At 53.8% G+C, this 70388-nt stretch overlaps 2 long non-coding RNA genes across 6 annotated transcripts; one reads left to right on the top strand and one right to left on the bottom strand.

Annotated features, from left to right (window-relative positions):
• Positions 1-37356: 37356 nt before the first annotated feature.
• LOC141276130 (uncharacterized) lies at positions 37357-53326 on the top strand. Of its 2 annotated transcripts, none has more exons than XR_012325095.1 (3): positions 37357-39212; positions 41308-41447; positions 52341-53326. It is a non-coding gene; the product is annotated as an uncharacterized lncRNA (long non-coding RNA). The 2 variants fall into 2 exon arrangements; XR_012325094.1 differs by lacking the exon at positions 52341-53326 and adding an exon at positions 42565-42662.
• LOC109551063 (uncharacterized) lies at positions 40175-46249 on the bottom strand. 4 transcript variants are annotated; one of them, XR_012325091.1, is made up of 3 exons: positions 45956-46249; positions 43854-44789; positions 40175-43075 (listed from the first exon to the last, which is right to left on the bottom strand). It is a non-coding gene; the product is annotated as an uncharacterized lncRNA (long non-coding RNA). The 4 variants fall into 4 exon arrangements; XR_012325092.1 differs by lacking the exon at positions 45956-46249 and having other exon boundaries at positions 40175-42599; positions 42810-43075; positions 43854-45934; XR_012325093.1 differs by lacking the exon at positions 45956-46249 and having other exon boundaries at positions 43854-44013; positions 44674-45932.
• Positions 53327-70388: the final 17062 nt, after the last annotated feature.

The raw sequence follows: 70388 nt of genomic DNA, 5'->3' as shown, positions 1-70388 counted from the left end.
GTCTTCAATGTGCAGAAGATGTGGGAGGGAAGGGGCCACGGTGCACCGGGCTGCAGCGCCCAGTGGGCAGGACACACGCTCATCAGGGACCCTGAGCCGCATCTCCAAGGCCTCCAGCCCGTGTCCCTCGCTCATACCTGAGGTCCAGCGTCAGCTAATGCCCGTGAAAGATGAGAGAGTCCCACAAACCTAACTCCACAGGAATCAGCGTGGCGCAAACACTGACAAGTCAGGGTGCTGCCCACTAAGGTTCACCGTCCGCCCTGCGGTGACTGCCTTGTAGGACTTACAGACCCCTTGACCCAGCCTCACTGCATCACAGTTGGGGGGGGCAGCCGCACACCCCACCTCCCAACCACACTCTTCTACGCACCGTTTTACGGCAAAGGGGTCAGCCTGGAACCCCCTCCCCCAGGCTTCCAAAGTCCAAGAACTGAAGCACCAGATTCCTCTGCATTGAACCAAGTCTCCATTGCAGGACGTTTCATTTTTTCCTCCGAGCTCTCACGCCTTCAGGGAACATCGTGGTGGGTGTTCTCTTTCTCGCCTCCTTTGCACACGGGTGGGTGTTTCTCCAGGTAGATCTGGGAAGCGGAGAAGCCAGGGCCTGTGCGGTCTTTGCGCCAATAGATGTGCCCAGATCCCTCTCCGCAGAAGGTCCTTCAAAGTACGTTCTCACCAACAGCACGTAGGAATCCTGTTTCCGCACGTCTCTGCTGATACCCGCTATTGTCCGTCGTGCTCGTGCTTGCCAATCAAACAGGTGAGAGAGGACGTCTTGTTTTACCGAGTTTTCCCCTCATTCCTACCGAATCGAGCATTTCCACGCTTACTGGCATTTGTAATTTCTCCCCCATGAATCGTGTTTATATCCTTTGCCTGAATTTCCACCGTTGTTTATCTTTTTCATATTATTATACGGAGATGATGGCATATTGTATCTGTGAATCCCTTGCTATGTATGGTGTGAATGTTTTCTCCAAGTCTGTGGGTAATTCTTAACTGTATCGTGAGTCGTATAGGGATTTTAAAATTTGAGGTAGTCAAGCTTATGTGTTCCTTAGTTTAGCCTTTTGCATTTTCTGTGTCTTGTTTGAGGTCTTTTGTCTCTCCAGGTTCCATTGTCTTATATTCTTGTCCAATGTTTTTACAGTTCTGTTTTACACTGATGTCTGAAATGCACCTGAAATTACTTCGGGAAATGATGTGAGGTTGAAGATTAATTCTGTTTTTCTTCCACAGCAGCAGAGAAGTGTCTCCGCACCATTTAGTGCCATCAATCCCTGTGGATGCGAAACGCGTCCTTTCCTGTGTATTAATTTCACATACGCTAAAGTCTCTGTTTCTGGACTTTTCATTACGTTCGATTGATCTATTTGCTCACGTCAGCTGCCCTCCCCGTTTTATACCCATCTGTTTTGTGCCCAACATGCGGAGAGAATCACCACCCCCTCTTCCTCCTTTTCTTCCTTTCTTATCTTTTCTGGTCTGGCCCTTTCTCTTCAAGATGAATTTTAGATTCCGTTTGTCAATATCTCTAAAAATCTATGTTGAGCTTTTGATTGTTGTCTCACTGAACGTGTAGAGTAAAATGGAAGAAAGTCAGCCACGCACTCCTGAGGCTTCCTGTTTAGGACGGTAGCAAACCTCTGCTCCCTCTGCCAGGGCGTCGCAATGTCTTGCAAGCATGTCCTACTGTCATCTTTGTACGGATCTCACACGTTAATCAGGCTCACTCACGTATGTTAAAGTCCTGCTGCCGTTGTAAATGGAAAATTACTTTTCTATTGAATCTTGTAAGCAGTTACTGCTGATAATTAGGACCATTTTGGTTTTTTATTAAAAATTTTTCTTTTGATTTGAATTTGTCCGTTTGATTTGTGATGTTGGTTTTGGGGTTTCTACTTAGACAATTATATATTCTGCAAATATGAATGACTGCATCTCTTCCTTTGCAGTATTTGTACCACTTTTTTCATGTCCTGTACATTACCCAGATCCTCCATCAAAAGTTGTCCATATCAATGATATCAGGCACCTTTCACGTGTGTCCTGACTTCAGTGGGAAAGCATTGATATTTCACCGTGAAACATGACAGTAAGTGGGTTTCTCTCAGTTCTCTGAACTTTGTATGTTTACAATGTCCTGTATGGTACTCCTGCTTAGTGCCCCAAAATGTTTTAAAAACCATACACCTGGGACTTCCCTGGTGGTCCAGTGGTTAAGACGTCGCCTTCCAATGCTTGTGGTTTGGGTTTGATCCCTGGTCAGGGAGCTAAGATCCCACATGCCTCGAGGCCAAAAAAAACATAACATAAAACAGAAGCAATTTTGTAACAAATTCAATAAAGACTTTAAAAAACAATGGTCCACATAAAAAAAATCTTTAAGAATAAAATAAAATAAAATAAAAATAAAAACCATACATCCACATCCTGGGCAGATGAAAAGGATGTAGGAATAAAACCAGCTGCCGCTCAAGAGTCCCGGCCGGGCTCCTGACCCTGGACAGGTAAAGGTGGACTTTTCTCCTGGGGAAATGGACAGAGACCCTGCATCACTTTTGGGCTCCCACAGCCTCCATGACTCTCAGACCAGAGCCACGGGGAAAATGAATGGAAATCCACCCAACACAGATCAGCTGCCATCCTCTCCAGCCCTGCCCACAGCCCCAGAACTAAGCGTTATGATGTCATTGATTAGAAGAGCCCCTGAGTCTCACCAGATGTCAGGTGGTTTGACAGTGAGGTTTGCAGATGGAGCCCACATGTGTCTGGACCACGGTTCTTCCCACCATAGTGAGCACGGTAAGTGAGAAGCATGAATCACTGACAGCATTTCTGTAAAATAAATGGATATCACCAATAAAACGCAATAATTAACCCTAAAGAGAGCTCACAGGAATGGCTGGCGCTTTTCACACACCTCATCCCGTATAAGACTGGCCAAGGCCACTGTTCAACCAAGAGGAAACGTACATCTTATAAAGACAATGAGTTCCTGCACCTCCCCCCTCCCACCCCCAAGAGCAGACCCCACACCAAACCTGTGGACCAAAACCCTCCACCAGCATGGTGGAGAGAATTAGGACAGAAAGTGTGGCCCCATGATGTTCAATCATAAGTCTACCCCCCTTTCAAGGGACACATTTCTCCCAGTGTTTAAGAGAAATATAAAACATAAAACCGGGGCTTCCCTGGTGGCGCAGTGGTTGAGAGTCCGCCTGCCGATGCAGGGGACACGGGTTCATGCCCCGGTCCGGGAAGATCCCACATGCCGCGGAGCGGCTGGGCCCGTGAGCCATGGCCGCTGAGCCTGCGCGTCCGGAGCCTGTGCTCCGCAACGGGAGAGGCCACAGCAGTGAGAGGCCCGCGTACCGCAAAAAAACAAAACAAAACATAAAACCAAGAAAAAGTGAGACTTCTAAAAGGGAGTTTTCAGGTTTACAAATTCAACTCCTTTACTGCAAATCATCTGCCTGACTCAAGAAAAGCCCACAGTCGTTGGGAGACCTTCCCACGTGGTCATCCCACTCATCTCATGCCACCCGCCTCCCCCAGGATGAAGAGGTGACTCGTAGTCATCCCAGGAAATCTTACACCACAGGGGAGTGGCGGGGGGGGGGAGTATTGCCAAAGTCTCCGTCACAGGTGAGTGGTGCTAATGCGTGGACCATCAATAAGGATTTCAGTCTGGTCCCAACAGGACTGTGGACACAGGAAAGCAGCAGTACCGGATCCCATTCTCCATGGGAAGGACCCTCAAACAAAACTATAGGTGAAGGAAGGTACTCCCAACCTTCATCCCCAGGTCGGAGCCAGGTACGCGCTTCAGAAAGCTCAGGGGAGAAACCATGGTGACAGAGCCAGCCTTCCCCAGGTGGTGTCAACAGCATCACCAGATATGTCTGGGTCTCACCCTTCTGGGCACAAGGAAGCGCTACACATCCTCCCGGTCCCTCGTGGCTGGGCGGGGCCAGCTCCTGGTTCTGGTCAATGACATGTGTTTATCCACATCAAAGCACCTAATGGCCAGTGTGAGACTCTCAGGGATTCTCCTCTCCTGGCACAGGAGCTGGCAGCATCCAAGGGGGTGCTGCTCTGTCTGCAGTGAGCATTGCCTGCCTGACGACTCGAGTTGCACATGCACCACGAGTGAGGATAGAGCTTTGTGCTTTGAAGCTGCTGAGATTGTTGTGTGTGTTATTCTGATTATTATTATTTTTTAATTTATTTATTTTTGGCTGCATTGTGTCTTCGTTGCCGCGTGCGGGCTTTCTCTAGTTGCGGTGAGCGGGGGCTACTCTTCGTTGCGGTGCGCGGGCTTCTCATTGCAGTGGCTTTTCTTGTTGCAGAGCACGGGCTCTAGGCACGCGGGCTTCAGTAGTTGTGGCACGCGGGCTCAGTAATTGTGGCTCGTGGGCTCTAGAGTGCAGGCTCCGTAGTTGTGGCGCACGGGCTTAGCTGCTCAGCAGCATGTGGGATCTTCCCGGGCCAGGCCTCAAACCCGTGTCCCCTGCATTGGCGGGCGGATTCTCAACCACTGCGCCACCAGGGAAGCCATATTCTGATTATTACACCTCTATTTCTTCTCCTCTTGTCTGTGGCCCTAAAATGTACCATTTCCTTGCTCGTAGCAGGAGCTCAGTTAATATAGATGGACAGATACTGGAATTGGCGCCAAAGCCCCCCAGAGAGTCAGCGCTGGCCGCCCTTGCTGGGCTGGAAGGCTGGGAGCCAGCCTGACCTTGGAACTTCCTCTTTCCTCAGATTAAGTGCACAGGCGTCGGGTCGCCTTTATGGTGTCATCGTCACACACGTAGGACCAAGCTTGGGGAGGGAATGGCAGTCAGACAAGCATGTGACGCTGTACAGAAGGCAGACCTGGATGCTGGTGGAAAAGCATCTTCTCATCCAGCCAGGTTGCCCTCTCCGGACGAGAATGCCGTTTATTGGGGCTAAGTGCGGACCTATTCGGGGTCCTTAATAAAACACACAGCCACGCCCAGGCAGTGTGTGGGACACTGAGGCCTGCGCAGGGGGCTGGGGTGGGGCTGTGTGAGGCTGTGTGCAGGGACACTGAGGCCTGCGCAGGGGCTGGGGTGGGGCTGCGTGAGGCTGTGTGCAGGGCACCTGCTCCCGGGTGGCGTGGGACCTTGGTGCCTTGGCAACGCGCTGATGCTCAGCTCACGTTTGCCCTGGCTCCCTGATGGGCAGTAATGGACACAGGGCGCTTGAAGCTTTGCTTCTTTCCAACGGCCTCCCCGCAAAGGGCACTGCAGGAGGAAGGGCTGGGGCCACCCTGAGGACACTCGGTGCCGCTCGGCCCCAGCCAGGGTCCAGGTCCTCAGCCACCTCCCAGCCCTGGACTGGGGTCCCCCCTCCCAGAGCCACTGAGCCAGGAGCCCCATGCTCCAGGCCCCTCCTAGGGTGGCACTCCACACTCTGCCCTACACCTGGGACCCTGAGGGGGCTTCCTGATGGCCCAGTGACTGGGTTCCTCTGGCCTGAGCAAACCAGGCAGCTTCTGTGCCGCCCAGGGAGTTGTACCTGCACCTCCTCCAAGGAGGCCTGAGCCCAGCCCGGGGAGGCCACTCCAGTGGGTCCTGCCTTGGGCACCTTCCCCAGCCACCGAGGGTCCTGGGAGTGTTCTTGTATCTGTACTCAGTCCTCCATCGAGGTCTGGTCTTTCTTTATGTTAAACTTCCACTGCTTAAATCCCTGTGTGATTTCTGTCTCCTGGCTGGGTGTAGACTAATCCAAGCTGATGTCTAAGGCAGGAGGAGAGGCCACAGGAGTGCTGGGGCAGGCCTACCAGGTGGTAAGGGCACCGGGTAGGAACGAGCTGAGGACCTGGGAGGTCCCAGGGAGAGTGTGCTGTACAATATAGTGATTCAAAATTTTAGTAGATTATACTCCATTTAACGTTATTATAAAATACTGGCTAAGCAAAAACGTAAAAAAAAATATTGGCTATATTCCCCGTGTTGTACAATATATCCTTGTAGCTTATTTATTTTATAGGTAGTAGTTTGTACCTCTTAATCCCCTAACCCTATCCTGCCCCTCCCCCTTCCCTGTCCCCTCTGGTAGCCACTAGTTTGTTCTCTAGATCCGTGAGTCTGGTTCTGTTTTATTATACTCACTCCTTTGTTTTATTTTTTAGATTCCACATATAAATGATAATATACAGTATTTGTCTTTCTCTGTCTCACTTATTTCACTAAGCAAAATACCTCCAGGTACATCCATGTTATTGCAAATGGCAAAATTTCACTCTTTTTTTATGGCTGAGTAGTGTGTGTGTGTGTACATCTATATAATCTCACATCTTCTTTATCCATTCATCTGTTAATGGGCACTTACGTTGCTTCCATATCTTGGCTATTGTAAATAGTGCTGCAATGAACATTGAGGTGCACGTATCTTTTCGAATTAGTGTTTTCCTTTTCTTTGGATATATACCCAGGAGTGAAGTTGCTGGATCATATGGTAGTTTTTTTATTTTTATTTTTTGAGGAACTTCTATATTGTTTTTCATAGTAGCTGCACCAACTTACATTATTGAAAAATACCATTGGCATTTTGATAGGGATTGCATTGAATCTGTAGATGGCCTTGGGAAGTGTGTTCATTCTCACAACGTTAATTCTTCCAATCCGTGAGCACAGAATGTGTTTCCATCAGTTTGTGTCATCTGCAACGCCTCTCATCAGTGTCTTATAGTTTTCCGAGTACAGATCTTTTACTCCTTAGTTAGATTTATCCCTAGGTACTTTACTCTTTTTGATGTGATTTTAAGTGGGATTGTTTCCTTAATTTCTCTTTCTGATAGTTCATTGTTAGTATATAGAAATGCAACAAGTTTCGGTATATCAACTTTGTATCCTGCAACTTTACCAAATTCACTGACGAGTCCTAGTAGTTTGGGGGGTTAGGGTCATGAATTTTATCCCCAGGGCAAGGGGACCACTCAAGGGGATTGTGGAGGGGAAGGGGTGTGGGGTGAGCTGAGTGACCTTTTCAAAGGTCACGAGGCAGCCAGAAGGAGAAGGGCGATGAAGTAGGAGAGGATGTTCAGGACACCTGGGGAAGGGGGGTTGGTATCAGGCAGGAGAGGAGAGAGGGCAGAGGTGGACAAGCCTGGGGGACATTCTGGGGATGGAGATGATGGGACATGACGTGGGGTTGGATGGAGTGAGGGAGGAAGAGAGAAAAACCAAGGGTGACCCTGAGGTGTGGCGCCCTGAGAAGGGATCTAGGAGGTTAGTGCCCAGGAAGCCTGGCCCAGAGGAGGGGCTCTGACTAATGAATGAGTGAGTGAATGAGTGAACGAATGAATGAGTGAATCAATGAGTGCGTGGGTGAATGAATAAATGAGTGAGTGAACGAATGAATGAGTGAGTGCAGAGACCTCAGTCCCCGACACCAGCCCCTACTCAGGCCAGCAGGCCCCAGGGTCTCTCCCTCCCCTCGATTCATCCCTCTGCCCACCCCCCCCCCCCGCCCTAACCGCCACCTCCACCCCTGGCACCGGGTAGAATCCAGGGCACCCGGTTTGAAGGTCACTTTTCTTCGAACGAGGAGTGGAAGCCAGAGAACAAGGCCTGGTTTCTGTCGGTGCTTCTGCCCCGCCTGCAAGCCACGCAGCTCCAGCGAACGTGACCAGGCGACCCTGGACACTGACGAAGCTCAGAGTCCCTCTTTTCTCCTTGGAACAAAGGATGGAAAGGATGCCGCCAGCTCTGTGTCCTGATCCTGCCGAAGGACAGAGCGTCAGGGTCACCTGCCGCGGACGCCTCTGCTGCTCTGAGAGACGCTGCAAACTGAAAACGAGGCTGCAGAGCTGTGTCTGCCACGACTCCTGCTCTCCCCAAGGGAAGGCGTGGCGTGCCCGGGGCTGCCCGGGGCACGTGTAGCATGACAACCCCAGAGCTCTGCGGGGCAAGGCGAGGCTCCCAGGACGGGCCCGGTCAGCTGCAGGAAAACAAGGGGATGGGGAGCTTCTCCTCCCAAGATAGGGACAGGGACCGCGGGGCTGGGCCGGCAGAGAGGTGGCGAGAGCACCGGGAGAACCAGGGTGTCTAGGGCGCACTCAGTACCCCCAGGAGCTGACAGTCAGTGTAAGCCCAAGCTTCAGGGCTTGTCTCCCTCACACCTGCATATGACACAGATTCCCTGGGGATGCAGGACTCAGGGCGGTGTCTGTGCTGCGAGGTCGTGGGCTAGGTCAGGAGACGCAGAGTGGATGGGGGTTCACCAGAAGCAGATCAAAGCAGAGACGACCAGGAAGAAGGAGGAGCTTCTCCCACAAATCCTCAACGATGAGATGGTGTCCGAGCCAAGCGCATGTCAGGCTTGGAGGGTAGGGTGACCCCGTCTGACTGGAGGGGTTGGAACGCCCAAGGAGCTGACCCTTGAGATACAAAGGGTTTGAGCCACCAGGAAGCATGAAACCTGCCACTGGAGGGGTCTCGGCTCACCTGGGTATGGCAGGAACTACTGTGTTGCTTAGTATCTCTTCTCCCAGCTCCTTAGCCATAAACCCGAATCTTAATACAAGTGGAAGCACCAGGTAAAAGACTGTGTTTTCAACCTGCTGCAGCTAAGTGTGACCATATGTGTGGGAATCCCTGTGTGGGAGGCTGTTCCAGAGGCTGACTCGGATGGGAAGAGCTGCCCTTTTGTTCTTTCCTGCTTCCTCCTCTCTGCTGCCAGAATGTGGATGTGAGGACTGATCTCCAGCAGCCATTTTGGACCATGAGGCATCACACTAAAGATGATGCAACAGAAGGATAAAAGGATTCTGGGTCTTTGGTGGTACTCGGGTTCCCACCTGAGAGTAACCCTTGTATCTTCAGGGCACTGTGATTTAAACCCATCTGTTATCTGCCATTGAGATTTTCCCCAGTTGTTCCTTTGACCTGCCTTCTGCCAAACTTTCCTTCTCTACTGTGTTGCTGGTCCCATAATAGCACCTTAGGGGGAACCCACCGTTTTCCAGTTACTCTCTGTTATTAAATAAGCTATTTGATTATAAAAACAAAGTCAAGGTCTTCCCTGGTGGCGCAGTAGTTGAGAGTCCGCCTGCCGATGCAGGGGACACGGGTTCGTGCCCCGGTCCGGGAAGATCCAACATGCCGCGGAGCGGCTGGGCCCGTGAGCCATGGCCGCTGAGCCTGCGCGTCCGGAGCCTGTGCTCCGCAGCGGGAGAGGCCACAGCGGTGAGAGGCCCGCGTACCGCAAAAAAAAAAAAAGTCAACCCAGACAGTTTTAAAGCCTCTTATTTACATCTGATTTAAAGCTTTCCCATTTACCTGTTTCAAGACCCATGTGCTTTCAGAGCCCTGAACTGGAGAGGGGACATCATCTGCTTTTTCACTCTTCTCAATTCAACACCTGGTAATGGGAGGGACCCCACTCCCCTCCAGGGACGCTCCTTGCCCTATTTCCCCAGGGTTTGCTGTCTGTCCATCTGCCTGCCCTCGCTGAGGCTGACACACCTGATTGGCGAGGTGCTCTGGTCCCTAAATCACCTGGTTACAGAGGCAGCATGGTGGATGTGAGCAGAGGCTGTGGACCTCCCAGGTGTGAAGTGAGACTTGCTATGTGCTGTGTGGCTTCAGGAAAAGTCATGCACCTCTCTGTGCCTCTTTTCCTTCATCTGTAAAATGGAACTGACAGTGTTCCCAACCCTAAAGGCTTGATGTGGGGACAGAGCTCACTGTCGTGTCTGATCAAATGGACTCACGGGGCGCACGCTCCAGAGACGTGTCTGTCCTTGTTGTCTGTTGTTTCTTTCCTCAGACAGCAGAAATGGTGTCTGTTTGCCAGAAATCCAACATCTTGGCTCTCTCCTGGCACTGCTGCGCTTACAGAATCACATCAGGCACATAAATGCCCACTTCAGAGAGCTAATTTGGGGGCTTTTAATCTTAGGGCAATAAAATTCACATGAAACACGCAGGTTTATAAATTCAACCTCACTTGATTTCCCAGCAACTACACACTTCCCGGTTCAGCCATTTGCGCTGATCAGTTCCAACATTCGGGTAATGGATGCGTCAGCCAGGCGGTCAGCCAACCTTGACCGGTGTGGATGCCCCAGGCGGTGCACACGTGGGGGAGACTGCGAGCCTACACTGGCCTAGAGACAAGAGGAAATGAGCCCTTCTGCGGATAACTGGGGTACAAAGGACTCCTCCCAAGAACTTGGAGCGCTCAGGCCACGTGGACTGGCTGGAAGAGTTTCCCTGGTCACCCCGTCTTCCCGCCCCATGCTCCCCACGCAGGTGTCGGCCAGAGTGTCCGTCACCTGCAGAGGGCGGTAGGGAGCCTCAGCACGGAAGGTCTGAGTCCTCTCCCCCAAGGGAACAGGAGGCCCATCTTTCCTCCACAAAAACTAGCACATCCCAGGGCTTGACACAGAGAAGGCACTTTCTATGGATTTCAATTTGCATTTTAAATAAACTAAGTCCCTCTGGAAAGACAGTAAGAGTTCATTCATGTTGTGAAATGTCATTTTCACCAATTCCTTGCACGTGAAGGCTAATTACAGCTCTCCAGGGAGCAATCCAGTGACTCAGACCCACCACGCCACCAATGGGAGCTCAGGCTTCAAAGCAAAGGTGAGCTGGGACATAGCCACTCAGCTGGGCCAGGCCTCAGTTGGGACAGCTGGGGACGAGGGCTCCTCCTCGGCAACGAGGGGCTGCTCCCCAAACTCAGAGGGCGGGGACCCTGACCTCCGCCGGTGGGTGGCTGGCAGTTTAAGCAGCAGCTGAGTCAGCAAAGTGCGGCCAGAGTTGACGACCACCCTGCTGGGGCCTTCCGCCTCTCCTCACTGTGTTCCAGAAACAGACGCTAGTTCCCAAACACAGACAAACGATCCCTCAGCAGCGACTAGCCTTAAAAAGGATGGAGTCTCGTCTAACCATTAGGCTTCATGCACTTTTTAACTCGCTCATCCAACAAATACGCATTAATTGGAGATAAGTTTCGTATTATCTATTAAAACTTAAAATGCATTTGCGAAGGCAACTCAACGGAAAAAGCATAGTCCTTTCAACACAGCACTTTAGCAAGTGCACATCCCTAGGCAAGAAAATGACCTCAACTTATACCTCACACCTCATTCAAAATTTACTTCAAAATGTACCGCAGATCTAAATGTAAAATATAAAATTATAAGTTTTTTGGAAGAAAACATCACAGAAAATTTTGTGACCTTGGATTAGACAACACAAAAGGAACAATTCATAAAAGAAATATTGATAAATTTGACTTTATCAAAGTCAAAATTTTTCTCTGCAAAAGACATTATGGTGAGAACGGTAAGGTCAGCCACAGACTGGCAGAAAATATTTGCAACTCAGATACTCGACAGTGAACTTGTATCTAGAATACCTAAATAACTCCTCAAACTCCGTGATAGCAAAGTGAAGAACTCATTTTTTAAAACTAGCAAAAGGTTTACACATTTTGTCAGAGAAAGTAAACACATAACAAACAAGCACATGAAAAGATGGTCAGCATGATAGGCTATTAGGAAAATGCAAATTAAAGCCACAAAGAGAGTACACACCTACCAGAATGGCTAAAATTTTAAAAATAAAGAAAACAACCAAACGAGGCCACGTGCTGTTGAAGAAGGGCAGCAGCAGGAGCTCTCTTTGGCAACAGGTTTGGTGGCTTCTTACACAGTGAAACCCACCCTTACCAGGAGACCCAGTACTCTTACTCCCAGGCATCTGATCCAGTAGAGTGAAACCCAATGTTTACACACCCATGCAAATTATATGCAAATTATATGCAAATGTTCACAGCCGCTTTATTTGTCATTGCGAAAACTGGGAACAACCCAAGTGACCCTCAATCAGCGAATGGGTAGCCAGCTGTGTGGCGCCCACGCAGGGAACACTGCTCACAGGGAGAAGATCCAGCTACTGGTCTACCCAACCATGTGGGAAGAATCTCAGATGATTCTGCTCAGAGAAGGAGCCGGACTCCCAAGGCTCTATCCTGTATAACTCCATGTAGATGGAATTCTGGGATTTCAGAGCCCGTATTAGGGCTGCGAAGAGGGTGTGAGCCCCACGAGGGTCATGAAGGGACTGGGTGCAGCGGATGGGACTGCCGGTGCCAGGGGCTTACCCAACTCCACGCAGTTGCTCAACCTCAGAGAACTGTATGGCGAAGAGAGCATGTCAATTAAAAGATAAATTTGAAAATGCATTTAGCGGGCTTGCCTGGTGGCACCATGGTTAAGAATCCGCCTGCCAATGCAGGGGACACGGGCTTGAGCCCTGGTCCTGGAAGATCCCACATGCCGCGGAGCAACTAAGCCCGTGCAGCACAACTACTGAGCCTGCGCTCTACAGCCCGCGAGCCACAACTACTGAGCCTGTGTGCCACAACTACTGAGCCTGCGAGCCACATCTACTGAGCCTGTGCGCCACAACTACTGAGCCCGCGAGCCACAACTACTGAGTCCGTGTGCCTAGAGCCCATGCTCCAAAACAAAGAGAAGCCACCGCAATAAGAAGCCCGCACACCCCCATGAAGAGTAGCCCCCACTCGTCTCAACTAGAGAAAGCCTGAGCACAGCAACAAAGACCCAACGCAGCCAAAAATAACTTAATTAACTAATTAAAAGAATAAAATTAAAAATGTGTATCTAAAATGCATTTACTCTTCAACAAGGAAGTTTGCTAGGAACACCTCCCGGAGAGGTGCCCACATGTGCAGAAAGACACAGGCGCCTGGGCATTTATCACCGCAGAGGATTGGAAGCCTGGGAAATACCTACCAGTAGGGATGGGTTGGATAAGTTCTGGACACCTAGGCCATAGGGTAGAATATTCAGCTGGTAAAAAATGGGGCTGATCTCTGTGTTCTGAGAGGAAACACCTTCCCATGTGTGTGGGTGTGTGAAAAAGCGAGATGCAGAGAAGTGTACCTGGTACGCTACCATTTGTATGGAAATGAGAGACAGATCTATGTACTTCCTTGTAAGTACGCAGAAGTTTCTGGAAGCATGATGAGAAGCTGATAACACTGGTTGTGTCTGGAGAGGGAACTGCAGGAGGGACCTTTGACCTGCACTCTCTCTTCAAAAAGAAATGGACTTACTGCCGTCCTCTGCTGACAGCGCTGCAGCTAAGGAGAGCTGCCGTCCTCTGCTGACAGCGCTGCAGCTAAGGAGAGCTGCCGTCCTCTGCTGACAGCGCTGCAGCTAAGGAGAGCTGCCGTCCTCTGACAGCCACACAGGAAGAAACCTCAGCCCAGACGTCCAAAGAACTGCCCCAGGCCCACAGTGAGGATAAGTTCAAGTTCATCTAAGGAGATCTGGCCACTATGACTCCCGCATGGCACCTGCAGAGACAGCACCACTTGTTGCCAAACCTGCACTTGATCATGGATGGCTAGCAATGCGTGTTCCAAATAAAAGAGGAACCATGACAGGTCAGTAAGAAAACACTGACCAGCTGCCACCAGCGTTCAGGGGAGTGAGCGTAGTGCAGCTGCAGGAAGGCCCAGTGGAGGGAACTCTGTGCTCAGTGAGCACACTGCCCCGCGGATGGTGGAGCCCAGGAGCCGGGAGGATGGGCCGCCCAGGGAGATTCCTTCATGGCGGCTTGGCCCCAGAACCAAGGTCCCAAAGGTAGGTCAGTGATCCCCTGACCTCTCAGCAACCTTCATTCATTCACTCATTGCTCCATCCAACAAATGTTTACTCTGCGAGAGCTGGGAAGAAAGCCCTTAGGAGGAGAGAGGAGGCCCTGTCCTCCTGGAGTTGGTGCGATGTAGGGGGGCACATGGCCACCATGTGCTCTCATTCCGGCCAATTGAAATCAAATTCTTCGTGAAGAAACTATATTGAAATAGCAACAGACATCTAACATTTTAAAATTTCCTATGGACTCAGATCCATATTTTCACTTGTCCCTATTCCTTGCTGGTATTTATACACAGAAATGTTTAATTTGTACACGTTTACAGCATTACCATAAATATATATATCTGTACTCTATGCTTTTCTCTTTTCATTATAACATTTTGCTAAAGTCTCTTTTCTCTTGTTCCTGCAACACAAACTCTCTGTTCTTCCAACCATCTACACCCCCTGCCCAGGCCCAGTACCCAGTGGTCCCCCTTATCAGCCTGGTGTATAGAGGGTCTTCTGTCACCTGCCTTTACAGTCCTGGCACTTAACCATAAGCTGGGAACATCCCTCCAGGTCAGTGAGTTTCCCCGACTCTTTGCAGCAGCTGCATACAATCCCACAGTGTTGATGGACCAGTGTGTCCTGGATGGCCCTCCCATAGCTTGTCATCTGCGTTATTACACCCACTTCTCGGCCACTGCGCATATCAACACACTACACGGACTTCCTTACCTGTTTGTGTTTCTCTCTCCGAAACAGAAAGAATTAGTGATCGCTGTTGGCATAAACTCCAGGAGCCAGTAGGGCATCTGCCTGCTCTGGGGTTGGGAGGCTCCTCTGGGGAGTGAAGCTGGTCAGAGCATCCAAAGGGGGTGGGGGGGAGCGGGGGGAGGAGAGGCCCAGACAGAGGGAGCGCAGGTGCCTGGGCTCCAGGCCTGGAGGGCTTGGTGTGGACCAGGGCAGGGAGGAGGTCCTCTATGAGCTTGGGGGAGGATAAGGGGGGGCCCCTGGCACATGATGAGGGTCATGGGGTTTCCCAAGGGCAGGGAGAGGTCTTTGTCTCACACAAGAGCTGACTCACCCAGCGTGGGGTCTGCCCGACCCCTCCTCTGTGAGCTGGAGAAGGGGCAGAGGGAAAAGAGTCAGTCTGGAAGCTTCTGCTGGGAAGAGACGATGGTGCATGAAGCAGATGATGAGTGAGGACAGGAACAGGGGTGCTTGAGCTGTATTGGGGTGCAGGGTCCTCGGGATTGGTGACTGTTTGGTATGGATGGGAGAGAAGTGGCCGTGTCCCCAAGGTTTCTGGTGTAGGAATCGGGAGGATGGAAGTGGGGATGTTGGAAAAGGAAAGGACTGGGGGTAAGGTTCCGAGTTCAGTGGGAACATGTGAAGCTGAGTTCCTCCGAGACGTCCAAGGTGGGTCCGCGTCAAAAAGGTGGGTCCATCTGGAGGAGCGGGTAAGGCCAAGGCCAGCGGCAAAGGTTGAGGTTGTCAGCAGATGGTGCTGTGGCCTCAGGTCTGCCTGGGCAGCTGGGTCTAGGATTCAGCAGATCAGCATGCAACGCACCCATGAAATGTGACTTTCATATAAACACCAGGTGACTGTTTTAGTAGACGTATAACCCATGCAGTACTGGGGACATAACACTAAAAGTATGTGTTTATCTGAAATTCAAGTTTAACTGGGCATCTTTTATTTTACCTGATAACCTACTGGGGAGAAACTGTAAGGTGAGGAGAAAACCCAGGAAAGAGGAACAATGCTGCCATCCTGGTGGGGGTCGGGGGTCAGGGAGCCTCCCCGCCCCCGCCCGCAGCATCCCTTCCCTGAGCCCCCCTAGCCTGAGGGTGTGCTCTGTGGGTGCAGTACCTCCTCACGCCACACGGGGCAGCACCGGCAGTGTTCGGGCGGGCGGGCGGGGGGCCGGGGCAGTTCTTAGTGAAATAACCGCGCAGATTGCCCGGTGGACCCTTCTGGACGCCAGACTGCATCTGACATTTAATGTCTCAGCATATTTATTCTTTATTTTATTTAACAAACTCTCTATATTAAATGGATGGTGTCCTTGGTTAGAGAAGGAAGACGAATCCTGAACGCAGGGCTGCTTGGCCCTGAAGCCTTTCTCTGGCTCCGCCCACCCCGGAGGCGCCTCCAGGCTCCTGGGGTCCTGGACACACCAGGCCTTGGGAGGAGCCCTGCGTCAGATGCTGCGCCACCAGAGGATCAAGGGGCATAACCCCCATTTGTAAGAGGACAGGGACAACATCCTCTCTGATGGGATCAGGTGAGAATCTCCCAGAACGGCTCCAGCCCGGGGCGGGGCTCAGGGACTGATTAAGGTCTAAGGAGCCCCAGTCCCAGCCTCTTTGGGAACCGAGAGAGCCCAGAAGCTGGTGTCCCCGCAGGTGACCCTCCCTGGGGACAGAGGTGAAGAGGAGGCCAGGAGCAGGTGGGTCTGTCCCTTCCCAGCGCCCGTTTCTCTGACCACATGGGGGGTCTCAGGCTCCAGGGCTGATCTGCATAATACAGAGCTGGGGAGGGGGGGAGCTGCCCCAGATGTCTGGAGGGAGGGAGGGTAAGTGAGGGGGAGAGGGGAGGGAGGGGAGGGAGGGCGCGGGAGCTGGGTGGGTGTGAGAGAAGCAAGGATGGAGTAACGCCCTCTGTAATGCATGTTCTCTCTGTCGGTGTTTCGAGAGGAATTTCAGTAAATATTTTATCTCATCTTATTTGTGTCTGTTATTCTGGGAGAATAGGGTCCTGAGACGGTGGGTTTGAGGGTTTCCTGGACCCCGGCGTGCAGGCACCAGAGTCGGTGCAGGGATGAGCTCCCAGACCTGGTCTGCTGCCCCACAGAGATAAGAGGTGGAGGTGCCTGGAAGAGCGGTGGGGACAACCGTCAGTGAAGGTCCAGTTACAGTGAAATTCAGTAGGGAAAAACCTGCCCATCCTGAATCCCCTCAGGTGCACTAGCCCTGGTGCATTGTCCTAGGGCGCCCCCTAGGTGACAGAAAATTCCTCCATTAAAGATTAAAAATTCGTCCAATCCACTTCCATAAAGGGGCATTATCCTTTTTTAAAAAAAGTAATAATTGGGACTGCCCTAGCAGTCCAGCGGTTAAGACTCTGCGCTTCCAATGCAGGGGAGCGGGTTCGATCCCTGGTGGGAAACAAAGATCCCACATGCAGTGCAGACAAAAAAAAAAGTAAAAAATAAAAAAATAATAATTATTAAAATTTTGATATATTAAATACACATAATACATATATTACATATATGTATTATGTATTATGTGTGTTAGTATTTATCTTATACATTGTATAAAAATATATCTGTTATATATACAGATATAAATATATATATTTACACATGTTGTAAGTATACACATTATATAAATATTTAACCCATGCTTTTTTAAAGAATTGGCTGCTACTAAAAATGCAATTATAACTCACTCCGGAAGAATGTTTTAACACTTGAAGCTTTTCGACACAAAATTTATTTTATTTAAACTTTAAAAATACATATAGTAATTTTTATAGAGAAGTATAATCTAGCAATCAACAACATACTTTCAAGCGTCAGAGCACTGCATGGGACAAACGGAATGCAGTGACATATGAGTTGCAGGAGAAAAAAGAACAACGTAAATTTCCCTTCTAAAATAGAGGTAAATAGATGAGGTAATTTCCGATGGATGACACAACGCTATGGTCTCCAGTATCTCACTAGATACACTGAGAAGAGTGATGTACCCATTTTATTATAAATGTCAATATTTGTAACATGAAGAATTACCTTTCTGCAACAGTATATTTACACTTTAAATAAAAATAATGGAAATTAATGTGCAAGGACAGAAGTCTGTGATGACGCAGATACTTTTAAAAAACAGTGTGAAGGGCACTGGCCTGGACTTCGCCACGGGAAGCCCCCGGCAAAGGGGCAGGTGCCCCCCAGGACCTGAATCGCCAGCAGGAGGGGTTTAGGGGAGAGGAGGGGATTGTTCCAGGCAAAGGGAGGGGCTGGTGGGAGCCTGGAGGGGAGGCCAGATCCGTGGAGGAAGGAGGGGGTCCTGGGGCTGAGACACTGGTGCTTGGGGGAGGGGGGAGACGTGGAGGGGAGGAGCCGGTCCCGCGGGCCAGATGCAGGCTTCTAGGGACAAAGTCTGACAAAATGAAGGTACCTGGCAATCCCCACAGGGACCCTACAGAGCTGGCCTGTGCTCAGCCCCATTCTCCTGACTGGGAAGCCGAGGCTCAGACCTGCCCAGGCCACACGCCAGTGTCCGAGCCCCGGCCCCACCAGGATGAGCCCAGAGCCCCGCTCAGAGCAGATGCCCTCCCGCACTGATGGAGTTAGAGGAAAATGAGCAGATACTGTGGGACCCGCTCTGCTCCTCTCTCTGGAAACAGCGCTGACACTGGAGCTCCTGGGCGTTTTGGAGGAGATGAATGAACTTAATCTTCCAGAGAGTTGGTGAACCTGCATTATCTCTGGTTTCCTCGTAAAGTTTAACAACTTCCATCCAATTAATTACCAGGATGAAACACAGAACCAGAAATCATCTTGGATTCCAAAACTTTCATTGCTCTCAATGCAATTTAACCCTCTTCCTCCTGCCAAATTAGAAATCCCATCAGCAGCCTTATGGGTTTGCCTTTAAACAGCCCATTGCACTGTCTCATTAATTAGCAAGTGTCCTCGGGGCTGTGTCTCTCCTCCTGGCTGGTGGCGAGAGGAGCAGCCCCTGAGAAAACAGCCCAGGGTGACGTGTGATGAAGACGGGGAGACAGCCCAGGGTGCGGTGGGGCAGCGTGGGTGACGTGAGGCTAAGGCGGCCAGCTCTCCTCCCCGTGTGGCCTCTGAGGGGTCCATCCATGTTTGCCTGTTTCAGGCGTTGCTTCCTTGGGACCCGCAGACTCATGAGGAGAGAAAGCCTGATGGGCATCTTGGGTGCTGGGAGATGGCGGCCACCACTTCCGCAGGAGGAGTTTCTAAAGCCCAGGGTGACAGGGCCACGGGAACCCTGGAGAGACGCGGGGAGACCTGGGCTCCTTCCTTCTTCTGGCTCCCCAGGGTCGCACCCCACACTCTGCCCATGTGGTCTGTGTGAGGCGGACTCCACCCCCCAGGCCCAAGGGAGCTCACGTGACTCAGGCCTATGCAGACTAGAACATCCCATCCCCGTGGCCTGGACGGTTGATGCAGGGTGGGCAGTAGGATGGGCCTGCTTGGAGAAGAGAATTTGTTTCAGTGAACATAATCCTGGGGAGATGCTGGCCTGGAAGGGACATGGACACAGGAAACCTGAGCCACAGGATAAAGAGGGGTCAGGCCCTGAAGTCAGTGTTTGAGCTGCTGGATCAGACTGTGCCTGAAGCTGCTCCTTCAGGCTCCTTCAGGCATCCTGCATCCTGAGCTTTTCAGTACACTTGTCTTATGCTTGGGCCTGTTTGGGTGTTTTCTCATTCCTGGCTCATAAGCCCACCTGTGAGACATCAGGACCTGCTACCCGTCAGGGGCTGGTCCCCAAAACCATCTCTGGGAGCCTCTGCAGTATTTCTCATGACTCACTCATTCAGTCCTGATGCTCCGAGCTGGCTCTGCCTTGCCCCCTGCAGGTTGTCACTCAGTCCCCAACATTGTGCTGGGGTTTGAGCCCCAGGGATGTCCCTGCCCCTCCCCCTGCTGCTTTGAGCCAAGGGCCCCCTCACCACTGGTCACCTCCCCCAAGGACACGCCCCACCAGTTTGTCCTCAGGGCGCCCTGCAGCTCAGGGTCTGCTGTGGGGGGCTGGGAGGGGAGGAGACGCCCTGTGAGGAGCAGCCCTGCCACCCCTGGCATCTCTGCTGGACCCACAGGTGTCCCCCTCAGGGTCTGTCTCAGGGGCCTCCTCCCAGGAGGAGAATCAGGACACAGCCACTCAGAACAGGTGGCAGGTGGAGATGGAACAGAGAAGGCTGGAGCGCACCCCACTGGTCTAGAGGGTCTGCGTCTACATCCAGCCATCAGGGGAGGTGGCTCCCTGGGGGGCGGGTGTGCAGGGACCCCAAGTCACCATGGGGGCTCCCCTGCACTGGCTCCTTCAGCCACCTACCAGCCTTGTGAGCACCCAGCTCCCCACATTAACCCCTCTCTGACCTAACGTCACTGGGAGCTTCGTCCCCACCCTGACCTGACGGAGGCAGCAGAAGCTGGGATCACGGTCGCTACACGGGTCTCAGGGATGGGGGGCATCTCCGCCAGGGTCTGCAGGGGTGCAGAGACCCCAGGCACCCACCGGCCCCTCCTTCCTTTCAGCCTGGGTGGATTCCCGTGTAGCCGCAGGAAGTCGCCCCAGGAGCAGCAGGGAGGCACATGAGGGCAGAGCTGTGATGCCTCCAACAGCTGCTGCTCCTTCCTGGGGCCCCGAGCGAGCGCAGGGGGCGCTCTGTGCCCCTCAGCCTCCTCCTGGGGCACTGATGCCAGAGGCTTTCCCAGCAAGGACAGTCCAGGGACTGGAGCCTCAGAGAGGCTCCTGAGTTCCCAGGCTGAGTCGCGGGGCTTCCTCCTCGTTACAAAAGATGAGGAGAGACACCCTGGAGGCCCGTTATTTTTTCATCCACAAATTGGGCTGTAGATTTTCAGGGGACGTTTCTGCGGAGCAGGCCTGCCCTCTCTCTTCCCCTTTATGTTCCAGAGACCATTTGCTCACTGGGAAGAGGGAGGGGACTGTCTGTATGCTTATCTCTGACCTGGAGTGAGGGTTCTGAACACCACGGTGCTCATCCTGCCAGGTGGGGGCTGAAGGATTCCCACCTGTTCACTCATTTACCCTCAAGACAGCCCCGCGAGGCTCCCCTGCTGTGACTTTCACTCCCATTTTACAGATGAGGAGACCGAGGCTCAGAGAGGCTGAGTGGCCCCGCTGGCTCTCCAGCTGGTACCTGGAGGGGGTTTGACTCAGGTCACGGAGGCCGAGTCACCTAGTGGCTCCACCCTGAGCTGACCATTCAGGGCCGGCCACTGCCCCCCGCATCCCCTGGTCCAGTGCTCACCACGTGCCCGGGCAGGGGTCACCGTCATCTCAGCCTGTGCACCGCCTGGGCCCGTCTGCTGACTGTGGTCTTTGCTGAGTCTCCTTCTGGGCACTGAGGTTAAAGGGCAGCTCTCCTGACCCTGCCCTGGGGAGGCTCCTGTCTCCACCCAGAGACGGGGGAGGGGGGCGGGTGAACCCCTGAGGGTGGTCATGACAGGCGTGCCTGGGTAAGGAGGGGCCTGGACTCGCCCCAGAGCAATGGGGAGCCAGGGAAGGGCGTAGAGGAAGGTCAGGCTGCCCCCAGAATCCCCGGGGGGCCTCTGGCCACTGTGGAGGCTTTATCCACATCCTTCCACGCAGCTGGGCCCTCTGACCCCTCCCGCCCTGAGATCTGTCACCTCTGCCCTTGGTGAGGTCACAGCTGCGGGGAGGGCCCTGGGGCCGGATGTTCCAAGCTACAAATAGCTCCACTCAATGCCCCTGTGTCTGCGAGGCTAGAGACCCGAGCTAGAAATAGCCCGACAGCGACCCCACACGGTGCGGGCCGTCCGGCCACCGTGGCCAGGCCGCCTGCCTGCTCAGGAGGGAGGAGATCGGCGCCTGGGAGGCTGGTCCCAAACACGGCCGCCTTGTGTGGCTCCCGGAGGGCCTTTCAACATCGCGCCTCCCACAGCCGCAGCCCCGCCTCCAAGGACCTGGGGTCCCTTCCCCGGCGCCAGGCCAGGAGGCAGAACAGACGGGGCGGGGTGAGCGGGCCCAAGGATGAGCCCAGCGCCCAGGGGTCCCACAGCTATCCAGCAGCCCCTCCTACCCCCGGGCCCCTCCCAGGTGAGGGCCTGTCGGGGGCGCAGGGTCTGTCAGCTGCTAACCTACAGGGAGGAGAAAAGGGAAGGCGAGAAACAGGGCAGGACGGCGGCCCTCGAGCAGTGTCCTGCGCGTGCCGCTGCCCTTGCGCCAGGGCGTCCAGCTCCGGAGGTTTCCGTTTCAGGCCGACCCTGCGGGTGCCCATAACAGCCCGCGGTGGTGTCAGCACCCCGGGAGGGGCCCCTTTCCTGCCCTCCTCCCAGGACCCCCGCAGACCGGGCCCTGGAGGCAGGCGCGGTGCGCAGGGTCGCAGGAGGGCCGCCCTCCCGGCTTCCCGGCCGCGCAGGCTGGTGGTGCTCCTGCGCACGATCGCCTATCGATGGACCCATGGATCGGCGGGCGGACGGGCGGTCTAGCGATGATTGCTCTGAGCAGGCCAGGCCTTCAAGGACAGCAAATCGGGGCGCGCTGTCCACCTGCCGCCGTGTCCCCAGAGCTCCTCTAGGTCATCGTGTCCCTCTCAGGCCTGTCCAGCTCCATCACCAGCATCAGCTGCCCCCACGTGCTCCTCCAGAAGGTTCTGGAACATGCCCCTGAGCCCTCAGTCTCCTGACACGATGGGGGACATGTCCTGTGGCTGCAGACCTTCCCATCTTGGGGGAAGCTGGCTCCGGAATGTCTTAAAGGTGTGACGTCCTGGGCTCCAGGGTCCCGGGAGCCCTCCCCCTGCGCAGGACCCCGGAGGCTCTCGGGACGGTGACCTCCGAGGCTCCGGAGGTTCGGCGGCAGCTGCTTCTGGAGGAGCAGAGCCGGTCCCGGCCCAGCGGGGCCTGGATCTGCGAGGTTTGCAGAATGAGGCAGATGGGGACCAACTCGGGGACAGAAAGTCCTTTTCAAGTGCATGAAGCAGATGGAGAGGTGGTGGTGGTGCTTCCCGCACTGTGTGTGCGTGTGTGCGTGTCAGTGTGTGTACAGGTGTGCTTGTGTACCTGCGTGTGCACGTGTATATGTGTGCCTGTGTATGGGCATGTGTGTGTGTGCATGTGGTGTGTGTGCATGTGGTATATGTGTGTGCGTGGTTTTGTGTACAGGTATGCGTGTATACATGTATATATGTGTGCGTGTGTATGCCCCTGTGTGTGCATGCGTGTATGTGCATGTGTGTGTGTGCACGCGTGCTGGTCTGTGTCCGAGGTGCAGAGTCGGCCCCGGCCACCCCTGCGGTCGGCGAGCACCCTGTTCTCTCTTCCACCCACTCTGGCCCCGCCCACGAGCTCGCCTGGCACTGAGCTTGGGCTCTCACGCCAGCTCCTCCCACCTCCGCCCTGGGCACCAGGCAGTAGAGCACGGACGCCGGCACTAAATGAACCCAGAGCAAAGGGAGGTAAGAGTCCAAGGTGCCACCTGCTGGCGTCCGAGGCTCAGAGTCAGGTCCAGCCCTGCCGACCCCCCTGCTGCTGAGGAAACAGCCTCGCCAATGGGCATCTCCTTCCCGGCGGGAAATCACGAGAGCCTCTGTCTGGGAGAAGTTTGCACTTATCTGCTCTCCAGCATCATCCTGAGCAGAAGGTGGGGAGAGTGGAGCGCAGCTCCTGGGGGTGCCCAGGAGCCCAGCCCTGGAGGAGCCGGAGGGACGCCGCTCTTCTGCTTTGCCCACGCTGGTCTCTGGGAAGACCGTCTTCCTCGAGAGGCTGCGTTTGTGGGGACCGCACCTGAGAATAGAAGCTTCCTAAAGGCCTTGAGAATAGTGCACATTCCTGGGCCCCAGCCCAGGCTCCCGGATCAGAATATGGGGGGAGAGACCCAGGCACTCGCATTTTAACAAGCTCCCCAGTTGTTCACGTGTCTCTAACGTGTGAGGACCAGTGCTGTAGGAAGAGCTGTGGGGTCCGTGCAGGAGACGTGCTTCTTCTTCCCTTCCTCCCTTCCTTCCTCCCTCCCTTCCTTCCTTCCTTCCTTCCTTCCTTCCTTCCTTCCTTCCTTCCTCCATCTAATTCATCAGTGCCGGGGACATAGTGACTGGGGCAACCAGGCTGGTGCTCGCGGTATCCATGCTCCAGTGGGAAGACGGGGTGTCAGTGTGAGCCCCACGGGAAACGGGGAATCCAAGGGCCACCTGAGGGAGTGTGAGGGAGTCTGAGGGTTGGACCAGGCGGTGATGCCAGCAGGGCAGAGCAGGTGGTCTGAGAGTGACAGCGTCTGAGAACCCGGGGGCGCCAGAGGCTGCCGAGGCCTCACCGACAGCACAGCTGAAAGGCTTTTCGGGCCACTGGCCCCTGCGTGCGTGACGCAGCATGAGCCCCCGCGGCCTCTCCACCCTCGAGAGGCTGCTGACTGCGCAGGAGGCTGCTCTGAGCGCCAGCGGCTGCCGTGCTCGCGGTTAATTATGGACGGCTTTTAGAGTTTCTCCTGCACAGCCGGGCCCATCGAATATTCATAGCAGCCAGACATCTGCCTCCCAGCAAGTCGGAGGCATTGGGGGAAAAGGACACCGGCGTGAGGGGGGCACAGGACAAGCTGGGCACCCGAAGCCTGCTTGTGAGACTCCAGCAACACTGACCCACAGGCCCTCCCTACGGGATTCCAGAGAGGAGCCGGGTGGTTGGTAACCAGAGGGTTCATTCATTCATCCGGAAACACTCACTGAGCACCTGCTCTGTGCAGGTCCCGCACTAGGCGTGGAGGAGCCGCAGTGAACGAGAGGCCAGGACCGTGTGCTGACGGAGGCCACGTTCCGGGCGTGGGGAAGGCAGGATGCCCAACTGGACTGGAGTCCCGGGGACGCCCGGAGCAGCAGAGTGGATGTCGGACCCGCTTCCCTGATGGGGAAGGCTAAGAGGAGATGGGACGGAACTCGAGTTTGCTTTGCGCAGGTTGGTCGATGGGAGTCTCGGTTATTGGTCCCGAGACAGGTTCAGCACCCACGGGGCCTTGGGTGGGGCTGTGTGTCCTCCGGAAATGAACAGCTCAGGATTCCAGTCGTGGACCCCCTGGATAATGCAAGGATATGGTACATTCTGGTTCCCAGCTATTGGGAAACTGGTAGATCAGGAGGACAGACCCCGCACACGATGCAGGTTTGAGTCAACATTTCATTATTCCGGGTGGAAAGAGGGACCCGAGGGCACAGTCCATTCTGGGGAGCCGCACCTCCCCCCTCACCGTCCTCGCGCACCACTGATGCTCATGAGAAGACCCGCCAGGGGCCGGGCCAACTCCTCGGTGATAAACAGCTTCTCTTAATGAGGAGCCTTAGAGCGAGAGCGGGTGCAGTCAGCGTGCCGTTCTCTCCAGGCGCTGGGGGCCGGAGGGAGTAATCCATCAGTACCAGGAAGAAGGAGATTTTTATTGGCTCCATTCATTTGCCTACCAGCGATGCTCCAGGAAAGAACAATTTTCATTAAAACCTTGATCGTCCGTGGGTTTGCTCATTTGATGGGTGAGGAGAAGCCGAATGTGTAAGGTAAGATCAGGGTGAGTCTGGAAGGTGTGGAAGGAGGAGAGAAGCAGAAAACACCTCTCTCTCTCTCTCTCTCTCTCTCTCTCTCCCCCTGTCTCCCTGTCTCCCTCTCTCCCTGTCTTCCTCCCTCTCTCCCTCTCTCCCTGTCTCCCTCTCTCCCTCTCTCCCTCTCTCCCTCTCTCCCTCTCTCCCTCTCTCTCTCTCTCTCTCTCTCTCTCTCTCCCCGCTGTTGCTGGATTTGAAGCCCAGTGGATCCCCCCTCTGAGGACAGCTGTGAGAATAAGAGCTGGAAGACATTTCCTATCAGTTAGGGGAACCTTACTGAAATCCAGTGGCTGACTTGGAGTTCTCCCACTAAATTATGCTAAGGGACTTTTCCTGTACTTATCTGCCACACAGAAATCACGAAACAGCCGCATTCCCTCCCCTGGCTCAGCCCGCAGGCTCAGGCCACGGCACCGGCCACAGGATTTCACTGGGCAGCGTCTCCCAGGAGACTCAGAGAGGCCAGCAGAAGACACTCCGCTTTCCACACCAAATCGTCCCTGGCTCCCAGACCTGGGACTCCTGAGGATGGATTCAGCACTCTGGGCCCAGGCAGGCAGAACAAGGGCAGCCGCGCTTCCTTGTCCCAAAGGAGTGGACCTGTAGAGGGTCCAGAGTCTCAGTGTGTCCCTGAGACGCAGACCCCGTGGGCCCTGGGGTGTCAGCAGTTCTGATGTGGGAGGGAGGTGTTCCAGGAGCAAAACGTCCAGCAGGGTGAGGGGAGTCCCCAGGGAGATGGAAAAGGGTGTCCCGAGGCCCCTGGGGCTCCAGGGACACCGTGATCTACGTGGAAGGTCCGTCAAGGGACAGAGAGGAAGGACCTGGCCAGAATGGTGGGGCAGGGGCAGCCTGGAGGGCAAATGGGCTGTGGGCACAGAGGGTACTCAGCCCAGACGGGACAGGACAGAGGATCCGTGGGAGCCCCTGGGGAAGTGAGAGCACAGAGTAGCGGGGGCTGGGATGTCTGGAGGTGAGGTTTGGTCAACTGCTGGAGAACGTGGAGTTTAATTTCTGATAATAAAGGAAATGAATAAGCAAGATGGTTTCCAACTTGAGGATAAATGAAATACTCAGAAAATAGAAAGTTATCGCCTTCTGTGTCCTGGCTCAGCAGTGAACGGGGCTCCCCGAGGTAACCAATGGGTCCAAGCCTAACTTACTTCCTGAGAGACCCACCACACACCGGAGGAGGGGCGGGCACGTGGGTGACGCCGAGGGCGGGCGAGAGGCTCAGCCTGGGCTTTGTGGTCAGGGATGGTTGGAGACACTCTGCACTGGTCCTCCTCTCCTGCCCCCATCTTGTCTTTTCTGTTCTTTCCCAGGAACATTTCCTTTACTTCGTAGTCCAGTATTTTTATGACTTTTGCCTTTTCAATCCCATTTTTAATGCTCTTTTTAATAAAATCCCTTTCTTTTTAAATGGGTGTAGTGTCTTCTTTTATCTCCCCGAGGATGTTAGTTACTAGTTGTGGGTTTGAAATTGTCTTCTCTCTCCATAAACACCATGTTTCCCTCCCATTTATTTATTTTTAGTCTCCACTTCCATGTTGCACATTTTTCTCTGTCTGTTGGGCTCGTATGTCCAACTGCAGGAGGGAAAAGCTCGCGGGAAGCTGTGTGCTGTCGTGTGTGGCCTTTGGGGCTCGTTGGAGCATTTTCTAGGGAAATCCCTGATGCCAGAGCCCGTGGGGCTTTCTTCGTGGCCTGGCCAGAGTCTAAGGGCAGGAAGAGCGCTCCCACCTCCCCAGGGTGGGTTCCATGGCGTTGATGGTCAGGTACCATTTCCCGGGAGCTTCCAGTTATGACCTCTCCTTGCCCTGCCTGCTGGGTTAACACCTGTTCCGTGTCCCGTTACTACCTCCTCAGTGGGTGCTCCGGAGGACCAGCGGGTGGCATCAGTCTGTGCCCCCAGCCAGGTGTTCCCACTGCATCCTGAGAGACTCGGAGCTGGAGACGCTCAAGGCCGCGCTGAGGTCTCAGGAGGGGACGGGGCTCCTGGCAACAGCTAGGGTGGCGCTAACTCTGGCTTTACTTTTTGTGGGAATCACCGGGATGTTTTCAAAATGCATGTTCTGATCCAGCAGGTCTAGGGGCCCGAGGTTCTGCAGAACCTTCCTGGTGATGTTGTTCTTGGCCCGTGCCCACCCTGAAGTGACAAGGACCTCAGAGACAGCACCCAGGAGCAGTGAGGTCAGAGACAGGCCTCAGGAAGGCTCCACGTGGCTGCACATCCCGGGCAGCGCAGACGTGTCTAACTGGCCTCGCTCGGGTGGTATTCAGGTGGCACTCAGCTGTCCACGGCTCCTTCGCCTGCAGGAGCAGCAAAGCCAGCTGTCCCCTTCGTGTGCGTGAGTGTGGGACATCGCTGGGCAGAGGCCGTGTTGGTTGTATGCCTGGAGCACCTGCAGGCTCAGGCCTGGGGGGCGAGCTGGGCAGAGCCATGCCCTTGTCCCCAGGGCCCAGGGCCTGCCTCCTCTTCCCTGCCTGGTCCCTCCCGAGGGGCCTCAGTCACACTCACAGCTTTGGGTCATCGGTGGGCAGCACATGCACGTCTGACCCCTATCAGGCACTTACTGTCACTGCAGCCGCCCTAGCAGCCTCTGGGCAGAGGTCAGAGAGGGGTGGAGGGTGACGCGTGTGAGGCAGGAGATAGAGGGGCTCCAGGTTAGACATTTACAGCCAGCCTCCTGTCTATACTTCAAGATGGAAATTACAACAGGGTAAGAGCTGGGCTTTGTCTCCAGCAGACACTCAGATAACAGTTATGGCCAGGCCAGAGAGGGGCTAAACCCTGCCTGGGTAATAGATTAAGAGGTGACATGTTTCTCATCCTTGGGGTCAGGGAGACCTTGACTTCACATGCACAGAAAGGTTCCCTGGGGATCATAGAGGGAGGGGACGCCAGACCGTAATCAGTCTTGCTATCTTCCCAAAGCCCCTCGCGCTGAAATCCATCTTGGCTAAAGGATGCACACGCGCATAGGGTAGGGCCCTGAGACCAATCAGCTGTGGGGTGAAAGCAAGACGACTGGCCAGAGGAAAACAAAGACGCGGAAGACTGCCCCCTTGTAAATGATTAAACTTCCCAAAGGCGCGACGCTCTCTGAGCTCACCCATGCGTCTGTCCGCAAGTACTCTGCTTCTCTAATGAACACCTCACTTTCCTCTCTACCTTCCGTCTCTTTGTCAAGTTCCTTCTTTTTCAAAGCACACGAGAGCTGGGGCCCAGACCCTAGTCACTGGTCCTCGTGGTCTAGTGGTTAGGTCTCACCAGGACAACCAGGGTTTGATCCCCATTCAGGGAACTAAGATCTCACTTCAAGCTGCCACTCACTGCTCTCTCCCCATAATCAGGCGGAGAAACACCAGTGCAGAGCCCAGTGTGAACCAGGGAGTCTCACTGACAGTGTGGCTTCCTGGGGGCTCTCGACATGCTGAGACATCTAGCAACGCTGGACCCATATCCCATAGAACCATCATCACCTGGGGGCTGCGGCAGCCACCCACCTCCAGCCCCACTGGGGGCTGTCACACACCTGCCCTGTGGCACGCGGCCTCTGTGTCATCAGCACAACGTGGATCCGCCACGTGGCCCTGAATGTAAGGAGAATGTTATTCCTCAGACTGGCGTGGCTCCACTGAACCCAGGCAGGGAGAGGAAAACCTGAAAGGATTCTGACAGCAGGAAACTAACAGGAAATGAGAACTACTGGCCAGGCGGCAGGAGCATAGACACTTGGTGTGTGTGTGTGTCTGAGTGTGTGTGGATAGGATCTAGAGATGTAGACATTTTAATTTCTGCCAACACCTTAGCCGCAGGCCCCTGTTGGTGGAGTATCAGATCAGATCCCCAAATGAGCAATTAGAGAAATTGGCTTTTCAGAGAAGCACCTCTGGCAAAGTAAGTTAATTTGGGAAAGTATCATAATTCAAGACGCTGACAGGAGGGAGTCGGGGTGGGGGGGGGGAGGGAAGTGGCTGGACCCCGACACCATTCCATCCCGGCGGGGATCCCACCTCACAGGATGGCCCGGGGTCCTGACAGTACCCCAGGTTCCCCCTGTCTTGCTCAGGAACATGGGCTCCGGGGTCCTCTAGGGCTGGCAGACCACTGGGTGGGCACAGCGGAGGGACATGTAAGAGTCGTGTGCAGAAATGCAATATGGGGGTCATGTAGCGATGCAGAGGGGGACAGAGGCAGGACAGCAGAGCCAGGGCCACCTCCACCCACCTGGGCCCACCTGGGGCAGAAGTAGCAGGCGGCCCCTGCTGGGCTGATGAATTAGCACAAAGGACCCTCTGTGGGTGCAGCCCTGGTCAGAGCCCACGGCCAGGGGGCTGAATGCAAGCTGGGCTTCACCCCACATACCCCTGGGCCTGGACTGCAAAGGCCTCCTGACTGGGATACAGAAGAGCCCTTATCCACCCCTTGGGCCACCGCACGTCCCTGCCCCAGACCGTGGGAGGAGCAAACAGACTCTGGGTCTCCGTTCTGCTGGGCCTCACACACCTAGACCTGCCGTAACAGCAGCTCATTTAGACCCCAACACCCAGACAGCTCAGGACACCAAGACTTTGGCTGGTCACAGGAACTGAAACCCAGAATTATTGTCTAACGAGTGAAGCTGAAGCAATGGCATCTTCATTGCTTCCCAGCCAGGAGGTTCCCTCCGTCCTTCCTGAGCTCACATCCTCACGGTACACACCTGGGCGCCAGGCCCCGTGCTGCCCTTTCGCAGACGCACTCCAGTGGACGGTGTGCAGGCTGCTTCCCCCTGGAGCAGGCCTCTCGGGGCGTCTTCCCAGCCCACCCTGATGCTCCTGTGCTGAGAACCGGCCCAGTGAAGCACCGCCTACAGCTTGTCTCCACGCAGCTACCAACCTCTACAGAATCACCTTTCGCTGCCACCTGTTCTTGAGAGCATCCTCGGGCCTCCCCTCCCCCGTGCTCTGTTGCAAATGAGTCCGTTCCTTTCAGAAGGGATTTGGAGCCCCCGTACCCTCTCCTGGGCATCATCTCTGAGTCTCAGCTCTGGAGCTGGACGCTGGGACCACGGCAAGCTCTCCTCTGCGCGGCGGCCCTGCCTTAGCAGGGGAGCACACGTGGAATGTGGAGGGAGCGGCTGCAGCCCCCGGGGCTTGCCCTGCTGCTGTGAAGACACCACCTCACAGTGGGGGGGAGGCGATCAGGGCCCCGGGATCCTCATGGTGGCGCCCCCAAGGGGAGCCTCGGTTCTACAAGCAGGGGCTTAGCCTCTGAAACAGGTAGCTGGGGGGCGGGATGAGAAGTCTGAAGGCCGCTCCTCCTGGGAAGCAAGTCCACAGTCTGCAGGCTGGGGGGACTGGGGGCTGGGAGCCCTGTGTTCTTGGCTGTGCCCTGGAGACAGGGGTCCTGTTCTAGACCCTGGGCATCCGAGACAACTCAGAGCGAGCAGAGTCCTCCTTACGGCCACCCCGTTCCGATGGACCAGATCCCAGCATTGCCCACGGGTGTCTTCAAGCCTTAGAAACAGCCGGGACATTCATTTCCCACTGTGGTCCCACAAGGCACAGGGTTAATTTCTGAAACTGACCATCAGAAGTTCACCGCTCAGGGATCCTGACAGAAAGGACCTCCATCAGCAACATTACACAATTGTCTTTTTATGCCTCGTGCCCTGCCCGTCAGTCAAGGGGAGACAGAGCCATTTCCTTCCTAGTGCTGTTCGCGTGACCACAGCGCCTTAAGGCCCACACGCAAGTCCCTGCAGCCGAGTCGCCAGAGCCGCCGCCTGACGGGCCCCAAGTCGGAGTCCTTCGTCATCAGAGGTACCTGCATAACTGGCTCCCCACCCACCCCTCCTGGCGGGAGACCGGCGCTGCCCACACCGAGCGCGGAGGCTCGGGACCGCCCTCCTGCCAGGACCTCGCGGCCTGTCTCACCTGCCCTCACCCCTGACGTCAGCTGCTGCTTTTCGAGGCAACAGGACAATTATTAGGCTTCAGATGATGTATTAATTAGCTGTGCTAACCCTCCTCAGAAAGGACACTGGCTGCGGGCATCTTCCTGCTGGGTCTTTGTGATCACAGACCATGTAATCTCCACCTTGTCCCTTGGCAATGGGGACACTTTTTGCAGGTTGAATGAGACTGGGACACTTCTGACTTCCCCTTGGAGGCCAGTCATTGAAATATGTGTTTCCATTCATGGCAAAGCCCCCCAATCCACATGCCAGAACCTGGGGACCCCTGCTCAGTTCATCCAAAACTTTTGATTTTTGTTTGTTTGTTTGGCCACGCCACGCAGCTTGTGGGATCCAGTTCCCCGACCAGGGATCAAACCCGGGCCCCCTGCACTGGAAGCGTGGAGTCTTAACCACTGGACCACCAAGAAATTCCCCATCCAAAACTTTTAAATGCAGACGTTCCTAAAGGAAAACACCTGCACTACCTACCATGGAAATTGCCCTAATATTGTTTCTGCATTAACCAACACCTTCTCTACACCAAATACAAAATAGTAGTGAGGAAGTATTTGGGTACATGAGGAAATACTCAAAAGTAGGCTTAAAAAATAAATCACACACAGCGTTGCATTTCATCATAAATTATGTATGGTTTCTTAGAAACAACACAGAAATTACAATGAGGCAATAAACATTAAATATAAGGTATGTGTTTAATTCTAAATTAAGTAGATTTAAAACTGTTTATTCCCAGCACTGCTTAAAATGGTCACATGGCAAAAACAAATGTCTCTAATCTGTTTTTATTTCTGTGTCATTTGTCCCTTTAACTGAATCTCTGTGAAACAATTAAAACAAAACCTATATCCTATGCCACTGAAGGGAAACAAAATCCCCCCATCCCAATGCTCTTTTAATTAGAAATAACCCATCTCAGACATGAATTCAGGGGAAAATCTGCATTAGGACTGCAATGCTACTACTTGAGAACCTTCGAAATTGTGTTCATCTAATTGAATGATCTTTGCTGAATGTATCCAATAGATTCTTTCTCCCTTGATAGTTTTCACCCAGTGAATTTTATAGGAAAACAAAAACGTCAGGACATCTGGGCATATGAAAACGCCATAACAAATTATCCTACAGAGACTTTTGCTAAATGGAAAAGTAACAAACATCAACGAAACAAGCTACTGGTACTGAGAGAAAGCATAGTAACCTGGTAGTCCAGGCAGCATAAACGACAGGCAGCCCCTGCCCTCAAAAAGCTTAAAGACCTGATGGTTGGGGAGTTCGTGGTACCCTCCATACTGCCTGGCACAGATGCTGTAACATGACGTGATTCACCGTTCGCCATTCCTGGACTCTGCAGCACCACACACACACACACACACACACACACACACACACACACACACACACAGAACAGAACTCGAAGGTGGGTAACATGAACCACGTGGGTGAGGAAGGAAAGATACAATGTGGATGGGGAAGAAGAAGATGCTTCTGCAAACAGTTGGAGATCCCTTGAAGACCATCTCCAACCTGGTGCGATCCTTGGATGCCCACATTGACTGGCCAGGGTGTGAAAAGTAAGATTCGACGGTTCCTGTACTGAACGTACATTGGAAAATGTGACCTAATGCCACAAGTGATGTTCCCTGAGGAACTTCCACGCTACCTGAAGGGACAAGGCCCAATGATGGTTGAATTGTTCATCTCCCACCTCCATTTGTATTTTTATGTTTCATAGAACACCTCCCCATTCACCACGGTTGCCCACAAGCCTGTTTAATAGTAAATATTATCACAGATTCTTAGCATTGGAAAGACTCTCAGGGGACAGCTAATCTTCGTGCAACTGACCCACTGACATGTCTTAAAGAAAACAAATGTAAAGGAAGTTCAAAACAGTAAAGACCCAAGACAGGGCACCAGTCATTGTCAGCAGATTTGGTACAAATAACCTCTTCTTAACTCCATAGAGTGAGCCAGGCTCAGGCACCCTCTGACCCAAATGTGTCCTAAAGACCCCACTGCGATTACAGAACCCAGGAGTGCTATACCCCAGGGTGAAACTGGGATGTAACACCACATTTGAGAGAAGATGATGGAATAATTTGCCGAGGGGAAAACAGTTTTTAAAAGTTGGTGAACAGTTGCAATTGGTAAATGAGGGCGCAAAGGCCCAGCTTCAGGGCCGCGTCCTTGGGTCACACAACAGTGTCAGTGTGTCCATCTGGGCGCTGTCATCAGACACACAGATGTCCTTCTGAGTCAGACCTTGACCCAGAGGGAAGGGAACTTGATAGTATTTCCAACAGTGTCACTTCCAGCAGAAAAGACCTACCACTTTGCATGCTTCTGTCTGGAAATCTGGGGTAAAATCCTTATGGAAAAAGGTGGAAAATCTTAGGTATGTAAAGCGCTAAGAAAATAACAGAAAACATTAAAACACCAACCCTGGAGATTACGGTGATTTTGTTGTTGTTTTGTGCCTTTGAGCCTTCAACAATCCCATTGGGGTGGGAGAGGGGCAAAGAGAAGTGAGAGCTGTTGTCGGAGCTAAGGGGTTTTGTATTCGCGTCAGTGGTGCTGGAAATTTGCTTTCTCGTTCCTGAGGTCTCACTCTTCTGGAAATCACAAAACGGGGGAGGGGGCGGAAGCAAGGAGACCACCGTGTGGTGCGGGCGCCTTGGCGCTGCGAGGACTCACCTTCTCCTGATGGTGGAAGGCCACTGCCCGCTCTGCCAGGACAAAGCCCCACCTCAAGTCGGCTCTGGCAAAAAGGCTCTTGGGACTCAACCGTACCAACATTTTCTTCTGTGACTTCTCGATGTTTCTGATGCGCAGAGAAAAAAAAACCCTCTCTCACTTTGGTTTTGGGTGAACTTCAATTAAACACTTAATACAAGTTTTTAAAATCGAAGTAAGTTCTGAAGACGGCACTTATTTCTCCTTCTATCAGATCTGTTGTCTTCTTTGTATCAATACTAAGGCTCCCTAAAGTGAGGGGAGCAAAGTTTCTCAAAATTCCAATCCCAGAGCTGATTCTGAGTTCCTTCCAGGGCGCGGGGCGGAGCTGAGCTGATGGTGAGATCGAAGCCATTGCTCCAACAGAAGCAATTATTCTGCAGTTTGGGCTGAAGGCGACGTGAGCTCCGCTCTCCTCTCCTTGTGGATTTCATTACTCGCCCTGCATCATCACTTAACTCCACCGTTCATGTTTAAAATTTAATTTTTCTTCGAGGACAGCAAGCTATTTGGCCCAGACAGAATGTCATCTTGAATGGCGTGACAAGAATTCTTAAAAGCAGCTGAGATATTTGGAGAACTTTTCTTCTCTGACTCTCTCTGGCAATTCTGTTCCCCAGAAACTTTCACAATGAGCTGAATTGGATCCCCAGGGAGGCGGCTACCTCTGAGCAGAGAGGCACCCACCGGGGGAGGGCCTGAATCACATGGGTGCAAATTCACCTCACCCTCCACGCTTGGGAAAGGTGTCATTGATTCTTTGCTCGACTGCGGAGGGCTCTGTAACATTCACACGTCCTGGGGGCTCGTGGGTCAGCTGTCCGTTACTGTTGTCATCTGCTTCTCCCAGCTTGGAGACGCTTGGCCTAGCTGAAGCTGGGTGCTAGAAACAGGGGTCAAAGGCCATTCAGGTGGAGGACCCTTTTTCAAATGAGCCATGTGAATCCATGAACTGATGTCTTTCGGTTCAGCTGCACATAAATTAGTAAGTAATACCTGATAAGTTTCTCTCCATCATGTGTGTAAATAATCTTTTATTTGTGTCCCTTCCAATAAACAAAATCTCTAGGTTGTAATCCATCATCCTTTTCATCTCCTGGGAGCTCACTGTAAAAGTAGTCACCATTTTTTTTGAAGTGTCTCAACAAGACCCTGTCAATAACGTAATAGATTTCCTTCGAACCAAAATGGGTGCAAATTTCCAAAATATTCTTTTCCTCATAAAACCATTTTCTTAGATGCCCAGTGTGTTAAAGAATGTACCCGCTGGAGTCATGGCAATTGGGCTTCAACAGACACTCTAAGTTTTGTTTTATCAGGTCTAAGCCATATTTGTGCGGTTGGATCAAAATTCCCCCTTTTGTTGCCGTATCTGTGTCTCTTTCTTAGTGGGGACCTCTTGAACCTGTAGAAAGAAATCTCTTATAGGGTTAGCAAGGTTAATGGAGAGCAGTGGACAGTCTCAAGACTGGACAGGAAGCATATTTAAGGTTGCCTGTTTGGCCACAGCATCAGCGAGCTGATTTCTTTTAGCTTCCATGGTGTCAGATTTGGAATGCCCTATTGTTTTAATAATTGCTAACTGTTCTGGCAGCTGTATATCTGTAACCTGTTTTGTTTTGTTTTTAAATTTATAAGTTGTGCTGAGGAGGTTAAAAACATCATTGTTTTTACAGCGTTCCAAAGTTGCGTGCCACTTCAAAAGTGTAGCGACTGTCAGTATAGATATTTGTTATCCTGGCCTTTAGCTAGTTGACAAGCTAGAGTTAAGGCAATTCATTTGGCCAGTTATGCTGACTTTGTTTCTGATAAATAAAAGTTTTCAATGATGTCCACTGTGGGTGTTACTGTATATCCAGCTCAATAACGTCCTTGTCCATCCTTTACGTAGGACCCATCTGTAAATTAAATCCCATCAGCCTTATCAACAGGGGCTTCCTGTTAGTCATTCCTGGAAGCAAGAAAATAATCTGTTAACAAAACGTAGCCGTGGTTGTTTCCTTCCTGTAGTGCTGGAAGCAAAGTTGCAAGGTTAGGGTTGTTGCCTGGAACCAAGGGAGTATTCAGTGCAGAAAGCAACAATACTTCATGAGAAGCTAGTCAGCTGAGTGTGGTGAGAGCTTAGGAGAGACTCAACTGAGTGTGGGATATACATAGTGAAAAGAGACCCTATTATTGATACTATTTCTTCAGTAGCCTTACATGAGAGAGCTGTTTCTGAAATAACCCTCATACAAAGTGGAAGTCTTTTGCTACTGAGTCTTCAGCATAAAAGCAAGTCATCTCCAAGTATTTTTGTAAAAGCATCAGAATAAGACAGTAAGACAATAACTGTCTCTAAATGACAGAAGGCTCAAAAAGCATGCTTAAAGACCTGATTACAATGTGATTGTCAAGGAAATTGAGCCATTTCTGATATAGAACATCTTAAGATAATAACTGCAATCATGACTGACAACATACCATGGCATTTTAAATTTTAGGAACTTCATATAATTTCATACATTAATAATATTTACCTATACAGTATAACTTAAGAAGAGTTATTATTACTCATTTGACAATGCTTCCCAGCTGGAATTCTCAGATTTCACTCATTCACTCATAGGACAAACTAGGTTCTGGGGATCCAGGATGACCAAGAACCACTTACTGATTTCAAGAGGCTGGGTTAAGAGGGTCTGAAAAAGGCTACAAGGGGATGTGCTGAGCTGCAGGAGGCAGCCCAGTGATTCTGGAATCAGGCAAGCCTGGGTACGGCCCCAAGCTCTGTATCCTTGGGCAAGTTACTCAACCTCCGTAAGCCTCAGTTTCCCGATCTGTGACACAGGGATAATTCGATGACCCAAGTCTCTGTCCGTAAGATGCTCTCGGCTGCAAGTAACAGGATAATATACCTAAGTCACGTTTAGAACACAGGACATTTACTCAGCACAAGAAGCCCACGGGCAGGCGATTCCCGGGCAGACTGCACGGTCAGGCTTCAGTGGGTCTGGCTCTGCCGCCATGCTGTAGCCAAGTCCTTCAGTTTGTCTGGAACATTCTGGCTTTAGCACTGGCAGTCCAGGGTCCTGGGAAATGCCTCAGTCCCAGGCAAACCCTGGACGTCAGGCTTCCCACATCCTGCTCTGCTTCCTAATGGCAGCAGTGGGAATACGCTGAGGACTGCACTGACAATGGCCAGGACGGGAATTCAGGGCTAGGGCTGACTCCCTCTTACCAAGGAGGCAAAATCTTCCCCATGGTTCCCCTTGCAGATATTCCCTCACAGCTCATTGGTCAGAACTGGGTCACATGACCACTCTAGACCAATCACTAGCCAAGAGGGGCAGGAGTGGCACAAGGGCTCAGCCAATCATAAGGAGCTATGGGTGGGAACAAGGCTACCAGTGTCTGAGCGCTTCCCGGCTCCCCATGGGAAGCACTTCCGGGATGGGTGTTAAGAGAAAAGAATGTTCCAGGAGCCCCCGTCCAGCGGGACAGGGGAGTCTGAAGCCCACCGTGAGAAACCTGCCCCGAAGCCCTGCCCGTCTGGCTCTCCCCTTACTTTCAAAGGCTGGTGGGATGTGCAGCCGTGGGGGATAGAACCGGGGATGCTGAGGTCCGGGGGGACGGGGGGCGGGGCGCGGGGAATCGAAAAATGGGAGAGGGAGAGCCGGCGGGAGAACCGGGGTTTCTGCGGGAGGACCTGGGGCCAAGGCAGAGCGAGCAGGAGTCGGGCCCAGGCCAGATGGGCGCCGGCTTGGTGGGAGGCCGTGTGGGTGTGTTGTCTCCAAGCCCGGGGGTGGGCGGGCGCTGAGGCCCTTCTGCGCTTGTTCCTGAGGCGGGTGCTCCCCAGCCCGTGTTTGCGTTGGAGCATGGGATTCATTTGTTTTTCAGTCTTGCCAGTCCGCCCCCCTTGTCACTGCCATACCAAATAGACATTTGCTTCTCCTTCTTGCCAAGTCCCATATGGTCAGCGGGGGCGTCCTCCATGCAGTGACTCAGGGACTCCCCGCTCCGTGCAGCCTCTGAGGGTCCCGTCTCAACGCTTAGCTCCCAGGATCGGAGTGGAGCTGGGACCTTGTCCTGGCCTGAGCCTCTCAGTGGCCCCTTGTCTACGTTAGACGGCCTGGAGCCCCTTGGCCTGGGTGACGCGGGCCAGCTCTCTGGCTTGTCTGTGTGAGCTCTGTGTGGTCAGCTCCCAGTCTGAGAAATGAGATATAGCATCACCCACCACCTCTGGTCATTGTGAGGACAGGCCCTGGCCCACAGGAAATGCACGAGAAATGCTGCCTGTTCCTCTGCACGCTTCAGCGTAAAGTGGCAAAACAAACCAACACCCAAACCCTAAGTAGTTTGTTCTCATGCATTCAGTGCATCCAGCTGGTGTGGTTCTGAAGCAAGTTTGATTTTCAGTGTTTCTGTTGATGTTCAGGACGATCCCACGGTGCTGGGCCTGACTGAAAAGGCCGGCGGGGACCCCGAGGGCACCGTCCTGGGCTCCCTTTCCAGACGGTGGGGGGCCGTCCTCAGCCTGTGTGAGAGTGTGCAGGTTGGAGAGGGGAGGGGAGGAGGGAGGCAGTTAGCTGAGGAAGAGCTCCTATTTGCCCAATTTAATGCTAAGGGATTTCTGTGGGGCTTAGTAAATGGTGTTGGCCACTTCCAGGCCCCCTTCAGGGTTTCCTAAGGCTGGATTAGGGGCTTATCTGTTCAGGGCCCTGGGTTCTACTCCTGTCCTGGCCAGAGTCTCCTAATGACAAGTGGCCCGGGAGGCTTCAGTCGTCCTCGCAGTGGGACGTCCCTGCATGCTTCCTGGGGGCCTGCTGTTCATCCAGGAAGTGTGTAAGGAAACCATGTAGCGTTTGGGGCAGGGGCGCGTGCTGCGCGTGCCCCCCGGCCCTACATCAGTACAGTGTCACTGAACACTGTGTTCGAGACTATTATTTAGGGAAAACCAGTTATCAAAGGAGGGAGAATATGGTGCACTCAGCTGCCAGGGGCTTGTTAAATGTCAGATGGGAACCGGGGGTCGGAGTTTGCCGACATCTGTAACTGAGCAGAAACGTCAGTCCTTGCTTTGCAGAGCTAAGCTGGGAGGCACATGGGGTCCAGAGGAGAGAAGCAGCAAGTAGATGGTAAGGGACCCATGCTGGGGGGCAGATGATCCTGCGTCTCAGGGGCATGGGTGCAGTGTCTCAGGTTCTAACTCATTCAGTAAGTCACTGAGCACCTACTGTATACAGTATACCTACTGTATACCATACGCCTGTTACGGTACGCCTCCTGGATGCCATACGCCTGTTACGGTACGCCTCCTGGATGCCATACGCCTGTTACGGTACGCCCACCGGATGCCTACTGGACGCCCCACGCCCGGTCGGGCCCGCCCACCGGACGCCCCACGACCGGTCCGGCCCGCCCACCGGACGCCCCACGCCCGGTCGGGCCCGCCCACCGGACGCCCCACGACCGTTCCGGCCCGCCCATTGGACGCCCCACGCCGGGTCGGGCTCGCCCACCGGACGCCCCACTGCCGGTACGGCCCGCCCACCGGACGCCCCACGCCCGGTCGGGCCCGCCCACCGGACGCCCCTCGCCCGGTCGGGCCCGCCCACCGGACGCCCCACGACCGGTCGGGCCCGCCCACCGGACGCCCCACGCCCGGTCGGGCCCGCCCACCGGACGCCCCACGCCCGGTCGGGCCCGCCCACCGGACGCCCCACGCCGGGTGCGGCCCGGCCACCGGACTCCCCACGCACGGTCCGGCCCGCCCACCGGACGCCCCACGCCCGGTCGGGCCCGCCCACCGGACGCCCTACGCCCTCTCTACCTCATCGTGTTGCACCTTTGTGGATCTTACTGGATGGTGTGCTCAGCCCTGATCAGTAACCATGGCCTTGAGGAACACAGTGCACTGATTCATTTGGACCTGAATAACAGGGCTTACTTTTTTTTTAATTAATTAATTCATTTTATTTTTCGCTGCGTTGGGTCTTCGTTGCTGCACGCAGGCTTTCTCTAGTTGCAGCAAGCGGGGGCTACTCTTCATTGGGGTGCGCGGGCTTCTCATTGGGGAGTACAGGCTCTAGGCATGAGGGCTCAGTAGTTGTGGCTCATGGGCTTGGTTGCTCCGCAGCATGTGGGATCTTCCCAGACCAGGGCTCGAACCCGTGTCTCCTGCAGTGGCAGGCGGATTCTTATCCACTGCACCACCAGGGAAGTCCAGTAGGGTTTACCTTTAAGCCCAGGATGGAGTCAACTTCAAATTACATGGGCTGCCAGTGGGGAAGGAGACGGTCACCTGGAGGGAAGTTGAGGAGACTTTTACAGGAGAATGAAGGGCTGCTGAGAGGCAAAACAGCAGATGTCCACTGAAGTGGAGTAAAGTACGCCACCTCAAAGTATGCCACTTGGTCATAAGGATCATTTTGAGCTGAAGGCAGTCTTTTTCTGTTTGGTTGGTGTTTTTCGTTTGGTTGGTTTTTTGTTTTGTTTCTATTTGGGGTTTTTTTTGGGGGGGGGGGCGTGTTTTTTGTTTTGTTTTTTATCCTGAAGGCAGACTTGAAGAAACAGACACCAAAAAAGCTTTCTGGACTCCACCTGTTTCCTAAAAGCGGGGCATACACTTATAAAGTTGTCTTCCGCTCCCCTTTCTAACTAGGAAGAACCAGAGACAAACCTAGACCCTTATCACCTAGCGACATCCCAGGAGGAATCTACGTAACAAAACTCACTGACTATTCTTCCTCTTCCATCAGTCCCCCCACGGGCCTGCCTTCCACAGTTTGCCACCCTGGAAACTCAAAGCCCTGTCACTTCTCCGAAAGTTCATCATTCCTTCAGTTAAGAGTCTAGGTGCTAACCCAGGTACTAACGGCTCTTTTGGGTTGCTCATCGCCGAGTACTCTGACGCACGTGTTAATAAACTTCTGTTGGTTTTTCTTCTGTTAGTCTGTCTAGTCAGTCTGACGTCCAGGGCTCCAGCCGAGGAAGCTAAGATGTGTGGAGGAAAACAACTTGTTTCTTCCTCTCATCCACCATGCTACTGTTTATCGCACCATTTTATAATTAGGGAAACTGAAGTTCAGGCAATGTAAGTGATCTCCCCAAGGCTACACAGCGATTAAGTGGGATTGGGGAGAGTCTATGCCCAGTCGTTTTGAGTCTTTGTTATTTGACAGCTTCCTGGGCCTCAACTAGGTTGTTATTTGTGGTCCAAGATTACACTGCAGCTATCTTGGTAGTCCCTACAGGTGGCAGAATAAAGTCTTAAATAGAGTAGTGTTCAGTAACAGAATTGAAAAATTCTTCTAGGGGCTTCCCTGGTGGCGCAGTGGTTGGGAGTCCGGAGTTCGTGCCCCGGTCTGGGAAGATCCCACATGCTGCGGAGCGGCTGGGCCCGTGAGCCATGGCCGCTGGGCCTGCGCGTCCGGAGCCTGTGCTCTGCAATGAGAGAGGCCTCAGCAGTGAGAGGCCCGCGTACTGCAAAAAAAAAAAAAAAAAAAAAAAAAAATTCTTCCAAAAAAGATCACTGTCTCAATAATTTGAAGTTTAATATTAAATTTCAAACCCATCTTCTAGCTGAATGCCTTCCTTTACCGTTTTGTAATAATGTCCCTTTTATTTCCAAGGATCGCTGAAGCAGTGAATTTCAAAGACTCCGTGAGGCCTGCAGCCAGTTACCATATTTCCCTGGAGGAATCACTACCCCTGGCTCTCTCAGGGAGTGTTAGGCGCTTCTCTTCACGTCATCCGTCTCATGCACAAACAGGTGAGGTGCTCTTCTTTGATTTGGTTTAGCATTTAGGACGGTTGTTTGTCCACATGCTCATAGAAAGCGTCTTCAGTAGTGTGGTGGCCTGACTTGGCATTCTGCTGCCTCAAGAGCCCCTTCCTTTTCTTGATCTGTAGCAGAAAAGCTCCTCCGGTGGCAATGAGGGTTGATCTCAGGGTTTTAACAGGTAAAAGGCATCTGAGGCCAAACTGAAGATTTCACACAGTGCTATAGCAACTAGGAATGTTTCTATGAATAGAAATAATGTGTTTTAGGGGGAGGGAGATGTGATTTGTGGGGAGTGGGGATAAATTGGCCAGTTCTCAGTGGTCTTGTGTAACAGCCAATGGCAAGTGAAGGAATGCCTTCTGCCTGAGAGAAACACACTTGAGAGCTTAGAACACACCATTAAGTTTGCCCTGATGCATCTTAACTTTACTTTTTTTCTACATTGAATTTATTTTTCAATGGATGAAAGTACCCAAGTTACTGCTAATGTGTATGTGAACCGTCCACTTATTTTTTTTTAAGCAGAGGTCTTCTTAGAAGCCCACATGATTTAAATTTATTTATTTATTTATTTTGGCTGTGTTGGGTCTTCGTTTCTGTGCGAGGGCGCTCTCTAGTTGCAGCGAGCAGGGGCCACTCTTCATCGCGGTGCGCGGGCCTCTCACTATCGCAGCCTCTCTTGTTGCGGAGCAGAGACTCCAGACGCACAGGCTCAGTAGTTGTGGCTCACGGGCCTAGTTGCTCCGCGGCATGTGGGATCTTCCCGGACCAGGGCTCGAACCCATGTCCCCTGCATTACCAGGCGGACTCTCAACCACTGCGCCACCAGGGAAGCCCGAGGAGAGACCTTTTTTAACAGCAGAAAGTTTCTTCTGTCTTTCCTCATTAAAGTAGGAGGTTCCAGACATCAGCTTCAGAAACGTACTCCAACCCACCGGCCTCAGTAGCATATTGACACAAGGGGCTAGGCAGCCAACACTGGCGCGTTACATTTGGATAATTAGCCACGAGTCTGGTCTTTCCACCAAGGGTGACATGCAAACTTGCAGTTTCATCAGACAGAGAAGATAAAGGCGGGTCTTTTCTTCATGTCTCCTCATTTCAGACCATCCAGCTCAGCGGCAAGCAGCGCGCCCAAGTCTGCAAATCAAAATCCATTTGAATTTGTTTAAGGGGAGTGGAGCGCATTCACTGATCCAGGCATGTGCCTTCTGGGCTGTTGCCTCACCACCTTTGGAAAAACACATGCGGTGGGGCCCACGGATAGGCCGTGACTTGTCCTGCAGGGATTTGAAACGCCGTGATTGGCGCTGTGCCCTCGCGGGAGAGATCTGCTCCTCAGGCACTTACCTGACAGGTCTTGGTTCATCGGTGATTCGCAATGATTTTGCCCTCCAGGATTTCGGGGGGGGCCTTGGTGTCATGAGGACGCACTTCCTGTGTCTGGAGGACGATGCATTCTCATGGGAAAGCGTGAGTTGGGGCAGAGTGCTTCCTCGTCCTGGCAGGTTCCCCATGGTCCAGAGGCAGAAGCGCCGCGGCGTTGGTGAAAGTCCTCAGGACCTGCTGGCGCATGTGGGGGAAGCGTCTGCGCATTGCTAATGAGGCTTCTTGATCTGTCAAGACATTTAACATTTAATACGTGTCATTAATGATTCAGAGAAGCAGCATTCCGTGCTCTTGGGAGAAGCACGTGCCAGTGTGGGACGTGAGCATCTAGAGGGACGGGAGGGCCCTGCCTCCCTCGGCTCACACGGGAGAGGGGTGCCACCCCTCCTCGTTCCCACAGGCCCCGTGGCAGGTGCTACACACTGGGGCCCCGCTGCAGACGTGCTTTTCTATTGAAAGTCAGTGAGAAAAGCAGGGTTCTCAGCTTTCCTTAAAAAAAGGTAATAGAGTTTTTGAGCAAAACCATCTTCCATGTCCCTGACAAGAGCCGCCTACAGTGGCTCAGAATATGACCTACAGCCCTTCAGGAGGGACTAAAGGGCCTTGACTCTGTTTAGTGGCCGCATTAATACTTGGTGTTGCTTGACTGTTCTCCTTTGCTTCTGCATTTTCTCACTTCTCTGATTAAACTTATTCTCTGGCTGAAGTTCTTCCACAGACAGAAGGCAGGCGGAGCACGTTGTGCGGCCCGTCTCGCCTCCCGCACCCTTTACTCGTCACAGCGTGCTGCTGCCCGCTTACCTCCCACCTTACCGGCCCTTCCTTCTCGGTCTCCTTTTCAGGCTCAGCCTCCCCACTGCAAGTTAAGCGTTCTGCAGAGGTGCATCCTGGGTCTCTTCTCTCCTCACTGTATTTCTTTCTGTAGTTAACCTTATCATTCCCCAGGCCTTCGAAACTGCCCGTACGTTGATGGATCCCAAAGTTATGTCTCTAGAATATTCCTACCTCTTAGCTCTAGATTCATGGGTCCAGTTGTTTCCTTGATGTCTGCATCTGGATGTCTCGTGGGCAGTGCAGCGTCCACAGGCCAAAGTCATCTCCGGTCCCTCACTTCAGACCTCGCTCAGCGTTTCCACTTTGCTAAACTGAACCACAGTCCATTGACCTGGACGAATCAAGAGAACCCATTCCTTGTATTCCCTTTCCCTGACTCTCCTCGTATCCAGCTCACTGCTAACTGTTGATTTCATGTCCAAAATTCCCTGAAATCCACCCAGCTTCCTCGTCTCCACGGCCTCCACCCCCAAGCGCACCCAGTGCCGTTTCTTGCCTGGTGCCCGCGCAGCCTCCTAGCTGGACTCCTGCCCTCTGCACTCCCTGTGGCAGATCGAGTGCTTTTTTAAGAAACAAGTCTGGTCGTCTGCCTCCTGTACCACTCTCCTTTTCTGTCTCTGCCTCAGCCACTGGGCCTTTGCACACGCTGTTCACCCAGCCCAAAGCCCTCTCCTCCCTCTCTGGTCACTGCTGGCCGCCCCGTGCCTCAGCTCTGTTGTCATACCCTCCTGGGCCAGGGGGCGCCCCTGCGCTGTCTCCCGTTCCTCGTTGTCATACCCTCCTGGACCAGGGGGCACCGCTGCACTGTCCCCCATTCCTTGTTGGCATACCCTCCTGGGCCAGGGGGCGCCCCTGTGCTGTCTCCCGTTCCTTGTTGTCATACCCTCCTGGGCCAGGGAGCACCGCTGCGCTGTCCCCCATTCCTTGTTGTCATACCCTCCTGGGCCAGGAGGCGCCCCTGTGCTGTCCCCCATTCCTTGTTGGTACTTACACGCCTCCTGTGGCCACTCACTACCTGTTGCTCTTTTCTGCTAGACTGTCAGCTCATGGTTTGGGTTCATCATGGAATGCACAGCACACGGCATACAATAGGGACTCAACGAATATCTACAGTATAAAATGAAGTACAGATAATAGTCCTTGGTAAATGGAAATCAGAGGTTAGAAAAGGCTGCTGACACAGTGTGGCTGCGGTGGCTGCAGGACCCGAGTCCCGGTGTGAGACACCAGAGCCAGGGTGCTGCTCTGTGTCTCCTCCGAGGGCGAGGCCGGGCTTCATCTGCATCTGCCCCGTGTTTGTGTTCACGCCCCGGGCAGGAACTGCAGTGCGCTGCTGAGCTGGTAATTTAATGAGCACAGACGTCCGTCCATCAGACAGTCTGGTTCAGCTACTGTTTTAAGAGATTTGAAGATAAATCTAGTGCGAAGGTCAGTCACTTAAATCGTCTGTTATTGTCTATTAAGGAAAATGTGTACAACAGGATTAACATGTAGCTGGCCCTCCATGTCTGTGAGTTCTGTCCATGGATTCAACCCACCTCAGATCGAAAATACCGGGGAAAACATTCCAGAAAGTTCCCAAAGGCAAAACCTGAATTTGCTGCAAGGCAACTATTTACATAGCATTTAAAATGTATCTACAGTTGTGTACACGGCTTGTACCTCATTTTAGGTTTTATGAGATCTGGAGATGATTTAAAGCATGGAAGGAGGGGCATAGTTATACGCCAATGCTATGCCAGTGTCTATAAAGGACCTGAGCACCTGTGGATTTCGGTGTCCTTGGGGGGGTCCTAGAACCAATCCCTGTGGATACTGAGGGACCGCTGCAATTCACAATAAAACATGGAAAAAGATATTTATTTTTCGAGACACTGAACCATTTAGTTGTTACAAGTATACATACATTTTAAGAAGCAGTAATTATAATGTAGACAAGCTTTTTATTCTCACAGTTAATTATAATTGTGAAAGGCAGGGTTATCGCATGGAGAGTCACCAGATCACATCCCCCGCAGATTAAGTTGTATCATTAAAGTGTACCCACCGCCTCCTTATTTGTCTGATTTTTTTTTTTTTAATACTTGTGCTCTAAAAACACGGAAGTCAGAGATATGGGAACATATGTATATGTGTAACTGATTCACTTTGTTATAAAGCAGAAACTAACACACCATTGTAAAGCAATTATACTCCAATAAAGATGCTAAAAACAAACAAACACACACGGAAGTCAGTGGGGCGAGTGTGATCTGGGCTTGTGCCCGTCTCACCTGCATCAGGTTCTCGGAGCTGTGGGTGCATTTTCACAACTGAGGGTCTCCTTAACTCCATCAGTTGGCGGTTTGACTCCTTTCTTCCGTGATTTTTATTCCACCTGTTGAAACGTGTGGACAAGTCGCCACGCCCTTGCCAATGGATTCAAATGGCCCAGCAGCCTGGGAACCCTGCCCCGCCCTCTCCACGGAGGCCCGTGTCTTCACGACAGGCCCCCGTGTCACAGCCGCTGGCTCAGGGGCTGGAGGAGGATGGGCTGGGGCTGCGGCCGCAGGAGGGCCTGAGACTACACAGAGCTCAGCCCCCGCAGGGCCAGGGCCCTGAGCCATCCTGGGGGCTCCTGCCCGGCCTCCAGCCGCTCCACCGACGGCCGTGGTCACCCCTCATTCACGTCTCTGAGCCGTCTCGTCTGCGCCTGGACTCAGCGCACCTTCCGTTGGGGCAGGAGCGCTGCTCTCCCTGCGGGCGGAGTGACCGCCCCGGTTCATGGCCATCGAGGAGACACAGGAGCTTCCAGGGCTTTCCTGGGGGTGATGGCTTTGAAGATCCCAGCGGTGACACACTCCCTTCCTAAGGATACGGGTGAGAGAGCTGGGGTCTCCCCTCCCCTTCTCTTTCATCTGCATCCGTAAGGACTTTCTGAAGCAAACCTGACCCAACCTGCAGTATCCACAGAGGAACGCACAGGCCCCTGTGACCTGCTAGGGGCAGGTTGGATCAGGGCTGACATGCCGCAGTCGGATCTCCGCTCAGCTCTGTGTCGCCGCGCTGACTCTGTGCTCAGACAGCGTGGCCTCCAGCAGTCACCAGGCCGAGGCCTACCTCGTTCACACCAAGCAGGAGACACAGGGCCTGTCCCAGCCTTCCCAGGTCTCACTGCCACTTATCTGCCCTGATGGTGTCACTGCTGGCCCGGCCGCACCGTGGCAGGAGCCAGCTGCGTGGTTGGCTGAGACCCACATGACGGGGCGGCGCGTCTCCAGGAAGATCAGGGCCCAGTGAACCAGGAGGCAGGTCAGTGGGTGCTAAGCCGCGAGATCTTCCTGCGACCAAGGCCAGGGAGGTGGGCTCGCTTTCTTATTTGTGAGCTTCTCCAACAGAGTGGAACAAGGGAGAGGACAGAAATGTGAGCTGGTACATACTGGTGAGGGTCACAGCGGTTCAGGGGTCACGACCTTCCCAGGCAGCCTGGGATACAGAGGGTGGGCTCCCCAAACCCCCCTTTCCACTCTGAGTGGGACTGAGCATCTTTGAGGAAAACGGTGAGAAGTGTTAGAGCACAAACGCGCTTGTTGTCGTTCTCAGCCCTCGGGCCAGGCGTGAGGCAGATCAGCATTTCACAGCATCTTAAACTCCGCTGCCTCCTGGCAGAAACAAAACCACACAGAAATGAAAGCAGCATCTCCCTGGGGGGTGCGATGTGATCCCCTTGGGGGCCGCACCTCCGGCTGAGAACCATTGTCTGCAAATCCTCCATCCAAGGAGGTGTGTTCGGAGGTCTGCATTGTGGTGTGTGTTATTGAAAACAGTATTTTTCCCAGTCGAAGACCAGTTGAGAGACAGACAGGGAGAGATTACCTGTATTGATTATAAACGCCTTTGGCTGGACATACGCTGTAAAGCAGTTAAGTCACTTAGAAAGGAGGTTTTTTCTAATTATGGAAAACCTGTGTCTCCTGAGAAGGACCCCTGGACACAAGACCCATGAGAACTGCCAGGGCCAGGGGCGTGGCTCACCCTTCAGCGTCATAAAGGACACCGTCCTAAAGCCAGCTGCTCATAGCGTCCCTGGAGTCCCGGCTTCTCTCCAACAAGTCAGGAGTGAGAGAGCGAGGTGGAGGTGTGAAAAGGTCGAGCTCAGCTCCTTTCTTCTCATGTGAAGAATGAATAACATGTTGATATGCGGCCTGCAGAAGGCCTTGGAGAAATTCAACCCACGGCGTCTGGGATGAGTGATTTATTCCACGGGCAAGAGGCACCTGGAGGAACAATCGAGAAGGAGGTCCAGAGTCAACAGTTCCGGGACGCTTTTGATGCGGGTGGAGAGTAGAATCTACCCCTGGACCTCGGAGGCCCTGGATGGGCCCTGGGTGAAATGACTGTGTCCTGGGTCCCCGCTCAGACCGCAGCCTGGTGTCTGTTCCACAGTAAAACCAGAGCACGCGCCTCGGAAGCCAACGGGAGGGGATGCTGCTGCCAGCCTGGGGGACAGAAGGCCGAACCTAAGGTTTGAGGGGTGTCGCGCGAGTCCGGGTGGGAGCCATCGTGGCTGGGTGTGAACGCAGGAGGGAGAACGCCCGAGTGAGACAGGGCCCCCCCAGCTGTCAGGGGAGCTGGATAAAACCAGGAGAGGCCAACCCGTGACACCCGAACGTGAGCGGTTCTGAAGTCGAGGCAACTGCCCTGAGCTGGCCGTGCTCTCCCTGCTGAGCCCGCCCCTCACCGGCTGCGGCGTGTGCAGGGAGCTTCTCCCTCGGCCCTGGGGATGGACTGGATGCCTCGGAGCTGCCTCATGGATCAGAGGAATCATGGGGTGTCTTAGTCCCCTGGGCCGCTGTAACAAAGTCCCACAGACTGCTTGTCTACAACCAGCAGACATTTATTTCTCAGGGTCCTGGAGGCTGAAGCCTGGCCAGGTTCCAGGGAGGACTGTCTTCTGGGCTGCAGGCTGCCAACTTCTGGCTGGGCCCTCACGTGGCAGAAGGGGCGAGGGAGCTCTCTGGGGCCTCTTTAATGAGGGCACTAACCCCACCCATGAGGGCTCCACCCCATGACCTAATCACCTCCTGAGGGCACAAAGAGATGCTTGGTGGAGGGGGTGGGGCTCTCTGGGCCCCAGCTCCAGCCTGCTGGGCGCTTCCACTCTGGTCACCCAAGTAGAGACCGTGGTGCAGTCTGGGGCTGTGATTTGACCTCTGAACCCAGTAGTACTCTCCAACTCCCCCTCCCGCCTCTGCTCAGGTGCACAGGCATCTCCTGGGCCATGGGCTTCTCGCAGCCAGGAGCTCCAGAATGGCTCCTGGGAGAATGCCCCTTGGAGGGAAACTCTGCCAGACCCTTCTGGGCACCCAGGGCACGCACTCAGCTTCTGGCCAGCGTCCTCCGTGAACAGGGTGATGCGACCCCCTCCCTGCCAGGCCAGGGCGATGGTGCGTCAGGGTGTGTGCCGTGTTCAGAGCCGCCCTTGCAGGCTGTGCCGGCCCACGGTGCTCTCCACAAGCATTCCTTCCCTGGGTGCAGGTCTCTGGAGAAGGCATCTTGTTAGCGTCCTGATTAGGAAATGACCTAATACATAGCTTTAGGTTCTGTCAGAGCCTGACATTCTCTTTCCCTTTTAATGATCCTGGTAATCATTAGGAGGGTGAAAACTCTGTGTTTTCTCTTCTTGTTAAGGATCGTGCTCAGCTGCAAGAAACAGAAGAGACAACCGAGAGCCTGACCCGATGGGGATTTACTTTCCTCCTCGTCAGACATCCGAGGAAGGCGGTTCAGGGCCGGTGTGACAGTTCTCGATGCCCTCAGGACCTGCTGTGGTGTGTGTCTGGGGCACCACTGTGCTGTCTTGTGGTTACAAGAGGGCTGCCCTACCTCCCACATCACAGCTGCATTCCTGGCGAGAAGAACTGGGAGGGTAATGACAGAAGGGATCAGCCAGCGAGTCCACCCCTTAAAGGCATCCTCTTCCCCTGTCTGCATTTCGTTGGTCAGAGTTCTGTCACATGACCAGCATGTGTCCAGGGGGTTCTGGGAAATGTAGTTCCATAGCTGGGCACATTGCAACTCTGATCTCCAATGGTGTCCTGTCCCTTAGAATGAAGGGCCCATGCACACAGCTCAGGCACCATCTGGGCCTGCCAGAGCCCTCAAGGAGGTGGGTCTGGCTCTGTGGGGCCTCCCTGGGCCCCTCCCAAGGTCTGGCTTCTGAGCAGTGGCAGCCAGACAAGAGGTGAGGGACCCTGCTGACGCAGACCAGAGTCAGCCTCCCCATCCGCCTCCAGTCCTTGTTGCCGTGCCAGCAATCTGTCTAGAGGGACATTGGGGAAAGCCTCCCAAATCCTTCATCCTGGGGGCACATCCCTGAAGTCAACGCATCAGGTGCACTGGAGGCTGGTTCCAGAATCCCACGGAAACTGAGCCACGGACGAGCAGAGGGAGGGGTTGCTGCTGAGGGACCAAGCGAGCTTGGACACATTAGCAGTTCACTCTGTTCCAGAAAACTGTGTTTGTTTGTCGGGACGTCCCTGGTGGTGCAGTGGTTAGGAATCCGCCTGCCAGTGCAGGGGACACGGGTTCGAGCCCTGGTCCGGGAAGATCCCACGTGCCATGGAGTAACTAAGCCCGTGCACCACAACTACTGAGCCTGCACTCTAGAGCCTGTGAGCCACTACTACTGGAGCCCGTGCACCTAGAGCCCGTGCTCCACAACAAGAGAAGCCACTGCAATGAGAAGCCTGTGCACCGCAACAAAGAGTAGCCCCTGCTCGCCACAACTAGAGAAAGCCCGCCTGCAGCAACAAAGACCCAGCACGGCCAAAATAAATAAAAAATTATTTTTTTAAAAAAGTACTGAGAGGCAACAGACAAAATGACATTTTATTGTGCTGTGCTGCTGGTGTTTTGGACACCTTTCTCCTGACTTCCCCAGACTTCCTGTAATGAGCTGCCCTGTCCTACATGTATAGCAGGAGCCTTGCAGAGTCAGGCCAGCTCTCCAGGAAGGTGGTTCATTAAAGCTGGCAGTCAGGAGGGCCTGTGGAGCTGACTGTGCCACCAGGGCCCCTGGAGCCAGGAGCTTCCTTCCTTCCTCCCCTCCCCTCCCCTCCCCCTCTTCCCCCCCTCCCCTCCCCTCCCCCTCTTCCCCCCTCCCCTCCCCTCCCCCCTCTTCCCCCTCCCCTCCCCTCCCCCTCTTCCCCCCTCCCCTCCCCTCCCCCTCTTCCCCCCTCCCCTCCCCCTCCCCTCCCCTCCCCCTCCCCTCCCCCTCCCCTCCCCTCCCCCTCCCCTCCCCTCCCCTCCCCTCCCCCTCCCCTCCCCTCCTCCTTCCCCTCCCCCTCCCCCCTCCCCTCCCCCTCCTCCTCCTCCTCCTCCCTTAGCCTGGAGGGACCAGCTGAGATTCCCCAGGCACATGCTCTGGTAGATGGGAGCCTTGGCCGCTGAGGCACAAATAGTCCCAAGTACTGACTCAGGGGGTTCTTTTGTCTCCCTCCTTTTTCCAGGGATCTGAGAGATGCAGTGTCCTGGTCAGGAGCCCTTTCTCCTAACCACCCTCTGGAGGGGAGGGTCAGTGGGTGGAAAGGGACCTTTGCTGTCTCTTCTCCCCCCCACTTCCCTGCAGGGGCGCAGAGGGAGAGGCTGTGCTCAGGGCGCTGATCGGACAGACCCCCTGGGCAGGCGCCGCTGCTTTCTGAGCAGCTGCAAGTGCTGTTTTCAGAAATAAGCCAGATTCTCAGTCAAGGTCCTCAGAACCCACGTGTGCGTGTGGAAGGGGTGGGGATGGAGGTGAGTTTCCGATGTGTGCTCTCCAGAACAAAGTCCCCCGACAGCTGGGGCGGGAACCGCTGCCTCTCAGCCTCCCTGTCTGAGATCCACATTAGCTCATAAAAGGGAGCTGCACAGCGTATCTAGGGGCTCAAGTGACGTTCTCAAGATTTTGTCTTCCTTTTGCTGTCTCACATAGATTTCTCCATTTGTGCTTTGCTGCTTTGCATATGGTACCAAGATAGCTGCCTGGGTCTGAGTCTCACTAGCACCTGCGTCTTCTCAGAAGCTCAGCATTTTTCTTTCTCAACAGTTTCAATGAAAACTCCAGAACTGTGTCTCCTTGGTCCACCCACTGCTACATGCCTACCCCTGGGGAGATCTCTGGCAGGGGGATCTGATGAGGCAGTTATCCGGGCTCGGGTCACGTCACTGTCTTAGATCGGGAGGGGATCCAGCCCCCCGACCTCACGGAATGATGGGGGTGATGGTTCACCGAGGAGAACGCAGGTTCGGCTTCTAGACGGAGGAGGACTTGGTGTAGACCCAGCAGCACCAGCAGGTGGCCGTCGCCCTTCAAGTCCAGCCCGTCGTTGCCCCTTCCTTCCTCCCCAGACCTCCTACCGGCTGGCCTGCTTCCTGCCCCCCCTCCCCCCTGCAGGTCCCGCTGTCCCGGGCCATCCACGCTGACACGGCTCCTGGGGTGTGCACGTGGTGTCTGTGTGGTTAGACTCTGGGCTCTCGGAAGGGCTGTGTCTCATCTCACGTCTGCTCTGTGACCCCAACTCTTAGCACATCGTGTCTGCATCTGTCGAGTGTCAAGGTCGTGCGTCAGGAATGGACGGAAGGAGGACTGGAAGGGAGCCTGAGTCGGCCAACATGCTTTCCTGCTCTGACGTTTTGCAGGTTCTCGTGTCTTGGTCTGTATCATGTCCCCGTCGTCGGCCTGGGACAGCTGCAGAGAGGGCGTGAAGTCAGGCAGGAGGACCCGTGTGCTGCCTGACCCTGCGGACTATCGTGACCTCCGGTCACCTCAGGTCTGGATGTCCACTGTCTTGGTCCAGAGCATTGTTCCATGTGGGGATGGCTGCGGGGTATTTAAGGCTGCTTTTTCCTTTGTTTTGGCTTGTGTTTCTTTGCAAGCCCTGGGCAGGAAGGGCCAGGAGGACTGGGAGGCGAGTCCAGCTCAGACACACACATCTGGTCACACACAATTGTGTGACCCTGTCGCTGATTTGGGGTGGTCGCCACAGAGCTGGTGTACAATAAGTGCTCGATAAATTACAGTCAAGTGAATGAGTCAGAGGAATGTGATTTGCTGCGCCCCAGGCAGGTGGGGCTTAGGATTCCCATTGTTTCGGTGGGATGGGGTCGGAATTAATAGGGTCCCTCATCTCCTGCTGCCATTTTGAAAATATAGCTTATGAATGTTGAATCAGAAAAGAGATGGGATGGTGGTGTGGGCCCAGGTCTCTCCAAGACCCAGAGAAATTATTCATTACCAGAACATTTTTCTTTTCTTTTCTTTTTTTTTTTGAGATTTTGCCTCAAATGTCTTTAAGAAGCTAACCCCTCTCTGCAGACAAGCTGGTGAATCACAATGATGAGAGTTTCTCAGTGAGGAAACAATGAACCGTCATTGAAAGCATTTAAAAAGAGAGGGAGTGAACGATTGCTACGGCTTCAGGAAGAGATCATTTTCCGGATGAATTGCTAAAGTAGGAGGAACCTGGCCTTTTCTGCTGTAAGGAAAGGATGTTCCGGAGATGAAGCACTTACAGAAAGCGCCGAGTGCGAACTGAAACAAGAAGAATTAAACAACCATTGTTCTCGCCCATTCCTTGCAGTCCTGGAATGTTTCCAAAGTTGAGGCGCTAATTAAAAGAAGAATGTTCTCCTCAGACACATCTCAATGGTATTTGTTCCATTTTATCCCTTTATGCCATAGGGAGCTTGTGGCCTCCGGGCCGTGCACAAGCGCGTGCTGTCTGGACTCCGGGGTCTGTGTCTGTGTCTGACCCAGCAAAGGTCCCGAGGCTCACTGAGTGTCTGGGGAGGACAGGGGATCTGAAGGTCCTCACCCACTTAACCTTCTGCACGAAAATGGTGGAAAGCACAGGCTTCCTCTTGCAGAATCCCCACCCTCCCAGGGAGCCTGGATTGGAGCTGCCCCTTTGCAGAGGGACCGCCAGACTCGACATGAGTTTCCATGTTAAGTGCCGCATCCTCAGACGGGAGGCTCTTTTCTCCAGGCTCTGGGTTCCAGACAGGAACGAGCCTCTTACAGCTGCTGTCACCTGTCTGGGGCATTTCGTGTCTCCTGGTCCAGGAGGTCTTGGGGGAGGACGCGGGCAGCAAGGCAGGGTGCAGGCGTGGACTCGGGTCCCCGAACGTCCCTGGGCCTCAGCTTCCTCCTCTGCAGGATGGGGTCATCACAGCGCCTGCCTCAGGGGCACCGTGGTGTTACGGGTGGCGGTGCTGTGCTGTCAGGGGGCTGTGCTGGGTGAGCAGGCGTGAGTGAGTGACCAGGCGGCCCTGCAGGGACGTCCATGTCCTGCGTCCGTGAGGATGCGCCGTATGCCTCACCAGATCCTGGCGGGTGTGCCAGGCCCCCGGCGCTGCCCCCAGATCCAGGGAGGTGACGTGTCTCAGGGACCCCGGGATCTTGGCGGTTCTGATGCTCTGGAGAGGAAGATGGTAGTCCTGCCTGAGTTCCTGGAATTGCATCTCATAAGCTGTCGATGGTTAAGCGCAATCTCGTTTCAGACCAAATCCTCCACCACCTTCCCCATCCGGAACCCTCTTCAGGAATCCAAACAGCCACTGCCTCAGGGAGCAGCACATCTCCAGCCCCTCCTGCGGCTTCCTGCCGCCCTGAGGTGGGGACGGACTGCCAGTAGCCTGCAGAAAGCCTCAGGGAGTTGGGATGGTTGTGACGTGATCTGAACCCATTTGGTCATGGACAAGGGTTCGATTATTTTGATGCGTGACAGCTACTTCCAGAAAGTCTGAGATGATGAGGGTCACGTGCTCTCACACAGCCCTCCTCCCAGGTTATGATGAAGCCAGGCCCAGACCAACCCTGACACGCAGATGGTCGTGTATTACCCACACTTCCTCGGGGGCAGACACTGAAGGCCCAGGTCAAGCCCTCCTGAGAGCCCGTGAAAACCCCAGATCTCCTTGCTGGAGATCCAGCCTCCCCTGCAGGCAGGGCCGACCTGACATCCCACAGGCAGGGCCTTTACTTCCTGCTCAGCACCGCCCCACAGCATCTTCTGGTCCACCAGATGGACCCAGAACTGCGTAGGGACCGTGGGTGCAGAGACCACCTGTCCTGCTGCTCCCTTTACCTGTACGTGTCAGATTGGGGGGGGTCTCCAGAATGTGTTGGCCAGTCCCCTCGTGACCAGTAAGAGCGCGTTTCTAAGGCCTGGGGTGCTAGTTAACAAGCTAGACTTTTCACCCAGAGAAACCCGCTTCTGGGGTCACTGTGCTGGTAGAGTCACAGCAGCAGCCGGTGCCGATGACATGACGCTGGCAGAAGCCGAGCGATGGGGCAGGAACTCCCCGACCTGGGTGCAAAGCCCCGAGGCAGCAGGTGGAGAAGGGCAGCTGCGCGGGGCCCGGCCGCAGGCTTCCCCTGGCCCAGGTCCCCTGTTGACTGGCAGTCCCATCACTGTGGCTGCTCTTGGACTCCTATGGCCTGGCCCCGCCCTTGGAGGCAGAGCCACCGTCTGGGGACGGACGTGAATGAGGACGGCTTCCTGGGGGTAGGAGCTTGAGACGAGCTGGACGCAGGGCAGGGGTCGTGCCAGCCCAGGGCGACGACACAGCGGCTCTGTAAAGGAGGCCTCCTCCGGGAAGGGCTGCCGGGTCGGGAAAGGGACGGGACTGTGGTCTCAGGGCGTCCGTCCTTGGCGTTAACCCCGAGCTCTGAGTACAGGCCCGGGTCCTTCCATCAATTGCTTTCAGCTGCGGGAGGTGGTGCGTTGTCGCGGTGACACGTCCCTGAGCTCTCCCTCCAGGCTGTGCCCTGTCCCAGGGCTGCGTGAGGGCCATCTGCAGTCACTTTCCCACCCGGCCTTTCACAGGGTGACAGAGGCTCCCGTGGGCGACCCCGGGGCGCCCTCCCTTCCTGCCCCTGGGGTCCGGGAGGACCACTCGCCTCGTCACCCAGACGGAGGCTCGGGCTCAGACCCGACTCCAGTCCCCCCGCCAGTTCAACCCTCCTGATCAGAGCACGGGCAGTGGCAGGGGTGGAAGGGGAGTGAGTGAGTGTGGAAGGCCTCGCCCTGCTGTCTCTCTGGCTGACTTAACCCCCAGTTCTGCAGGGCCCGGCAGCATCGCCCGCTCCCAGACGCCCCGGCTGAGCTGTTTCCTCTGACTTTGGTCAGTGACGGCGGGGGATCCGAGGCGGCCCTGCCTGGATCCTTCCCTACCACCCACCACAGCGAGGGGTCCAGCAGCAGGGTCCCCGCATCCCATGTCCTGCAGGCTCGCTGGAGCCCTGCTGTCCTTCCAGAGGGGGCGTTACCTCTGTCCCGCCCCACCTGCTCCCAAGGGGTTAACATCCATCACCTGGGACAACAGCCCCTGGGTCCTCTGCAGAGGGGTCAGCGGGGAGACTTCACATTCTGATGGGCTCCCACCTCCAGAGACGGCGTCTTCTTCACCAGGGGGTCTGGACACTAAGCATGGGGGGCCCTCGGTGAACAGTGTATGGACAGATAACAAAAGGCACTCACGTGCCCACCCCTCCTCATTTCACCGCCCCCTGCAGAGACCCAGGGCCCGTCCCTCACAGTCTGCAGCCTCAGCCTCGGGGCAGCCAGTACAGTTTCTTCTTTTCACTGTGTGCTTGTGACGGTCTGAACCCCCCAGTGCCTGCGTTAAATGCAATTTTCACGTGTGTGTGTGTCTATGGTTTCATACGTGTGTGCATGATATTATATACGTGTGGATTTGATCTTCTCAAGGCTTCCTCTTTGACACGTGGCTTCTTTAGAAATGTGTTGTTCAGTTTCCAAATATTAGGGATTTTCCAGATATTGATTTCTAGTTTAATTTCATAATGGTTCAAGAATGTCCTTTCACGACTGACAGTCTCTAATTTTCATGGCCCGCCTATGGTCTGACTCAGTGAAGGTTCTGTGTGCGCCTGAGAACGACTTTATCCTGCCGTTACTGTGCAGAGTGTTCCGGAACGTCTGTTAAGTCGAGTCTCTGGACGACGCTGTTCGGGTCGTCAGTATCCTCACTGCTTTCCTGCCTCCTTGTTTTACGGCGGCTGAGAGTGGCGCGCTGACATCTCCCGCCCTAACTGTGGGTTTGCCGATTTTTCCTTTCGGTTCTATCAGTTTTTACTTCGTGCAATTTGAAGTCGTGTTGTTAGGCACTCAGCTGTTTAGGACCGGTATGTCTTCTAGGAGAGTGCACCCTTTTATCGCCCTGGAATGGCCTCTGCCCATCCCTGGACGTGTCCTTGTCCTCAAGTCCACTTTGCCTGAAATCGGGATATTCTTTCCAGCTCTCTCTTGCTTGCTGTTTGCGTGGTATACCTTCCTCCCTCCTTTTACTCCTAACACAGAGATGTTTTTATGTTTAAGGTGGGCTTCTTTTGACGGTTTGTAGTCAGTTCTTGCTTATCTTTATCCACTATGACGATCTCTGGGTGTCAACTGGTGAGCTGTCACCACTCACATTAAAAACGACGATTGATGGAGTGGGATTCATAGCAGCTGTCTTGCTAGCTGTTCTCTGTCTGTTCCTCTTGTCCCTTCTTTTTTCCCTCTTTTTTTGCCTTCTCTTTAGTCTAACTGGACATTTGTTATTACCCCATTTTATCTCCTCAATTGACATTATTTATGCCTCATTTAAAACTATTTTTCGTGGCTGAACCATGGTTTGTAATTTTTCACTTTTAAATAGTCTGAATCCATGTTCAAATAAGGGCTTCCCTTGAAGTGTGAGACGACGTAATAGTATATGCCCAGCGCCTCCCCGCCATCCCTGGTGCACTGTTTTGTCGTGCATTTCAACTTTCCCACGCTCAGCTCTTAGCAATTTGTTTAATTTTGAGTTTAATCTTCCTACCAGCTTCCTTTGGCACTGTCCAGTTCACCAAGTGCTGGCCCCTTTTCTCTCTGCAAGCGTCTGTCTGTCTGTCTCTCTTTCTCCATTTCAGGTGAGTTGTCTGCTATGAAATCTCAGCTCTTCAAGGGAGTCAGGAAAAGCTGTTGGTTTGCAGTCTGTCCGGCTTTTTTCCGTATTGTCTGGGTGGGAGCTACACGCTTGTCTGCTCTCTACCTTTCTGAACGTAAACCGTAATTCCGAACACAGTTTTGAAAGCAGCTTTTGATGAGATGAGGAAACAAGACAAAAAAAACAAGGATCTTACCTAGTTTAAATAATTGGACAGATAGAAATGCCATGTTTTATCAATGTTCCAGCATCCCAAGGCAGTGGGGTCTTCATTTTCACCTGGAGTTGCAATGCAACCCCTGAATTATTCTTCCAGTGATTTATTCCACATCTGGTATAAGTAGCTTACGGGCAGTTCTAACAGGAAGACGCTGACTTGGTGAACTACCCATGGTATTCATACAGCCTCACCCGGAGCTTTTCTGATGGGCAGTAGGTCAGGGGGGCACCTCCGGCCAGGACGCCAGGAGCAGCACGCATGAAACAGAGCAGAGGGGCAGGCCGGCTTCTGTTTTGAATTTTCCTAAAACACTAGGTTGGTTTCACTTACAGCCACTGTCCCTCTTAATCACACACTGATGCGGGGCTGGAGCCCGGGGGCCGCTGCACCTCCTCTCACAATGTCACAGCTAATGTGATTGTCCCACCACGGTGAGGAGGTGTGTGCGCCAGGGGAAACCAGACAGACCCAGGCGAGAGAGGGCGCAAGGTAGAGAAATAAAACACAGCAAAATCCCTGGATAGATCGGCAGGATGATGAATTGTAACCGTCAGTAACGCGAACAGCTTAACCATATTAAAGCATTTTCTTCTGGGTCTTAGATAGAGAGGCCAGGAAATAACCAAAGACCTGTAAGTCCCTTATTAATCACGGAAGCACACTTTCATGTCTGCAAAATACTTTGCTGTAATTTATTATTCTTTTCAGTGGCTCCATCACAGATGTCTATGTACAGAAATCTGTATAATCCACTGGTTTAACAAGACATCTAGTTCAAGCTGAATGAGAGGTGGGGCAGAGGCAAGTTTCCTGGCCGTCAGGGGCAAAGGCTGTTATGAAGAGAACGCGGAGCTCCCCTGCGGAGTTGCCTGTGATGAGGCTTCAGGGGCCACGCAGAGTATTCGAGTCTGTGTCTCTCCATCTCTCTCTGCCGCTCCCTCTCTCTCCGTCTCTCCCTATGTATATCACACACACACACATATATACATTCATAAATATATATACATATATATGTCACGAGTGGCCACCTATTTCCTAGGTCCCAGGCTCCGTGGTTTCTCCATTCCCTTTCCTGAATCACTAGAACTCTCACGGTTAATCTCCTTTCCTCCTGTCCCTGAGGACACTGCTGAGATATTCACAGGAAACAAGTTAGGTTTTCCAAATGACCTCGGATGTTTCAGAAACTAAAATTCCCCGAATACAGCACAGCCCCGAATCCAGCTGTGGACCCTGTAGCGGAAGGACATGGCGGGGCCTCGCTTCCCCTGCTGTCACCTGCCTGGTCAGGCTCCTGTTCAGGACCCTGGAGAGCTGCCCACGGGAGGGGACACTTTGTGCCAGAGCCTCTGCCAGAGACCCTCACAGCCCGGGCCTGGCCCCCAGCCCCCAAGGGGAGCCTTCCAGCCCCCAGACCCCCAAGGGGAGCCTCCCAGCCCCCAGACCCCCAAGGGGAGCCTCCCAGCCCCCAGACCCCCAAGGGGAGCCTCCCAACCCCCAGACCCCCAAGGGGAGTCTCCCAACCCCCAGACCCCCAAGGGGAGCCTCCCAGCCCCCAGACCCCCAAGGGGAGCCTCCCAGCCCCCAGCCCCCAAGGGGAGCCTCCCAGCCCCCAGACCCCCAAGGGGAGCCTCCCAGCCCCCAGACCCCCAAGGGGAGTCTCCCAGCCCCCAGACCCCAAGGGGAGCCTCCCAGCCCCCACCCCCAAGGGGAGCCTCCCAGCAGGTTCCCAGCGAGGAGGGACGGTTAGGTGTAAGATGAAGAGCCCTCTGCTGCGAGAATCCACGGCCTTGGAATGGGCGAGAAAGGAGAAACGGGCACTGCACTAGGCAGAATCATGTTCTTTTTTTTAATCTATTTTTTTATTGAACTATAGTTGATTTACAAAGTTGTGTTAGTTTCAGGTGTACAGCAAAGTGATTCAGTTACACACACACACACACACACACACACACATACACATATATGTACATATTCTTTTTCAGATTCTGCTCCATTACAGGTTATTACAAGATACTGAGTATAGCTCCCTGTGCTATACAGTTGGTCCTTGTTTATCTTACATACGATAGTGTGTATCTGTTAATCCCGACCTCCGAATTTATCCCTCCCCCCCCCTCCCCTTTGGTAGCCATAAGTTTGTTTTCTATGTCTGAGTCTATTTCTGTTTTGTAAATAAGTTCATTTGTATCATTTTTTTTAGAATCCACATATAAACGATATCATATGATATTTGTCTTTCTCTGTCTGACTTACTTCACTTAGTATGACAATCTCTATGTCCATCCATGTTACTGCAAATGGCATTATTTCATTCTTTTTAATGGCCGAGTAGTATTCCATTGTATATATGTACCACATCTCCTTTATCCATTCCTCTGTCCATGGACACTTAGGTTGCTTCCATGTCTTGGCTATTGTGAACAGTGCTGCTGTGAACATGGTAGTGCTCGTATCTTTTTGAATTATGGTTTTCTCAGGGTATGTGCTCAGTAGAGGGATTGCTGGATCCTATTTTTAGTTTTTAAGGAACCTCCATACTGTTCTCTATAGTGGCTGTATCAATTTACATTCCCACCAACAGTGCAGGAGGGTTCCCTTCTCTCCACACCCTCTCCAGCATTTATTGTCTGTAGATTTTTTGATGATGGCCATTCTGACCGGTGTGAGGTGGTACCTCATTGTAGTTTTGATTTGCATTTCTCTAATAATGGGTGCTATTGAGTATCTTTTCATGTTTCTGTTGGCCATTCTTTCTTTCTTTCTTAAAGCCTTTACTTTGAGACATGATGGGAAAACCTTACAAGTGCACATGAAAAAGTGAGACATGATTCCAGCTGAACGTGAAGCCATGTAACCAAAGAGCTTTAACGCCCGTCAGTGAGTGTGCCGCCCCTGGGGCTGAGCCTGGCGGGCTGCAGGGCCGAAGGGGATGGTGGCCAGGACTCCTGTCCGTCTTCCTCAGCGCTCCTGCACAGAGCCCACGGCCGCCTCCTCAGAGCCTTTCCCATGGGCAGCCGAGTCGTCACCCACGTCCCAGTGAGCAAAGGTCCCCACGGCCGGCGTGAGGTCACACTGGTGGCCCGGGGACCCAGGCCTCCACAGCGGCTGTGGCGTTGCTCGGCACACACGGCTCGCTGCGCTTTGGCCGGGTCTCCAGCAGGTGCCGCCAGGGGAGGCTGGTGATCGACGCCAACTCTGAAGCCAGTAGGGCACCGGCCAACAAACTGGACGCCACGCTTGCTCTGGTTGAATATACACATATATATCCCCTTTGCCTGGTGACTCAGCCTCGGCCACATGCCCATCCCTGAACCAGGCACAGTGGACGGAACTCACCAGCTAACCTGGACCTGAGTCACAGGGTCCACTCTGGCTCTGAGGGACAGTCAGCACCCCCAAACCACGGTGCCAGAAAGCTGAGGGGGAGCTGGTTCCTCACAGGGAATTTGGGGGCCACTGTGAACATTCAGAGCATCGATGCTGGTGGGCACGACAAGTAAGTGGACGTCACACCCAGGATGAGGACTTTCCTTCCAGAACAAGAGGGGGCATGTGGGCAAACCTGCCCTGGAGCCAGGGGACAGAGCACACGGGGGAGCCTTGTCCTGGGGCTGGAGTTGGGGGAGGGGTGGTGACAGGGCGTGACTTCCCAGGACACTGGCTCCACCGCGCTGAGAGTTTGTCACGAAGGGTCTTTTCCGTTTTACAGAACTTAAACTCAAAACATTTTAAATACCGGCACTGGCGCAATTAAATTTACTTTAGTTACGTCATATCTTTTTGGATCTAAAAGGAAAAACAGTAAACATGTCTGCAGTAAAATCGATAATTATCCTGGAATGAATTCCAAACCCTGGGGAGTAAGGTGACAAGTGGCCTTCGCCCATCTGGGCTGTTTTCAGCTTCTCAAGACCTTCAAGGGCTGTGCCCTGTGAGAGGAGGCGGCAGCACACCCACAGGCGCAGCCTTGGGAGAGGAGGCCCGGCATCGGGGAGTCTCTTGCATGTGGACGGCGTCCCCCGCCTGCTTCGTGTTCCTCTCCTGCAGGGACCCCGCTCCTTCTGCCGTTGGCAAGGGACCTGACAGCTCTGGCCCTGTTAACAAGAGCCGTCAGAGGGCTTCGACTAGAGGAATTTTCCCCAAATCTTCTCATTCATTTGCTTCACTTTGGTTTAAATAAACTGTCACTTTAAAAGTTGCACATTTGATGCGTATCCCTCAGCAGCTGCTCCTTTCAAATCTGGATTTTCTAGGATCTAAAGACTGAAGCTGAATAATTCATGATATGCTCTTTCCCAGATTCGGGTGTTTTATTTTAACAGTGTTAACGTCACGAACACACTCGGGCTGCAGCTTCCCCGAGAGCTGATGCGTGGGAACAGCCCCCAGGTCTACAGGCACGTGTGTGACCAGCCTCCCCGAGCCTCAGTTTCCTCATCTGCAAACTGTGTCACGGGTTATTGTGAGGCCGAGTAGGATGCACACACCGTGCTTGGCTCCAGTCTCTTTCTCTTGGGGCTCAGACACACGTGCCGTGGGTGCTATTAGCCCAGATGTTCCCCCGTCGTCGGGCTGGGTCCTGCTGGCGCATTTCCACGGTTTCCCGAGCACATCTGCACACGCTTGCTACGTGCCGGGTAGGTGCCCTGTATGATGGTCACTGTACCTAAAACTCACGTCCGCCACCCTTCGGAGGACACGCGGGCCACAGCACTGAGACCAAGAAGGTTCTGCCAGGACCTGTCCACTGTGGTTTTGCCGAGGACTTGCGTGACATTCTCCTGAAAGCACACCTCTGGCTCGGGAGCGAGGTCCAATCGTGGCTTTAGAAGTTGGAGAAATCCGTTCGTTCGCCAGGGGGTCACTGAGCGCCTCTATGCGCCAGGGGCTGATCCAGCCGTGGGGACGGCAGTAAAGGAAACCAGGGACGATGGCTCTGCCCTCACGGAGCTCCCAGCCCAGCGAAGGGGTTGGAGAAGCCGGAAGAGGAGCCCCACGTGCGACGTGTGAGACAGAGTCGCGGGTCCTGGAGGGAGGGGGAGGGATGTGAAGCGTGTGCCTGGGAGGATGAGGGAGATCTGAGGATAATCCAGTTTGCCAGACAAATCCGTCAACTGAGTGTGCAGGAAGTAGCCTCACACCGACATGTGGGGAATGGGTCACGTGACGCTAAATAAAGCTAATGGCAGCTTGGGTCACGTGCTTCAGACAGGTAAGACCCCGAGTCTCGGCCAGCGGAAGGCACAGGGTGGGAGAGGGACGCTGGCCGGGGCGTCTCTGCCCACAGGTTAACCGGGGCCCCGGCTCCCAGGAACGCTTCACGAGCGCCTCAGGCCAGTGAGAGCCCTGCGGGACCTGCTCTTTGGATCTGACCTTTACGAGGAGATCACGGCACTGGGTCCAGTGCCGTCTTGGAACGCGGCTCCTCTGGCGTCAAAGCCCTTGGTTCTCAGAGTGGGGCCCTGGACCAGCCGCGCGAGCATCACCTGGGAACTCGTCAGCGCTCAAAGAAACGTTCACGCGTCGAGGCGTGGGGAAGTCATTCCGCCTCGTGCACGAGTTAACTTGATTTTATGCGAACAAAGCCAGCTCGTTTATGGCCTATTAAACACACGTTGTACATCTGCTTTTTTCACTATTAAAGAAAAGCGCACGCGGGCCAGAAGAATGTCCGTGTTAAAAATAAATGGCTCCCTTCCCGGGATGACAGGGCTGGTCCTTCTTCACTGATAAGACTCCCTTCCCAGGTGCCAAGGTCACACTGACTCGGTGTATGCGCTGGTCTGTTCTTTTTGAAACCTTGAAGGAATGTATCTTTGACGTGTTTGACGTTCTTATTTTCTGACAAGACATAAAACTGTGCTGAAACACATGCTTCTCGGGAGCCGTTCCTCAGGATCATCTGAGCAGCTGCTTTTCTGGGCTAGAGTCCTCAGTCTGGCTCAAGTAAAACCCTTCTCTATTCTTATTATAGATCGTTGATTGACTATTTTCATGGACACTGGAGACGTCCTCCAGACCTGCTCGAGCAGAAGCCCTGGCCGTGGGGCCCTGCGACCTGGGTTTCAACAAGCCCCCTCTGGGTGATGCCCGTGCTGACATCTGGGAATCTCTGGAGTAACAACTCCCGGAAGATTTCTTCACACTGAACCGTCCCTATTAGTATCAGTTTATCCTGATGACGTCTGGCCTCCTCAGAGACAGGGAGCTGAGAGCTCTGAGGTTCTGCTCCCGCCTCTCCTACTGCAGATGGAGCCTCTGGGCTCTCCTCAGAGGGGGCAGCAGGGCAATGGGGTGTTTGCCCTTATCTTGGAAACAATTTAGTTCAGATTAAATGGGCCACTAGATGGGCCGCTAGAATGAGGCCAGCCTCATGCTGTAAGTAAATCTGGGCTGTGATACACGGGCTCCGCTCTGCTAAAAATGCCTTTATCCTCCGGGTGCAGTTCTGAGCCGCTTATTTCCTTGATGAGGGATCACAGCCATCAGCTGACGATCGGGGGAATTTGTCCCCCATCACCCAGCACCAGCAGCCCCATTACCTTCTCCAGCTCGCACAGATGTGGACTCTGTTGACTGAGTGAGGGGCCGTGTAGTGTATCTGACGGTCTGCTTGGTTCGTAAGATCCCGCTTCGTGATTCCTTCTTAGCTTAGAGACTTAGAGACATCAGAGACTTGCTATGGAGTCTGGGAAGGAGTCGGGTGGAGACGCAGAGATGGAAGTTACTCACATAGTGCGTGGACCACGGAATCCCAAGGAAGAGTTTACAAGAGAAGGTGGCTAAAAACAGCCTTGGGGGATGTCTGCATGTAGGGGTCACAAGGAGGAGAGACAATGGTGGAGGCAGATAAAGAACCAGGCAGGGAGAAAACTGAGAAGTGCAGTAAAACAATCAGTGACAACTTTTCACAGTGAAGGAACCGGTCCGTCATCTAAAAGGCTTCAGAAAGAATGAAGATGAGACTAAGGATGAGCCCTGAGTTGGAGGAGTCATAAGTGGCAACATCGCTGAGGCTGGAGGGCGGGGCTTTGGGACGAAGCCCGCCCACCCCTGCTCAGGAGGCTGGGGGAGGGCGTGCAGTGGGAGCACTGGGAGGGCGTCCCAGTGCTCATCCCAAGACATGGGTCTCTTCACAGCTGCCGTGGCTTTGTGGGAGGGGCACCACCTTCTGCCCTCCATTCTCCCTGGAGGCCAACGTGTATCTATTCTCTCCCTCACTGGACAGATATCCTTCGAGGAGATTTAGTCAAGGAAGAATGGGCCTAATGGAGTCTTTCAAGATAAGTGGCCCCTGTGTGCCGTGTTGCCTGCTCACGTGGTTGGGTCTCCTGCAGACTCTTCTGCTTTTATTAGCTGAACAAGCTGCATTTGTCTGTTAGTTTGCAAATGGCCCTGTCCCTCGGTTCTATTCCTGGTTTCACAGGTCTCCTGGGTTTTGCGAGATCTTTTTCCTTCGCTAATTGGAGCCAACTTCTTCTGTCCTTGGGTCTACCACTTAGATGGTCTCCACGGTGCAGGCTGTTTCCACGTGGCGGTGGAGAGCATAGGGCACAAAGAATGCCCATGCCTGGGCTTACTGGGCCACCCTGCCCTTGGGGCCTTGGGGTGACCCTGTCTCTGCAGGGCAGATCCACTTATAACACGTGCGCTACCTTGGAGTTTTAGTGCTGTTTCCGAACACCGTGTCCCGGCAGTGAAAAATCACTCTGATTTTCCCAGTGCTCATCCCAAGACATGGGTCTCTTCACAGCTGCCGTGGCTTTGTGTGAATCTGGTCCCCAAACTTGGAGGAGCTGGAGAGGTTCAGGAGAGTAGAGTCAGATAAGGAGAGTGGCCTGCCTGTCTCAGGCAGCTGGAATGTAGATGTGGGGGCTGGAGCTCAAGCAGCCATTTTGGAACATGAGGAAGAATCAGATACCGAGGAGTTCCTAGAAGCAAGAGAGAGGAGTGATCTTCCCTTATGACTGTGAATGATGATGCCAGCCCTGGACCACACTTCTCCACACTTGGGTTTTGTGCGAGAGAGTAGTTTGTCTCACGTGAGCTCCTGTGGACTGAGGTCTGCAGCCGCTCACAGCAGACTTGCCCCACCCGATGCAGTCACAATGGATGCATTTCTGCCCCCTGTGCTGTGCTGACTGGACAGAGCAGCTGCCCTCCGACTCCTCAGAGGACAACGTGCTCACGAGTCCCCGGGGCTGCTTGCACTGCAGATATGCTGATTTCTGGGCCAGGGCGGGGGCCTGGGATTCTGCATTCCCCACATCTCAGGGGATGCCAGGCTGCAGCTCCCTGACCACCCCTGGGGCCTAGAACTCATCTGCCTCACGGGTCTCGGCCTGGGTGCTCTCACCTGCCCCATGCAGGGCAGCTCCTGTCCAGCTCTGCCCACAACAGCAGCTGCTGCAGAAGAGCGGTCAGCAGAGAGGATTTGCATGTGATGGGCCCGGGGGGAGCAGGGCCTCTGCAGTGATGTGGGTCGTAGAGGAAACACGTCCCCTCCCCTCCCCTGCAACCTTCCTTCCACAGCAGGAAGCTGGGGCATCGTTGTGATATCAGAGGCCCAGGAAGGGTCCAGAGGACGAGTTAACAGTTTCATGCTTTTCTTAATCCTCGAAGCAGGTTTTCTGAGCCATTTGCTGGGTCTTCAGAGTGGCTCCCCTTCTGTCTTCCGAAGGTTGGTTAGAAATCAGGGGCTGCAGCCCAGGAGCCCCGATTACGTCACTCACACCTGAGGACGCTCAACGCCCTTCCCGACCGTGGGTCTGCCTGGACCCACAGGGTCACTCTCCCTCCAGCCCCGCCCGTCCTCCCTGGGGTTCCTGCACAGACTCACTGAAAACAATGCTGGGGAAGGTGCGGGGCCTGGACGGGAGGGCGGAGCTGCAGGGACTGTGACCGCGACCTTGCGCTGGGGGCCCACAGTCCTCAGCACCCTCTCCTCAGAGGTCCACCACCCTGCAAGGTGGTCAAGAACCTGCGTCCTGCTGTCAGGCGGATTCAAGTTCAAATCCTGGCTCTGTCATGTATTAGCTATGTGGCCTTAAGAAATGACTCTCTCTTTGGCTCCAGAGGGCACTGCAGGTGAGGGGCAGCATGGGGCAGGCACAGTGTTGCAGGAAGAGCCTGTGAGCCTGGGGCAGGGAGTGACAGGAGAATGGCTGAGGGACAGTGAGGTCAGATCTGCAGGGGGCTCTGTACCATGCAGGGCAGAAGGTCACAAGCCCAAGAACCCAAATCAGGTTGCACAGAGGGACAATGTGGGAGCGCAGGCTCCCCAGAAGCTGCAGGTGCAGCTGGATCCAGGGGCTCAGCTGGTTCTGCCTCCCCACCTCTGGGCTCTGCTGTCCTCTGGGCGCCTCCAGCCTCACGCTCCTGTGTGGCAGCAAGGCAGCTGCCTGCAGCCCAGGTACCCCCTCCTCCCAGCACCCAAATGTTAGTCTCTCACCCCCACAGGTCACTGGGATTCCCGGTGGTTGGGTCAGGGATCAGAGGCACCACCGGGCATGCCTGGGTAAATGCACAATCCTGGGCCCATGACACCGACACCCACCCTGTGGGCTGAGGGGGTCTGCAGCCTGACCGCTGCCTCAAACCCAGCTCCGTCACCTTCTAGCTGTGGGACCCAGGGCGGGTCACTGCACCTCTTCCTGGGTCTGATGTCCAGCTGTAGAATGTGGGTGAGCGCAGCACCTGCTCACAGGCTTGAGAGGGGTGCGGTCCACGTCCTAGGAAGAGGCGCCACCCAGGGAGGTAGGCGTCCAGTGAGCGCATTACCAGTCGTTATCAGTCACCTACCACAGGGTGCAGGTGTGTGAAGTGCCCCTGAGGTATCTGGCTGACACCTCATCAGGTGACCTCTGCTCTTGCAGGTGTCGCATCTCTAGAACCTCTAACTTAGCTGGAAGTCATGTCACCAGCCGTGGGTTTCAGGCACCTCTCTGCATCTGGCGATCAGCTGGGCATGGAGATGACCCACCAAACCATCACTGAGTTCCTACTGCACACCCATGAGGTCAGGTCGTTATCGAGCACCTGCTGTATATACTCACGGTGTCAAGGGCCATTGCCAGTGGCTTACTGTGCACATTCACGTGGCTAGGTCACTGCTGAGGACTTACTGGGCACGTCTGTCTCAGGCACAGTGCTAATGGACCTGGACCCTCAATGACGCACACCCTGGCTTTGCCTCTCCAGCCACACATAAACCTGCTCGAGGAGAGCAATCTGGTGCTCTCGTTCATCCTGCAGCAGCAGCACGTCTCCGAGAACCATCCCCCAGCCACCCAAATCTGCAGCTGGTTCAAATTTTGAAAGATGAAAAAATGAACCATTTTTTTGAAACCAGCCTCATCTCTATTTCTTCATCCAAAATGACTGATGGCACCGCATCTGATCTTAGTCAATTCTAAGTAAGCGCGGTCACAGCAAGGTTGGACCTGCTCGGTTCCCTCTCCTGGGAGGGGTGGGTCTGAATGCACCGGGGTCCTGGATCCCTCCTCACAGACGTCTGCAGAGGCATCCGTCATGAACTGGTCCCTGTGGGTGGGTGGATGACAGAGGTAGCCCTGAACAGCTGTGTACGACGTACCTGGAGCCCTCTCCTCTAAGCCCCACTGCAGGGCTGCCGTGGAGGTTGGTTCTGTGATTCTCTCTCTCAGTCATTTCCTCTCTGGCCAGCCTTAGAAAGGTGGGGACGCACCTACAGGCTCGCTACCCCCAAAAAATGTTTGAGCAAATCAGCACAGCAAAGGGAAACAGGGACTGTCCGGGTCAGATATTGATTTCTCCCGTTACTCTGAAGAAGCCCCAGGGAGGATGGGAAAAAGATCGATAGAAATTTAAGGTGAGGAATGGAACTGACAGTTTTCTTACAAGATAGATTAAATTGAGACGAACTAAATAGAGCGGCTGCCCGGGTTGTATGTGGGGAATGGAGGCACTATTGGTTCATGCGGGGACTGACTCAGTCCGTGGATCACAGTATCTGCCACAAATAAGAATCACCTGGGGAGATTTAAAAATCCTGATTTCCAAACTGTGCCTCAGACCAATTACACCAGGAGCTCTGAAGGTGGCAGTCAGGATCCAGTCTTCCGAAAGCCTCTCCGGTATTTCAGTGGGCGGCTATCTTGGGAACAATTGGCTAGAGCCCCTCCAGCCCTCTTGGGCTCTGGAGGTTTCTGTCCCACCCAAGCCTGGGCGCAGGGCGGAGTGGGGAGTGAGCAGAGCTCGGGGGCATTCTCAAGCTCCCCTGGAGCTGCTGCGTCCTCTAAGCCATCCTCTGTCCTCTCTCCTCATAGCCATGGTCTCTGCTGGCCAGAGATCCCAGAGTACACACCCTCTTCTTTGGCCAAGCCCTCCTCCCTGGCCAACGTCCTAGATGGGCCTGAAGAATGACATTCACGTGTTGGACATGCAGCCTCTATTTCCCACTTTCGTAGCCTCCCCTGTGGCCCAGATGTGTCTTTGCTCCTGGTGTCCTGAGGGTGGGTTATTCATCCTGGCTTGAGCCACAGTGATTGGTTCAGGGATGGGCATGTGACTCAAGCAAGACTCTCTGGCTCAGATAGGGAAGCCCTGAAATTATGGCTGAATGGCTGGGAGGTGGTGGTTGACTTTTCTTGAGACTTCTGTGTCATGAACTGGGGGCACAGGGGGATGTTACGGTTGAGCTGTTGAACAAAGGTGCTCTGAGAATAAAGCCAGCACAGAGAAAGCGAGGAGAGAATGAACCCTGGTAACGTCACTTGAGCCCCTGGATCAAGCCAGGCCTGAAACCTATCCTGTTTCCAGCTAGGCGCACCTAACACCTCTTTCCACTCAAGGTGGTTTGGTGGTGGTTTGCTCTCATTGCTCACGACGTAGACGATCCTGACACACACAGGTGGCCCGCGGCTCCTCATGACTTGGTTCTGGCCCTGCTCACCCCCAGCCTCTGGGCACACGACGCTCCGTCTCCTCTCGGAGCTCAAGCCACACTGAAAGGTCTTCAAGCAGCTCAGTACAGCGATCCAGATGGCCCAGCTCCAATCCTGGTTCTGCCACTCATGAGCTGCGTAACGTCAGGCAAGTTGCTTATCCACGTGCGCTTCAGTAGCCTCACCCCAAGTACAGGAATATTGATGGTACTGTGCTCATAGATGTCTGTACTCATAAGGATGGATTCGGGATGCAGTGAGGAGGTGTATTTAAAGCAGAACTGTATGTGGGCACAGTGAGGCCTGTGTCAGTGTCAGCTCTTGCTATAACAATGGTGTGTGTGTCTAAGGGGCTTCTCATCCTCCCACCTCAGGGCTTTGCACCTGCTGTTCCCTCTGCCTGGAATGCCATCTACTTTGCTCACACCTCCTTCAGATGCCAGCTCCCAGAAGGTCCCTGTTTTATGTTCCCAAGGGTCCCTGTAATTTTCTCTCCCAGTATCCATTGAAGTTTGCAATTCTATGTCTTTAGAGCACTATTCTTTTTCCGTATCCCTGTCTAGACCGTGAACTTGAAGACGTGATGAATCTGGTTTGCCACGG

The sequence above is a fragment of the Tursiops truncatus genome, chromosome 13 (assembly GCF_011762595.2).
Source record: "Tursiops truncatus isolate mTurTru1 chromosome 13, mTurTru1.mat.Y, whole genome shotgun sequence".
NCBI classification, from domain to species: domain Eukaryota; kingdom Metazoa; phylum Chordata; class Mammalia; order Artiodactyla; family Delphinidae; genus Tursiops; species Tursiops truncatus.
The sequence above is the reverse complement of the archived record's forward strand: the minus strand, read 5'-3'. Positions and strand labels throughout refer to the sequence as shown.